The sequence below is a fragment of the Alosa pseudoharengus genome, unplaced genomic scaffold (assembly GCF_046254945.1).
Source record: "Alosa pseudoharengus isolate Yale_2024_CS ecotype anadromous, Long Island Sound unplaced genomic scaffold, YU_APseudo_1.1 YU_APseudo_1.1_scf_13, whole genome shotgun sequence".
In the NCBI taxonomy this organism is placed as follows: Eukaryota; Metazoa; Chordata; class Actinopteri; order Clupeiformes; family Clupeidae; genus Alosa; species Alosa pseudoharengus.
In genome coordinates, this window is record NW_027468598.1 from 31,129,989 (window position 1) to 31,201,383 (window position 71,395).

Genomic DNA, 71,395 nt, shown 5'->3' on the forward strand with positions numbered 1-71,395 from the left:
TGAACTGAACTGAAAGGAGACAGGAGTCAAACTTAAAAGTAAAAGTGAAGTCTAGTTAAAAGTAAAAGTGAAAGGGTTCAGTCAGAAATGAACAATGAACAATGAAAAATTCCCCTTATTTCCCCTGACCTTAATTGGCAATAAACACACAGTAGTGTAGACTGTGTATATAATTAAATGCCAGATGGCAATAATATTCACCTTCATTGCTTTGATGAGGCAAATTTAATATTAACAGTGCTGACACCAACTTAATCATACCAACTTAATTCATCATTGACATCAAAACAATCAAAACAACAAACAATCAGATGTCATTAGACACATAAGTTATAAGAAACATCATAAAAAGAGACATAGTTTTCAGGAAATTGGACAGACAACAGCAATTGTGAGTACATATTGGGGCTGGAGGAAGTGGGGTTAGGGTTAGGGTTGTGTGACAGAAAGGGAGAATAATAGACGGGGGAGCCTTTGTAGAATGTGGTGAACATTACGACATGGTCCTACTGGGCTGTGCCCCTGGCCCAGTTACACGTGCCTTGACTTCCTGTTTTTGCCTGGTTACATGTGCGATGTACGTCTTCTGCTTTTTTTTCCCTGTGCCATACAATCACCTGACCCATGTAGCATAATCACACATTGCGGGAAAAAAAATAGTCTTTGTTAATAGCTTGGCTGATATGTTTTATTCCTGTTTTTGAAGCTCTGTTCTGCAAAAGAAATACCCACTAAGTTTGTTTCACATCACCATATTTCAACACTATGCGATGGGTTTGAGGAACTGCAAAGGCCCAAACGCTGCTGTCTGTTCCTCATTTCAAGTTCCTCAAAACAACATGAGGCACAAGAGCAAAACACTAACACCAAATCATAACGCTTGACCAGCAACCCCAAATCTCAACAGCCTTCCCAGTGGCCCTCTCGCTGTTGTATAAACATTGAAAGGGCACTAAAAACGGTCTCAGCAAGATATGCCATGGAGCTCTCAAAACAAGGCGAAGTGAATGTGGAGCTCTCCCTCTTCCAATAAACATATGGCACTTAGGGTATAGACTCTGAAGGTTTTGCAGGATCTAAGAAAAAAAAAAAATTTCCGTGAACTTGGAATCAAACCACAAGCTTCCTAATGCAAATTCCTGGGCTGCAGGGGTAGAGTATACAGAGGCGTTCAGCAGGCCTATGCGGCGTAAATGTCCGTCAAACATCAGCCGTGGAGGCCCGGGGAGCTCGAAAATTAAAACATACATCTGAGCCGAGGTCCGGGTCTGGCAACCGCGTGGCCGCTGCTGAAGGTGCAGTCTCTAGTGGCGGCCACCGGCGAGCGGGCGAGCGAGCGAGCGAGCGAATGAAAACACACTCCATCCCCGGCACCCCACCAGATGTTTCACAACTTCAAAAAGAGCAATTACAATTCAGTGTTTTTGTTGAGTCTAAAATAAGTTCCCGCTGGGGCGTTTTTGGAGAAGAAAAAAAAAAAAACTGCACATGACACTGCAAGCGTACGGTGGCGGCGGACAATTCCCCTTTATGGACGCAGTGGTCTGGCCGGGGTGTTTGACCAGGTGTGTGAATTTCATGAGGGAAGTATGAAAGTGAGTGTGGTTTGAACAGCGCACCCTTTGGAGACCTTCGTGGGTCTACCAGGGGGGGGGATCAAGCTGCCTAGGGCAGCAACATTCCTGCCTTCCACTCCAGAAAAATAACTCCATCATGGAAAAAGAAAAATAAGGCACAGAGTAAAAAAACAACACATGCTAAAGATGAAGTGTGTTTATGAAAAGCTGGTACTTTGGCGCACCTCCAGGTTGCCTGTCGGCATGACTACGCACACCACACAATGGTGGCGGCACAAGCAACATTTCCATTTTACATGCTGTGGTAAAAACAGCTAAAAGTTGTTTTCAGAAAGAGCTTTTACCGTCATATTGTCTTTGTTGGATTGTCTGTGAAGTGTAACAACTGAGTCCTTGTATGTATGGGAATATTAAAACCAATTTAATTTTGTAATATGTTAAATGCAGTCCAACACAGAACCCAGATAGCCTGGCCATTCCCCAATAATTAATGGGACTGTCCTCACAGATTATGGACAGAAATTAAAACACAACACCCTCAAAGTCAATAGATTCCTTTTGCTTCTAGCTGAATGTTTACACGGCATTGTTTGTCCAATATTCTACTGCATGAATTGTCTAGGGTCATCTCAATTCTCAATTCTCAGCCAAGACACAGCGTTGTCTGTATTGTCTGCAAGCCCAGTTGTGGCGGGATTTATAAGACAGACATGGAGAAGTATGCTCAACATCTAATAGTCTAACATTCTTCCAGATATGGTTGTTTGAATTTTTGACTTGATTGTTTTTTTGTGTGTTTGTGTGTGCCTTTGTATTTCTGAACGTGTGTGTGTGTGTATGTGTGTGCTTGGAGCAAGAGGCATGGGGGCAGTATAAATTAGTAAAGCATTTTTTTCTTTTTCCTGATAATGATTTCGGACTATCTAGGTTATATCTGTTCAGTTGCGCATAGCAGACAAGTGTATGTGCTTCTTGGCCACTGAGGGAATATAATTTATAAAGGCAATGTTCTAGGAAAGCAAAGTCAAGAAATATTCTGGTATTTTAAAAATAAACATCTTGAGTTATGTATAGTTCCTCTCATCGCAAACATTCCATAGGTTACACTGAAAATGGAATGCTTGTTTTTTCTTATCCTTTTCTGTATGCTTAAGATTCACAGGACCGATAGCTTCAGCATACCAGTCAGCGATTGTCATTTATTAGATCTTCTGTCTGTGAAAAGCTGAGCAAACTCAACAAATGAGCTCTTACATGTTAAACACTTACCTCATCTTCTCAATTGAATGCACTTTGCACCACAACTGTCTCACATGGTTATGTTAACATGTAAGCCTCAGTAAACAGAAACCTTGCGTTTGTGTGTGTGTGTGTGTGTGTGTGTGTGTGTGTGTGTGTGTGTGTGTGTGTGTGTGTGTTATTGTACGAATGTGAAAAGGGAACATGACAGTCTTGCATATGAAACAATGGGCAAGAATCAGCACGGAAAAAGATTTGCAAATCCCCAGATATGGATTTGCGGTGGCCACACCCAAACTGGTGAGACAAGGGAACATCTCTAAACAAACTTCATCATGTACTAAACAGACATCGTTCCACCAAGTGCCTGGGTGGGTCTGTGTGGGAGGGAAGAACACACATCTCTCTCTCTCTCTTTCTCTCTCTCTCTCTCTCTCTCTCTCTCTCTCTCTCTGTTCTGTTCTGTTCTGTCTGTCTGTCTGTCTGAAGATTTGTGTGTGTGCGCGTGTGTGTGTGAGTGTGTGTGTGTGTGTCTGTGCGTTTGTGGGAGAGAGTCAGAGTTGAGACAGGCCATGCATCTCAAAACAGATTTTTCCTGACATGAAGATGACGTGACGTCCCTCTGAGTAGAGGGAAGAGGAAGGCCCGAGCATGTATTCATATTGGTTCCTAATAACTCTGTGGGGCTAAGATAATCACATCTGCCATCTTCCTATCTATCTACCCTCAAGGGCTGTTCACACCAGGGTCCAAAACTATAAAGATAACCATAACTATGACAATATGAGTGTCGACACTAACCAACAATAAAGAGCATATCTCCTCATGTTGAGGAATGTGATGTTTAATATTCAATGTATTCTCATTGGCCGTCATCTTTTTATTTATTCTAAACATTGCTCTGAAGGTGATCCCCAGCTATATTCATGTCGTTTTAATAATAATTTATATGTGGACGTTGTCAGCAATACTTAAAGGTGAAATCCGGCGATTTCTTTAGATTTTCGTTTCTTGAGGTCATCGAGTACTGTCGGTACGAAAAAAATGAAAACAATCGTTTTTACCTATAGCTCGAGTTGCTACAACCAACAGCTAATGCAGCCAGGCAGCTTTGTGGTACACTCTGGGTGCATGTTACAGTGCTACACTCTGGGGGCATGTCACAGTGCTACACTCTGGGGGCATGTCCATTCAGACAATGTCCGCTGAACACTCATTTTAGTATCATCATGATAAAATCTGACCAATTACCAAAATTGACTTTAAGTCTGTAAATGTGAACAAAAAACTGTGTCCCAACAGATTTTGGTCATATCTGAGAAATTTACTCATAGCCACGTCATCTTCATGTCAGGAAAATTCCACCAGTCTCCATTCGATAAGCTACACTCTAATTTAAGACAGATTGTCTGAGACAGGTTGCAATGGATACTGTATTTCAACGTTGCTAATCCATGTGACAAATCCTAAACCAAAAAATACACAAAAGAAATTGTTTTAAAATGTCATTTTTGAAAAGTCAAGTTACAAGGTCAGCACATTAACAACACCATCAGGTGAAATAAAATGTTCTTATGATCAACTATGTCACGCATCTGATAGAGACTCATTAAACCACATTTGTTTTTTCCCCCTTCAAGATCGTCAAGTCAGCGAATCAGCTCAAAGTTAGTTCCTCATTAATCATACTCTTCTGCAAGCCACTAGTGACGCATGCCGTGGATTGGTCAATCTCCAAGCATACTGAGACAAAGCAAACATTCTATTGAAATGGTCTTAAAGGACAGATTACCAGCGTTTCCATGACGAGTCGCTGGACGCTCTTCAAACAGGCCCCGTGTCTAATATAACCACCTGCCACCAAGGCCTAGTGAGCAACCTACACTGGCAACAGTTGAATCTGCTACATTGATTCCCAAAACAACACATTTATTAACATCAGATAAGGACACCTGCATAAGAATCAATCTTATTACATAATAATGTAAGTGTGTGAGGGTGTAAACACTGTTTGGCATGAAAACACACCAATAGGGAAGCTGGTGTGAGAGCAGAATGTGTTGCATTCTTACACAACCAGAATCCTATAGAGCTGAGTTAACTTCATGATGTGAAGAAATCCAGACCAGAATAAGGGCTGAGCTACACCAGGCACGTAACTGAAGCGTTCCGTTCGCGTTGCGTCTGCTGCAACAATTAGCTTCCATTATAATCAATGTAAGTATAGCTACACCAGACGTGACAGTGGGGCGTATGTTCGAAAAAAATAGACCATTCAACTAAAATAGATTTTACGCGTCGGGAACAGAACGCTTCAGTTACGCGCCTGGTGTAGCTCATACCTAAGGAGGTTGCTTCCTTGTGATGTTAGGTTATCTTTCCATGATTTAAATGCAGATTTGACCTGTTTTACAAAACGATAGAATGTACCAGGTGGTTTAATGTGTTAGGTATGAGCTACACCAGGCGCGTAACTGAAGCGTTCCGTTCGCGACGCGTAAAATCCATTTTAGATGAATGGTCTATTTTTTTCGAACGTACGCCCCACTGTCACGTCTGGTGTAGCCACTTCCATTGATTATAATGGAAGCTAATTGTTGCAGCAGACGCAACGCGAACGGAACGCTTCAGTTACGCGCCTGGTGTAGCTCAGCCCTTAGTAGTAGGGCAGTGGTTAAAGGAGAAATAATCAGTCAGGAGGACAGACTTGTTACAATATTTACTTAATTTGGTTTCTGGTGGGCCTTGCTCCGATGTATCATTCCCAGTAGTGACTAGTTTAGCAAACTTAATTCATTGGCGTGGTGAAAAAAAGAGATCCAACGTGACTCCTGCTCCTTAAGTGACGTAAGAATTTTCCCTAAATGTCAAGAAACTCAGGCCCAGATACCACAGGCTGCAGATGGAAAAAGTGATGGTGGCTAAATTGAGATGATGAAATGAGTTGTGCTTACATCAGATCATAAACGAACACGAGGAGCGAGTGTGGACACGTCTCACTGGGAACATGCCTGGCAAAAATTGATGAGATTTCTTTTTTGTTCTTGTTTGGCAGTGTGAGCCATGCTAATGTTTCTGTTCCTTCTTCAGAAAGACACCACAAAAACATGAGTATTTACTTTTATCCCAAAAAAATCATGTGGTCATTTACACATATAAACACTCTGTCTGATTCCAGACTCTCAGTTATCCTTTGCCTATTGAATAAATCTTCTCAAACCGCTGACCCAAGATTTTTTTTCTTTTTTTTTTCTTTATGTGATAACACTTTACTTGAAGGTATCTACATAATAGTGACATGACACTGCCATTAACACATGACACTGTCATGATACATGAACCCTAACCCTAACTTGTCATGACAAAAACCAAATGACACTTAATGACAGAAGCGTTATGTCAAAAACGTTTATGACTTGTTTACAATGTTTATTACACGTTCATGACAGTCTCATGTCACTCTTATGTAGATACCTTCAAGTAAAGTGTAACCCTTTATTCTTTCTATATGTATTCCCATTACTGTGAGTCTTCTACAGCATTTATCTATCTGAACCCTCATTATGTATGAATGTTTTAACGTTGTGCATAATGCACATTAGATATCATCTTTGCCATTTTTAGATTGACTTCAACCTTAACCTGAACCAGATATGGACAGCTGCTTGACCATGATAGCATTTTAAAATCCAGGCTATTTCCATAACATCTGTGTCCCGGTGGAAGTGGTGGAGCTCTGACGACTGCTGTTTTTTGACACATATAGGATAATATGTGATGGTTATCGTTGCTACAGCAAACCAAGTCAGCATATTACGGTAAATCACGCACATGCAGGCAAAGCCACTTAACAATGACATCTGACGCAGACAGAACATCCCTTCCTGAAATGAATCAAACATGTGTCAGGACCTAATTAAGTATGAAGATCCCTTTCCTTCTATCTCCCTGTGTGTGTGTGTGTGTGTGAGTGCGCACATGTGTGTGTTTACAAAAGTCAGTACTTGTATACCTAAACAATAGTGACCCACTTTTCTGTCTCGGGGGTTTTCAGCGTTCCACAGAGAGCAGCTTGCGCTTATATGCAGCAACACCCTCCCATTCAAACAAAACGTCAGTGCTATTACCATCGCTAGGCAGCAGTGGAGGGCTTGCTTGCATCACAGTCTTACACAACACCCCAGGGAAACCAGGCCAGCTTTGCCGTAAGTGTGGTGGTTTTCCTGGGAAACACTGTCAGATGGGAGGCACTCTATGACAGCTCCCACAAACTTCTCCGCAGTAACCTCAGAGCGGCCAATGATCATTCGTTCCTTTAGCAACATCGCCCTGGTGTTTACACCCAACCACTTCATTTGTTCAACTGTTTACGCTCATTTTTGTTGACATTGTCGTTTTGTTGTTGTTGTTTTTTATTTATTGATCTCACGGTTTAGTTTAGTTACACAGAAGACACTTTTCTATTTCATCTGTTCCATGTCTTCATTCAGGCCTATAGTGCCATTACATCCCCAAGTTTGTTTTACAGAATAAGGCTAAAGTCTAAAGACAGACTTTGAAATGAGCATACTTTAAATCAAGAGTCTGGTAACATCTTATTGTTTCGTCACACATGCTGTTGCTGTTGAAATGCTGTTATATGTTTATTAGAGGTTTAATATCACTATGTCACCATTATCCGTGATTATCATGATAATTCCTAATGGGTAGTTAAAGCATGCAACATAACTAATGTGTTAGTAGTGCAAAACAACTTGAGAATGAGTTATGCAACACTGTTAGATTGATGAACATCTGTCATGTCAGCATTAGTCATGGAATATTTCAAAGGATATATGGAGGATTTAAGTAAAGTGAAGTGAAAAATATAATCTCTAAACTAATACACTGACTTAGTGCTCTATCCATGAGCACAAGTTTAATTCTGTTAGCCGTACGCTAACAAGCTTTTCCCATGAAGTGTTTTGTGAGTATGTTGAATATTTGCCTTTAGCACTGACTGAATGGTACTGTATGTTCTCCTCACTATAATCTAAACTGGGTTTAAAACTCAAGGGGGGCATGTTTACAAATGCCTTTCTCGCTGCGTATCTCTTTCTGTATGTGTGTGTGTGTTTGTGTGTGTGCGTGCATGAGGGAGTGTGTGTATGTGTGTGTGACATTTCTCTTTTGCCCATTCCTCCCATTCAGTTTCTGTCTTATCAAACAAGCATTACTCTACGCAGATTTGTGTGTTTGTTTATCTACACCAAAACTGAGGGAATAACCGCAACTGTGGTTGTTTGTGGTAGGAGTGTCGGTACGAGTGCTCTTACGCTGACACCCAAACGACAGCTGTGGACTGTGGGTTATGCAAAACCCAACATGTTTTCCTGAGCGTTTTGTAGGAAGAGCGAAATTGTGTAATTCCACAGTGGAAAGGCGCCTAGGGGGTGCCTGGCTGGGACAGATCCACACATGCTGCCACTACGCAGAGGAATGAGAACTGTGAACACACACTTGCTCACACACACACGCGCGCACACACGCGCACGCACACACACTTGCTCACACACACACGCGCGCACACACGCGCGCGCGCACACACACACACACACACACACACACACACACACACACACACACACACACACACACACACACACACACACTCCCTCTCTCTTACATACATCACATATATAGACTTTCTCTCTCTCTCTCTCTCTCTCTCTCTCACACACTCTCTTATATCTCACACACACACACACACACACACACACACACACACACACACACACACACACACACTTCTTGACTTCTTGGAGGGAACCAATAAATGGTAACATTTACTCTCCCACTCCCATTGCTGTTTGTACCCACTACACAGTCTGGTAACACTTTACTTGGGTAACTCCAGTTCAGTATGTACAATTGTTGTTAAACAATTACAGAGCATTGACTTAACCAAATCCAACCCATCGCCACAAATGGTAGTTAAAGCAACACCAAAGAGTTTTTTGTACCTTAAAATAATGTTTCCAAAATCGTTTCAGTGGTTCATCAACTCGTAACAGGGTGAACGTCAATTCTGTCTTCGCTTTGCGGCCCTCTATTGGCTATAACCGCACTATGTAAGTTTGCTAGATCGGGTAGCGGATCTGTAGTTCGATGGAATGAGATATAAGAAACTACACATTTGACTTGCTTCTGATCTCGCAATACATCGTACTTTTATAAGTCATGCAAAATATTCTACCTTGTCTGTGGACATCGTTATTTGCAAAGCCGGTGCTGGATAAACAACTAGTGCGTGCGACAGAGGGAAAGTTCTTTGGTGTTGCTTTAACAAAGTATCAACAAGTTAGTTGATAATCTGAGCATCTGCAGATAGCCTGTGGGCAGATTATCCAAGTAAAGTGTGACCAAAAGTCTTCATCCCATCGTCATGGAGAGACAGAAAGAGGGAGAGGGAGGGTGGGAAGGATGGATAGAGAAAAAGTAAGAGAGAGAGCAGAGAGAGGTTGCTGCTGTGAAACGCATGTGGGTAGAGGCTGGCAGGCGTGAGAGAGAGAGCCCCACAAAGACAGCCATTCAGCAGGAGAAAAAACGACAAGTCTAACAGCCCACTGTGCTTAGCCTCCACACACACACACACACACTCTCTCTCACTCTCCCCTTTCTCTCTCTCACACACACACAGACACACACTCACACTCTCTCTGACACACTCTCTCTCTCTCTCTCACACACACACAGACACACATACACATACACACACACACAGACACACACACAGACACACACACACAGACACACACACACACACACTCTCTCTCTCTCTCACTCTCCCCTTTCTCTCTCTCACACACACACAGACACACACACACACACACACACTCTCTCTCTCACTCTCCCCTTTCTCTCTCTCACACACACACAGACACACACTCACTCACACTCTCTCTGACACACACTCTCTCTCTCTCTCTCTCACGCACACACACACAGACACACACACACACACAGTCCACCCCAGCTTTGGCCAGTCAATACACTTTCTCTGAATCCACCCTTTTACCTGGACAGCTCGCTTCTGAAGAAATACAGCTGCAAGTGCATGTGTGTGTGTGTGTGTGTGTGTGTGTGTGTGTGTGTGTGTGTGTGTGCGATGTGGAGAGTTTATGACAGATACACACACTTTTCTTGCTACACTCTAACTGGCCGCTCTGTTGATTTTCAGAAAATAAGGAATGAGGACATCTTGCATTCCAAGTGTGTGTATGTGTGTATGTGTGTGTGTGTGTGTGTGTGTGTGTGTGTGTGTTTTCTTGTCGCCTCAGCCCTCGACTTCCCTGCCATATTAAAAGCACTGAGTCAGTGAGCGTACCCTGCAATTAGAGTCATTTTCAGTCGTGATGTGGCGGGCCCCACGGCGCAACTCTCCACACACGCATGCATGTGCTCCGAGCCGCTGGTTGGCTACGCACTGCAGGCTGCTTTTACGGCTGCCGACTGGAACATCGTGTCCAAAGCCTGGCGCGCAAGTAATGTTTGACAATAAACAAGCCGTGCGTGGAATGCCGCGCGTTTGCTCTACTGCTGCTGCTGCTGCTGCTGTGCCCTAGAGACAGAAGGAGGGAACGGCCTTCGAGCTCACTGACCACTGAATTTACACTAAAGCTGTCATATGTGGCCTTCGAGCTCACTGACCACTGAATTTACACTAAAGCACACTGACCACTGTTTTTACACTAAAGCACACTGACCACTGAATTTACACTAAAGCACACTGACCACTGAATTTACACTAAAGCACACTGACCACTGTTTTTACACTAAAGCACACTGACCACTGTTTTTACACTAAAGCACACTGGCCACTGATTTTACACTAAAGCTGTCATATGTGGCCTTTGAGCACAATGATCACTGATTTTACACTAAAGCTGTCATATGTGGCCTTTGAGCACAATGATCACTGATTTTACACTAAAGCTGTCATATGTGGCCTTTGAGCACAATGATCACTGATTTTACACTAAAGCTGTCATATGTGGCCTTTGAGCACAATGATCACTGTTTTTACACTAAAGCTGTCATATGTGGCCTTTGAGCACAATGATCACTGTTTTTACACTAAAGCTGTCATATGTGGCCTTTGAGCACAATGATCACTGATTTTACACTAAAGCTGTCATATGTGGCCTTTGAGCACAATGATCACTGATTTTACACTAAAGCCGTCATATGTGGCCTTTGAGCACAATGATCACTGTTTTTACACTAAAGCTGTCATATGTGGCCTTTGAGCACAATGATCACTGTTTTTACACTAAAGCTGTCATATGTGGCCTTTGAGCACAATGATCACTGTTTTTACACTAAAGCTGTCATATGTGGCCTTTGAGCACAATGATCACTGATTTTACACTAAAGCTGTCATATGTGGCCTTTGAGCACAATGATCACTGATTTTACACTAAAGCACAATGATCACTGATTTTACACTAAAGCTGTCATATGTGGCCTTTGAGCACAATGATCACTGATTTTACAATAAAGCTGTCATATGTGGCCTTTGAGCACAATGATCACTGTTTTACACTAAAGCTGTCATATGTGGCCTTTGAGCACAATGATCACTGTTTTTACACTAAAGCTGTCATATGTGGCCTTTGAGCACAATGATCACTGATTTTACACTAAAGCTGTCATATGTGGCCTTTGAGCACAATGATCACTGTTTTTACACTAAAGCTGTCATATGTGGCCTTTAAGCACAATGATCACTGTTTTTACACTAAAGCTGTCATATGTGGCCTTTGAGCACAATGATCACTGATTTTACACTAAAGCTGTCATATGTGGAATTTGAGCACAATGATCACTGATTTTACACTAAAGCACAATGATCACTGATTTTACACTAAAGCTGTCATATGTGGCCTTTGAGCACAATGATCACTGATTTTACACTAAAGCTGTCATATGTGGCCTTTGAGCACAATGATCACTGATTTTACACTAAAGCACAATGATCACTGATTTTACACTAAAGCACAATGATCACTGATTTTACACTAAAGCACAATGATCACTGATTTTACACTAAAGCTGTCATATGTGGCCTTTGAGCACAATGATCACTGATTTTACACTAAAGCACAATGATCACTGATTTTACACTAAAGCACAATGATCACTGATTTTACACTAAAGCTGTCATATGTGGCCTTTGAGCACAATGATCACTGATTTTACACTAAAGCACAATGATCACTGATTTTACACTAAAGCACAATGATCACTGATTTTACACTAAAGCACAATGATCACTGATTTTACACTAAAGCTGTCATATGTGGCCTTTGAGCACAATGATCACTGATTTTACACTAAAGCACAATGATCACTGATTTTACACTAAAGCACAATGATCACTGATTTTACACTAAAGCACAATGATCACTGATTTTACACTAAAGCTGTCATATGTGGCCTTTGAGCACTATGATCACTGATTTTACACTAAAGCACAATGATCACTGATTTTACACTAAAGCTGTCATATGTGGCCTTTGAGCACAATGATCACTGATTTTACACTAAAGCTGTCATATGTGGCCTTTGAGCACAATGATCACTGATTTTACACTAAAGCACAATGATAACTGATTTTACACTAAAGCACAATGATCACTGATTTTACACTAAAGCACACTGACCACTGATTTTACACTAAAGCTGTCATATGTGGCCTTTGAGCACAATGATCACTGATTTTACACTAAAGCTGTCATATGTGGCCTTTGAGCACAATGATCACTGATTTTACACTAAAGCACAATGATCACTGATTTTACACTAAAGCTGTCATATGTGGCCTTTGAGCACAATGATCACTGATTTTACACTAAAGCTGTCATATGTGGCCTTTGAGCACAATGATCACTGATTTTACACTAAAGCACAATGATCACTGATTTTACACTAAAGCACAATGATCACTGATTTTACACTAAAGCACACTGACCACTGATTTTACACTAAAGCACAATGATCACTGATTTTACACTAAAGCACACTGACCACTGATTTTACACTAAAGCTGTCATATGTGGCCTTTGAGCACAATGATCACTGATTTTACACTAAAGCACACTGATCACTGATTTTACACTAAAGCACACTGGCCACTGATTTTACACTAAAGCTGTCATATGTGGCCTTTGAGCACACTGATCACTGATGTTACACTAAAGCACACTGATCACTGATTTTACACTAAAGCACACTGGCCACTGATGTTACACTAAAGCACAATGATCACTGATTTTACACTAAAGCACAATGATCACTGATTTTACACTAAAGCACACTGATCACTGATTTTACACTAAAGCACAATGATCACTGTTTTTACACTAAAGCACAATGATCACTGTTTTTACACTAAAGCACACTGATCACTGATGTTACACTAAAGCTGTCCCGATGGAACGTCATATGTGGCCTGGAGCCAAGACAGGAAACTCAAGCCCAACTGACATCATTTTGTAGACCTATAAATGGCTGTTTTGGTCGATGTTATTATGTAGGGGGAGGGTCAGCAAACTCTTCTGAGGAGTCATACTGGTGTGTTATTTTGCTATTGCATTGTTTGTTTGTATATATTTTGGCCTGGTTTCCTACTCATGACTTACAACTAATGCTAGACTAAAAGAGAACTTCTATTGGTAACACTTTACTGTAAGGGTATGAATTATCATGAATTCATGCATGAATTAATTCATGTTTTATGCATTACTTAATTCCTTAAAATCTTATGAATCATTAGGTGGGCACATCATTATGAATTATGATTTCTTAACCCTTAAAGGAGTAGGTTTTTGAACGTTCTAAGTTCCGCAACAATTGAAGGTTCTAAAATTCTATGTTGAATTCAATGAACCCAGATATTCTTTAGAACGTTCATTTCTCAACATTCCCGTCACACTGGTGTACTCCTTTAAGGGTTAAGCATGATCTTCATGATTACATGAATTTAAGGTTAATTGCTCATGAGTACATCATCTCTGTGGCCGCTCAACTAAAGTTGTGAATAATGACATGTTTTTAGAGAACTGCAGAGTCAGAATATGAGCAGTGTTCAAATCAGAATATGAGCATTTTTGCCAGAAAAATAAATAATCATGATCATGCTTAATAAATTATAATTCATAATGATGTGGCCACCGCACCTAATGCTTTTGGTGATGTGCGGTTCATGCGATCAGAAATTACAAACTATGAACTCATGTCAATTCCTGATGACTCATGAGATATTAATGATAAATCATGAATTAATTCAGGCATGAATTCATGTTAATTCAGGTACCCTTACCGTAAAGTGTTACCAAAGCATTTAGTCTTGGACTAGGCTTCATCCATGTACAGGAAACCAGGATAATATGTTAGGAAGGCTGCACACAATGCTTAAACTCCCTAACTATGCAGTACACACACACCCATACACAAACACAAGCAAGCACACACATGCACACGCACACACACACAATGTAATACTGCATTGCATTACTAGTGATGCGATGAAAAGATTGCATGGATGTGAATGAAGATCCAGAAACAGATCTGGTGACTCAGTGTGGTTTTGAGTGGGGTGCTAAACCCAGGCCTTTTCCGACCACACTGGATGGATGTGCCCAACTCATACTTATGGGAAGTCACGAGCCGACTCTAACTTGGCCTCTGCATGCACTGCCTTTCTCAACACTTAGCAACGCACAAGGGGGAAGGGGGGGGGGGGGGTTGCTAAACATGATGAACATCCAGTGCATGCATGTAAGACTGGGAAGACCCATAACCTTTTAACCTTAAAAGAGGGATGTATGTGTTTGAAAGGGAACAGAGACACACATACTCTTCCTAAAACAACATACACGGAATCCCAACAGAGAAATAGCCTAGGAAGGAGTTCTGTAAAGATACAAACATTTTAGAGGAAACATGAAAAAAAACAAAAAACAGTATGCCTTCGATGACTTCCTTAAAAAACTCCTCTGCCACTGATATAACGTGAGCAGGGCCAGGAAAGTGATATGGTCCACAGTGCTAAGTGGGATATGGTCCACAGTGCTAAGTGGGATATGGTCCACAGTGCTGTGAATAAGTCCTGCATGTGTGATATGGGTAAGGGATCATATGAAGAGCCTGCCCGTGTATAGTTGTCTGAGTGGTTTAAATGTAATACACACAGAGTTTTTGAATGGCTGCTCTCTGGCTCTCTCCTCTAGCTAGGACTAACAGGAGGAAGGCTACCTTTACTTTTGAGGCTATTCGCCTTTTGAACTTGAATATGCTTCCCTACTCCTCCCTCTCTTGGGACTAATCCCCCACACGTACGTACACCCCTGTCTGTCCTGTTCTTTAATTTTGTCCTGTCTTATATGTTGTGTTATGTCTTATGGGTCACAATGCCTGCATGAAGACATTGCCCCTTGGAGATCATTTTTTAAATTTAACTGAATTGAATATCCAAATCTTTATTTATGAAGCATTCCTAGGTGGCCTGGTCTGATCTGTTTGTGTTCTGAGGAACACACTCTAGGCTTGAGTGGGTAGAAAAAGGAAAGGTTGTCCTTGGATGTGACATTTTGGATCAACATCCCAAACAATGGGCCATTGGCAGGGCGTCCAATGGGGGACCACCTGACCAACAACAAAGAACGACAAAGATTCTTCATATTTTCCACATCCTTTACCTCACAGGCAAATAGTGGTCACGCTACAGTTCTGTTTAACAGTTTACTGGCCCTGAGGCATAACTTGTCCACTGTACAAAATTAGCTGCTTTTCAGTACAGAAACAAATTCCTTTCTAATGGGGAAATTACCGAGGAGGACGGAGGGGGGGAGGGGGGGGGGGGGGAGGACGGAGGGGGACCCAGGGGGCGCCCAGTGGCCATTACAGGCCTGCTGTTTTGTATCGTCCATAGTATGGACAGGAAGTGATGTGGTGTGTGCAGGAAAGAAGGAACAGGAAGAGGAAGTGGGAGGGTGGCGGCTGGGGCAGGATGGAGTTCAGAGGGCAAGGTGACCCGGGGCGGGGGGGGGGGGGGGGGCTCAGAGAGCGGAGTGAGAGAGAGAGAGAGAGAGAGAGAGCTGTAGAAAAGGAGTGAGAGAGGAAAGGAGAGATTTAGACAGAGGGAGCAAAACAGTGGAAGGTACATGTGGAGGAAATCGTGTGTGAGGTGAAGCGAGGGGGTGTGTGTGTGTGTGTGTGTGGGGGGGGGGGGGGTGACCGCTACACACCGCGTCACGCCGAGCCACTCCACGCCACAGTGTCTACAGCCGCAGACACAAGGCCTTCATCTGTCGGCAGATGAGAGGGGACACCGGCGTGAGGATTACCGTGCGCCCTACGCCACAGGGGGCAGGGCCACGAAAACAGATGTTACACGTCGCCGCGGAGACTGGAGAACGTGCGCTTCAGGCAAGGTCCACCCATCGAGTCGTCCAGACCAGGCAGTTAATCAGACTGATGCACGCGTGTCTGTGTGTGTGTGTGTGTGTGTGTGTGTGTGTGTGTGTGTGTGTGTGTGTGTGTGTGTGTGTGTGTGTGTGTGTGTGTGTGTGTGTGTGTGTGTGTGTGTGTGTGTGTGTGTGTGTGTGTGTGTCTCTCTCTCTCTCTCTGAGTGTGTGTGTGTCTCTCTCTAAGTGTGTGTGTGTGTGTGTGTGTGTGTGAGTAAGGCACATAAACAGGTTAGCCACAGGAGTGTAACCCTACCTCACCTGTGTGCACGGCACCCAAGGTCCTGACTCATTCTGGCTTTTCCAGAGCCTTTACATTACACACACAGAAGGTGCTTTTAACAACTGGAAATAAAGACAGTAGGGATGGGATGGGAACTATTAGTCAGAACGCTGTTTGTTTGTACCTCAATCTTTGAAAAATATCATAACAAACGCAAAGGTTTTACATACATTTAGCTTACATGGACCGATGGATATACCAGTGAACTTAGTGATTTACTAAAACCAGAAAGAAGAAAATAATAAACATTTACAAATGCCCAGAAATTAACTGCAAAAAACAGACCGCATAGTGGTTTGGCCTGCATACAGCCGTCACATTCTCATCTAGACAGGGACGTCAGTGGCAGTGCATTACACAAGCACTGGCTATTCATGGCTAAACTGTACCGCCACACTACTGGTAGACATGCAATACAACAAGATCTTTTCCACATAGAAACACTGACAAACTATTGGCGTGTTTTTTTTAATGGGTCATGTTGATATCTTGTTTGCATTTTGAGTTCACAGATGCCTTCTAGAACTTTGGAGTGATATGTTTTCCCTTTTGTGTGTTATTCATTGCTTAATCTTGTTAATGTTTCGAGTAATACCTTGACTATAATTATATAGTGGTGCAATAAAGAAATAAAAAAAATAAAAAAAAACATGCATCTGTTTGATGTCCTAATTACCATTACATAATAATAGCACTTGAGGTCATGACTTTTGGACATAGCAAACAGTCACCAAAGTTCTGAAAATAACACAGTAAAGCCAAGTTAGGAAAGCTGTACTTTCGCTCATAATGACAGAGTTCACTGTGCCTTGGCCTACACATTTCTGAAAGGGAGGCCATTCATGCCTAGTCTTTGACTAGAAAAGTGTTTGTGTGTAGTGCCACCTGCTGGTGGAAGCACACCTCTGTTACTCCTCAGCCTAGGTGGAAAGGCCTCATCGGAAACCTCCAACAAGTCACCAAAACTGGGCAAGTACAGAACATCATATTCCCTGGGTTTCTCCTTCTCAGAAGACACACACACACACAGAGAGAGAGAGAGAGAGACTGAAGTTTTTACCAAACATAAAGCTGTGTTTTTCCTTTCTTTCTTTAATTTACTCTGCTTTTTATTCTATCGTGAGAACTTTTTGTTTTGCTTTGTTCTTTTCTCCCTTTCTTTTTCCCCCCACTCTTTATTCAGCTCCTGTTTAATTCTCTTCCTGCCCATTCGCACATACAGTACTGAGAAACTCAGACAAACACCTTTCTCGCCCACTCCCCTGCCCTCTCCACTCCCTCCCTCCCTCCTCCTCCTCTCTCTCTCCCTCCTTCTTTTGGAGGGATTCCTTTCTGTGAGGGAGCATATGTTTGACCCGTAGCTCCAGTGAATGCGGCCATCTGCCAGAGATTCCTCCAGACCTGCGCTCTGTGTGAGAATGCGCCGTGCCTTTGTGCGAGCTCGCTGGGCGATGTGGGAGAATGCCGCCTCACAAAGGGCGACAGTAAGACAAGTTTAACCCTTTCCCTCCCGTCGCACGCTCAATGGCCACCCTCACCCACTGGCATTGTTGCCAGGCTGACAAGTGAGGGATGAACTGTATCGGTTCCTCCATTCACTGCACTGTTGTCTGACACACAAAAGCAGCGGACAGGAAAAAAAAAAATCAGATTTGACCACCCCACCCCCCCACCTCCTTTTCAATTCATACACTGACCTCCTTGTATAATTATTGAGAGATCAGGGACAAGAGGTCAACACCAGAAAAAAAATGACTAACCCATGGAGTACATGAAAACCATAGAGTACGAGACAACTCGCACCGCAGACTGGGGGAAAAAAAAGGAGGTATAACAGATCTAAACCCCAATGTCATGCAAAGTCTCCATTATTACCGCTATTATTATCTCAGGGACTTCTCTTATTCCTAATCCCATATAAAAGTGCTAGTAGTACGCCTCTGAAACTCAACTGTTACAGCAAGAGTGGCTATGTTGCTTGTGTCAAAAACAGTGTGAAACAAAAGCTTCCATAACATTAGCATACAAGATCGGAACTGTTCAACACCGCCCCCCCCCCTTCTCCTAACCACCCCCATATCTCCACACTGAATAACAAAAGGCAGAATCAAAGCTTCTTGGCCTAAAGATAGCCTATGCTCTATGCAGATAAACAGAGTTCTCATAGGGAAGAGAAAAGCTGGAAACAATTGGGAAGGGGTGGATCACTGGCTTTAAGAAGTCGTGCAGCATGGGAGATGTACGTGATTCTGCATCCAAATACCAGTGCACAGGCCCTTACCCTGTGGTAGTAGTATAGAGCTCTCCATTTTGATGTCGTCAGAAGTGACACTGTTGGTACTGATCCACTATGTTCCAGTGTTAACAGAAGTGCATATACAGCCTAAAGTTAAGAAATCCCTCTGTACGTACAACCTAGGCACAATGGGAACATCTCAACTGTTTTGTAGGCGTGCATAGTGTAAACCCGAACTGAATTTGAGTTCAGAAAAATGACATAGTAATCCCACAGACTCTGAGGACGCTAGCAGCACTGATCTATGGAATATTTGACAGGACAAATGTTCACCACTGCCGAAGTTTTTGAACTGTGGTAGATACCACAATAGTTTGGACTGACCATGCAAATCCCAAGAACAAAATCACAAATATGCGCTTAAAAAAGGTTTATTTTTCAGTACAAAAAGGAAACCAATATATTAAACTTAAACATTAAGGAAACACAATGCATGTTCTCTATAAATACAATAAAATAAATAAAAATTAATTTACTAAAGATTCTCCTTAAACACTACGGTGTGTAACATGACAGCCACCAAAAGGCATTTCATACAATCAAAAGAAATACGGGACCCATCATTGTGAACGGCTATAAAAATGGTCAGAAACAAAAAGAAAATTACACTACTTTTTTCCTAGACACTAAAATATACACAATACAATTCACTACACCTGGGGCTTGAGTGTCCCACAATAACCCTCCCCTGTCCTTCAAATCAATAACCCAAATGCTTTCTTTTTTTACATTAAGCCACCCAGTTTCTATGTAGTAGTTAAAGTTGTGGGAAAAAAACAAAGTCAAGCCATCGTCTCAAAATCTAGTTAGAGAACCATGAAGCATTGATCAGTACAAAAAGTTAGACAAGAGAAAGAAAAAAAGGAGAAAGGTCCCTTCAACACACAATGATATTGCAGCTTAACAAAAACCTGTTAAAACAACGTACAGGCACTTTAGCATTTTAAAACTGCAGCCAGTTTGGAAGAGGTCTGCTCTTAGGCACGTCTGAACACTGTGTGCATTGGAAAAAGCGCCTTTATCCAAAAAGTATAAAACGACACAAACACTGAATTCATTCAACAAACTTGATAACTCTTAAACCCTGGTCTTTGGCTTTTCACAATGAAATTTCTAGTTCTGGGAACAATAACATTTGTTTACTCAAATGTTTGTTTGTTTTTTTTTTTTCAGCAATACTGCATGTCATTTTTAACAGCCTGTTTTTTAAGGCCACACTATTTAGAGATGGTCATCTCGTATTCTTTCAGCAAAACAAAAGTACAATATGCTTTACACCACTCTGATTCGCTTTCCAACCTGTCGATTGTATTTCCTTCTTTAGACAAAAGAAAAAAAGAAAAAGAAAAAAAAATGAAAAAAAAAAATGTCAAGGCACCTGCCTGTACAATACAGTAGATATACCACAGTATATGCTAGATCTTTCATCTCAAATAGAAAAAAAACAGGGGGTTGGGGGGTGGGAAGGCTGGAGTCCGCCAATCTACAGGAAGAAGCCTGTGCTGCTGCCCTCACTGAAGAAGCCGTCGTCCGGCACGGACAGCTGGCTGAAGATGGGCAGCCGTTTGCCGACGCCCTCGAACCCCGAGGCGCAGGAATCCGAGCCGCTCAGGCTGCTGGCAGAGCTACCACACCCGCCCTCATGGTCGGAGAGTGACGTGTGGGAGAGGCTCCGCACCCCCATGGCGGTGGAGGAGGAGGAGGCGGCGGTCAGCATGGCCCCGGGGCCTCCGGTTGGGCTCTGCTGCAGGCACCTCTCGGCCGGCTCCAGCAGGCTGTGTGGGGGGGAGGGGAGTGCCGAGGAGGAGGCAAGGCTGCAGGAGGAGCAGCCAGAGTCAGGCGAGGGCAGGAACTGAGGCTGGGGATCGCAGACACTGGCCTCCAAGGCCGCGGCGGTTGCTGCCGCCGCCGCGGCTACCAGGGAGGCCGAGGCCACGTCCACGTCGTGGAAGGCGAGCGAGAGCAGTTCGGAGAGGTCGGACGAGGCCGGCGGCGAGAGGGACGGGGCGCGCAGGAAGGCGTGGGGCAGGGTGGGGTCCATGGCGGGGGGTGGCGGCGGATGGTTGGAGGGGAAGCCGGCGAAGCTGAAGCTCTGTTTGAGGAGAGGGGGACGCTGGGATGGGACACGGCCTGTTGAGGAGGAAGAGGAAAACTGCCTGGGGCGAGTGTGTGCGTGCGCGTGGTCGTCGTCCTCGTTGTTGTGCACAAAGTGGCAGCGGATGCCGTACGGACAGAAGCCCACCGAGTGGAACGTGCGGCACGGCTCCGTCTTGTACTTGGGGTGCCGGTTGAGGTCGCGCAGCTCCTCGAGGCCGTGAGCGAACTGGCACTTGCTGCCGTACTTGCACATGCCGCGTTCGGCATACGTGCGGCACAGCTCTGTCTTGTAGCGCGACGAAGTGGTGGACGTGGCTGTGGATGCCGCCATCGACACGGACGGCAGGGAAGTGCAGGAGCTGGCTGAGGCCGGCTTGCAGCTGCCAGGCTCTGTGGAGGCCCATCCCAGGCTGCTGGTGCTGCCCTCCACCATGCTGACAGAACGCTCGGCCCAGAATGACATCTTGTTCCAGTTTGAGGGAAGAGGGATGTCGGCGGGCTGCCCCCAATGGCCAGTGGTCCCCGCAGCGTTGACTTTGGAGTCGCTCAAGCACGAGGAGGAGGAGGAGGAGAAGGAACAGGAGGGTCTGATTTTTTTGTGTCCGACTGGTGAAACTGGCAAGGCAGACATCTTTGGAGGTTCCCGGAGGTCAAGACTTAGAAGCTGCTGCAAGAGGAAAAAAATAAACAGTGCTATTAATGTACTGCATACATAATCACACAAAAATTTCTCAACTAATGGTACAACTTCCAAGGACACAATTTAATATGTCAGATAGGCACCAGTTGACTGCAAACTCCACAGCCCAACTAAGAAGTAAAGTTATTTTTTTTACATAATTTGATTAACAAATCCACAGCGTTGAAGTTGCATAGTCGTGTTAATATCAGGTATCTTACTTCATCTGCGTGTAAAGTTACTTTTGTACTGTTAACTCACGTTAAATTACACCTGGTCCTTTGAACTAATGTTAACTGAAACGTGCACAAGATAACGGACCACAACGCTGTTCTTTGGTTGCCAAGAACCGAGTCAAACGTGCCATTCTAAACGCCGACGAATCATGGTGGCTTTTCGCTTGACATAAACGACATGCTAACAAATAGAAACGTTAACGATGCCATGTGTTCCGAAACGCTGCAAAAGACAGACTTGCACGTTCCAAGGACCAACCAGGTCAACGTCTGTCATTTGGCGTAACACTGGCTAATCAGCTAGGACAACTTAAGCGGAGTTACAGTAACGTTACTAATGTTCCCTCGCACTATGTAAAACTAACGTGGAAAATCGAACAAAGCTGTCAAATATTTGAACGTGCTTGTAATAATACTACATAGGCCCGTTTAGAGGTAGTAAGTTTGCAATGACTTACGTAACATCGCGTAAACAAACACATAAAACTTGGACAACAGGTTGTAAATGTTGCGCCGAGTGTCAGTGCGCTAACGCTAACTAGCTACGTTAGAATTTCTGACTTGGCAAATCCCACTTGTTTACGTTCAAAATGGGGTACATGGAAACGTGTCACCACTCACTTTAATTAAGAAATCGATGCAACATTTACGAAAACACACGGTATATACAAATTATGCAACCTTGTGTACAGTCAGCAAATTGCAGGTTTGACCTAACCGCTATCAAACATGTTGCAACACTAGATTCTACGCAAAACAAAAGGCGCAATCTGCATACTGGCTAACGTTAGCAAAAGACAGGTTATCATTTTGCCATTTCAGTTGGTCAAACTGTGAGGCATTTGCATTTACCACGATTTTAATGGATTTGCAAGATTTACATCTTGACATGTTTACACACACCAGTCTGTATATTGAACGATTAGGCCATATCATACGTTTTAAATGTCAAGATTTTAGAGCGAATACCACTTGTTTGCTAGCTATTTTGGCCATAACCTAGCTAGCGCTGCATAACGTTACCGAGAACTTTCGGGCAACTTCGCTATTTTCCCACCAGCCTTGTAACTTAACACAATTCCGGCAGAGGAATTATTCTCAGGAAAACTTTCAACTAACTTAAATACAAATGGCTATGCTGTATAACTCCCAGCTAGTTAGCCAATGTTGTGTGGACAACTAGTTGTAGCAGTACTGCAAAGAAACCCCCGATTTACCTTGCACAGAACTTCATCCAAATCAATAAACTGATTTAGAGCGTACGACGGCATTTCACCTTCTTGCAAAGGCGTAGGTTGTATAAAGCTTTTCGACAGATAAACTTCTCTCTTCCTTGACGATCCTTGCAAACTTCTCTGTGTTGGACTTCAAAACTTTTCCGTCGACCCACGTGTGGTTTTAAAGCTGCACTGTAACATAGCCACACCTCCTCGTAACAAAAGTTGAGTAGCTAGTCGGTTTGCGCCGCCTACGTGACTCTCAACAATTTTGACTCAACTGTTCATGTGCAACAGTGACTCCCTTACAAATGCATGCCAGTGCATCACTTGTTGCAAGTTTTAATTGTCAGTGCATTTGCCATGCATTACTGTAGATGTTGTAGCCTGGAACCGCCACATTTAACGGAGAACTGGCTTTTGTACTCAGCCGCATTTGCTGTGTTCTTTTCGCAACAGTATGCTGTTAGCAAATGCTAAGTATTGCTTATTTTTGCACGAGCATAGCGCTACATCTCTGATAACACGAGCTCCCACGGTTCAGAGACATTAGACCAAGCCATTCGGAATAGAACGTTCACATTAAGCACAAACGTGGGAAATGAAACTTTTTTTAATGTGAAAATGTGACTGTACACAAAAAAAAAAAAAAAACTAGGGGAAGGAGGGTTTACCAATATTGGTTGTAGGCCTATGCTGTGTGTGACATTTCCACCATGATCATCATGTTATTTGACTTTAGGATGGATTATCAACCACCATAGTTGTCAACTCAACTTGAAATCCTATTGAAAACAATCTCCATAATTCTACAACAGGGCTAATCAACCACTAATATGGTCTGAGATGCATCTGGCTCAAAGCATATGTCAATAACATTCATTAATGGGCCAACACTCAGTTATGCCAGGCCGCAAACTGTACTTAAAGTAGCAGTTTTGTTTAAAATAAGAATAACAACAAAAGAAAAGATAAACAACAAAAACAGTGTAAACAACACATCTTGTATGTGCATGCATGGCCTCGCCAGACCCCAGCAGCCGGTCCAGAGACTGCAGACAGACCTGACCCATAAACACCTTTAATTAGAGCAGGCCAAATAGTGGGGCTTTCACTCAGAAGTTCAAATGCAGACATTAAAGCTTTTCTGACAGCCCCCCTCCTTGCTGGTGACAGAAAACTGGGGTGACCTGTGGTCACACATGGAGAGCAGTCTGCCTTGATGATGTTCCGTCTCGCAAGGCACAGTATGGAGACGGTGTAGAGGAGACGTTGAGGACGTGTGAAACCACTGCTATTTTACCCACATCACGGGGGAGGCACAGTGGTTTTTGATAACAAGAATAGAATATTAAAATGTAGGCCTAAGCAATGTGGAGATGTTGCGAACGGTTGACATACTATTTCTGAAAAGTAGCCTTTTGTGTAGTTTAATGTAAATAAGACAGTTAATCTCTTTGACGTAGCCTAAAAAAAAAGTCAGTCTATGTGTGTCGTACCACAATTTGACCTTCACTCAGGAAATCCTCGTCTCACAGAGTGCAACTACACCCAGGGCTAAACTGTAATGAAACTGTGGGACAAACTGTAATAAAACAGACATTGTATGTTAACCTGCTTAATCTTCCATTCTAACCCTGTGGGAAGTCATCAGTGACAGCACCCTGTGATGGACCTGAACTGGGCCGCACGTGGCCCGTATCTCAGCAGAGTGTCAGCTGCTGCCTCTGCCCAGGATTCCATCAATTACTGGCGGAGCTTGCTTGTTAGTGGATTTTTTAAAGCCTGTGGCTTTCACTCGGCCAGTCGTCACGTTGAGCCGTGCACTAACAAGGTTTTGCTGCCTTTGTTCGAGTGAAAGAGAAAAAAAGACCAAGAGGGAGGAGGAGGAGGAGGAGGAGGAGAGGGGCCTTGGGCCTGGCCGGGCCAAAATGTCAGCTCGCTAAGGAGGCTTGTTCAGACTCAAGGGCTCTTGTGAGCTAGCTGACTTAAAGGCTCATGTCCGTGCTCTCTAACTTTCAGGAGCGACGTAACCTCAGCTTTTGCGTAAAGCCAGGAAGAGAAACTACTCCTAGACTAAGCCCATTGTCCAGGAGGCTGAGCACCCACAACACAGAAAGAGTAGATTTAAAAACGGACCATTGTGAGGTTACCGGGAAAGCTTCTCTGGGGGAAGCTTTTTCATTTTCTCCTGCTGCACTTCAATCCCCACATATTGGGATTGGTTGAATTAGCCGGCATGCCCATCTTCTGTCAAGTGAACTGGAGTGGAACTTAATTAGAGGACACCAATAGGGGAAGAAAAAGAAAGCATTCAAGACAAAGTACACTCTGAATGATGAAAGTTAAAGAACATTTTCAAATTCCGTTGACATGATGACTAATGCACAGTGAGACTCCAGCCAGACAGTTTATTCATTCCTGAATTATTTTTAGTATCCTTATTGTTGTTCATGGCGACCTGAGGCAAAGCTGACGGCTTCTTCTGGAGACCTGGAGAAGTGCCATCAGTGACCTTTGAGGTTTGGGACAAAAGCTGAAGCACGTCACACCCCACACCTCAAGAACTGTTTATCTTGAGGCCATTAGGGAGTAGCAAACAGACATCTGGGAGTTTGTTTTGGGTGAGTAGTGGGGAACATTAACTAACTTCTAAGTTTTGATACAATGCCATCTTTACAGGTAGGAGGGGCAAAGATAGCCTCTGTGTGTGTGTGTGGTTTGGAGGGGGAAATGTGTGTTTGTGTATAGTGTGTGTGTTTGTGAAGGGCGTGCATGTGTGTGTGTGTGTGTGTGTGTGTGTAGGGCACTGGAGGTGGGGGTGGGGTATGGGGGAGTATAATGAGTAAAAAAGTTCTTGGACTAACAATGGTCTCTTCCCCCATCCAGCAGGCAGGGTGGAGGGAGTGGACTAAAAAAGGGGGGGATGGGGGAGAGAGAGCTGAAAGAGGAGGGTGGGAGGGATGGAGAGAGGGAGAGAAAGAGAGAGAGCGGAGGGATGCCTTTAATCCTTAATCACAACAGTGTCAGGATTCAGGAGGCGCTGGAAGAGTGCTGGCCAGAAAAACACTCACTGACTGCCTCACTCATGCATGCACATGCACACACTCTCAAATATGCACTTGTATACACAGACACATGAGATGACATTGACAACATTTACACATTACACACAGTCACAAATATGCCTATGAGCGCAAGCATTCACACCAGAGACATACAATGGCAGAACCACCTGAATCAAGAATCAATCTCAGACTCTTCTATCATTAGGCTGGATTGTGTATGTATGTTGATGTGTGCCTATATGACCAGAAAGAATTATCGCATGACCCAAACATCAAACAAACATACAAAACATACAGCTTATTTTATCATATAACCCTGAGTGATAAAGGACAAGAATCAGCAGACTCTCCATACCTTCAGACATGATTTTGAGAGTGTGTTAATGTGAACCTATATGAACAGGAAGAAATTACACACAATGTCACTATTGCACAAGCATCCAAAATATGTGGAGTTTGACATACTGGTATATCTGTTTCTGAAGTAATTCCCGTAAATTAGTCCCTGAGCCCTAAACCCTAGCAACAGAACGCAATAACAAACAAACTCCCCCATGCCTCGATCACATGACCAGCAGTCTTAATGCTTTAGAGGCTCTGCTAATGGCTAAAGCGTAGTCAAGACTGACAGCGGAGACTCCCTGGCCTGCTAGAAGAAAAAGAGCCAGCCTGACAATGGCAAACAATAAACATGGGCTTGAGTTGACAGGGATTTGCGTTCTTGTGCATCGCATGAAAAGCCCATTTCACACCCTCTCAGCGAGCCCTTCGCATACGTATGCTAATGTGGAGGGGGTGAGGGCCACGCACACATGGGAAACAAGACTCTGCTATGATGACAGACCTGTCAGGAGTGTGCACATGTGTGTGTGTGTGAGTGTTTGACACTGCTCTTGTGCACAGAGAAATGTCAAACTGGTCTTCACAGAGGCTCTTACCTGTTCCAGATAATAGGCCGGAAACCATATGTCAGCTAATCAGAGTTGAAGCAACAGTATGCTGGAATTTGCATTTTTATTTTTTTGCATAACAAATCTTAAAAGGATTTTTGATGGTAAATTATCATATGACGGCCAGGAAAACACGCCTGTCGTTGCCACTGTTTGACCAGGAAATGTAATGTAGGTCTGCTGTGCAGGACAAGAGGAAAGCATTCACAAACTAAATGACAAGAGTCCCCAGTTATCATGCTAGCAAGCTTTTATCAGCATGGCTGGTGCTTTATTTGTTTGTTAGACTTGTTAGCATTTTTAGGTCGTTAGGTCACAACTCTTATATCCAAACTCCTTTCTGCAGTTTTAATAAGCACACTTTGTGCAATTTACACACTCTAAAAAATGCTGGGTTAAAAACAACCCAAACTGGGTTGTTTTCAACCCAGCCGCTGAGTAAAATGTGGTCCAACACAGCATTGGGTTATCTTAACCAAGCAAATTGGGTTACTAAATTTAACCCAACAACTGGGTTGAAATTTAACCAATATGTTGGGTTATGTTGACACAACTGTTTATTTAAAGTTACAAAATGTTTGGGTTATGTAACCAAATCCCCAAAAACTACTGGTTGATTTTTTAAATACTCTGCTTGTACAAACTTTTAATAAGTCAAAGTTTGTATTTACTTACTTTAAAGTCACACCTTCTGTTAACAGCTTTAGGCCTGATATAAACAGTCTTTATTAAATGGCCCTCAAAAGCCATGCAATGAAATAAAACAGTTCGACACAATTATTTATTTGATAGTTTTCTTTATTTTTGAATAGCTAGCCTAGTATAAAATGCATGTGATACTTCCATGAAGGCAGGCAGATTCCAAAGTCCGTTTTGGGGGTCAGCCCTGTCAAAGAAAAAAAGAGTGCATTTTAATCACTGTTAGCCTACAGAACTTTATATCAAGACTTGCATGAACCATTACCAGTGAATGATATTGACAGACATAAAAATCCACCAGGAGATAAATTATTAGTGCAACACACTCGGAAACCATGACCACCTATATTTTTTTTAATATAATACCGATAATAGCCTACAAAACGTGCGTTTATGTCAGATGAGCTTGATAACGCTAACATTACCATTAACATTAGGCTGACAAACATAAGTTAAGCAGTGCTAACGTTAGCTAGCTAATGTTAACACATTATTCAGTTAGTGAATCCAAGTTAATGTTACCACCAAGAACCACCCAGTAAGTTACATGGCTATAATATGAGGCTACCCTGAATGATTTAATAAGATGTTGTTTGGCATGATTATTATCGTAAGTTACGTGTTGTGAAGAGACTACTTCGACTGTGTTAGCTAGTTGACAAACGTTAGCCACGAAGCATATTTAATTAGCATAAAGTTTCCAAGTGTGCTAACGTTACCTACCAGCTGCTGGTATGCTAATTGTAGTTCGTTGTAAAAGTTCGTTTTGTTTCTGTTCAGCAGTTCCTACCCAGTGAATACAGAACTATGTAACGAGTCTGTATTTGTGTAGATTTAACATTAACAGTAGCTAATATTAGCTGGAATGACACCTGCTAACCTGCTTGAAGCTGAACGAAATGGCAGGCAGAATATTCCTTGATATCCTTGATCCTTTTAAAATCCGTCTGGATAAAAATAAATAAATAAATAAAAGCAGATACATACCTTCCGAAATCACCTGATTTCCATTGCATGTTGACAGCTGCTGGACTTGACGGTTGAAAGAATATGCCTGCATGCCTGCCTGACGATTTTTTTTCTCTCAACCTTCAAATAACTATGCAGCTGTGTTGAAGTCACCCTGGTGCTGGGTAGTGTACTCCACGTCAGGTGGGGGACAGGAGGGAGCACAGCCCTAAACTATCAACCCAGCAGTGATAAACTATCAACCCAGCAAGCTGGGTTACAGAAATGACCCAATATGAGTAAAAACAACCAAACAAAATGACCCAACAGCCTCAACCCAGCGTTTGGGTTGAAAAAATAACCCAGCATTTTTTAGAGTGCAATACATTTTGATTTTGTATTGATAGATCCCCTCAATATGCCAGAATCACTCTCTGGAAAGAAGCATTAACATAAGCAACAGACTATGCACTATGCATGAGTAAAAAAGGACAAATAAAAGAAAAACTGATGTAGATTCAGTTTCGAGAGAAGAGAAGAGTAGTGGGCTTGGGAGAAAAGTGGAAAATTGAGGACAAATTCCTCTCTTTGAGGGTGAAGACAAAAAACCAAAACCGTTTCAGGGGTTTTGGTTGCGTAAGCCAGGCTTTTATGGTATGAGGAGGTCCCTTGCCGTGAACTGCAGACTCGTTCATCATGTCAGACGGAGTGCCCACCCCATGCGCTTGCCAGTTGATCCCTGAAGAGACGGAAAGTTGAGAGGTCAAAGGTCAGATTCTACAGTACTGCCGTCGACCATTTGCGCAGGGGGCCCGACAGGGTATGGGGGCGGCCGAGGGCCCTGCCAACTCCCGTTTGGCCTCTCCACAACGAGGCTGTTTTGATTTCATTTGCAGCTGAGGTGGTACGTAGCCTTTTGCAATTGTCCACCGCAGGGAACTTTGGTGGGGGTGCAGGGGTTGCCCTGGGTGGGTGGGGTGGGGTGGGGGGGGGTGAAAGTGGGATAAAAATGTCCACCCCTCTCTCCAGCAAATGCTCAGATAAGTTACATGTTATATACTGGCCCTTTGGGTATAATGTAAAAGGCCATTTCAAGAGTTAAGTGCATAGTGAAAGCAGCTTTGGAAAGTGCTTGGAAGCATACTGGCAGGCAGAATACGTTTTGAACATTTGGCTAAAACAGTGCAATATTAATAAGCAACTACAGGGCCAAAAGGTTGGATAACTGGATAACACAAACAATAACATTAAGACAGAACACCCAGCCACATTCTATCATCTGTGGAGCAGGTGGGTTATAGTCTTGGCCAATAAGAGTTTTCTTTTTCTGACACAAGTGGCCCTCATTTAAATGGCGTACAAAGTACAAGGTCTATCAACAAGCGAAGTTCTTGTGCATGAACAATAGCTATCTATTGGTTTGTGAGAGCACTGAGTAATTAATGTTTGCGGTTAAGATCTTGGTTAAGATCTTGCCCAAAGTGTTTACATTTACATTTATTCATTTGGCAGACACTTTTATCCAAAGCGATACAGCAATAGAATAACATTTAAGCTACAGAGCAATTAGCTGTTTAATTAGCAAATTGATGTTATATAGCTAGCTAGTAAACATTTTACATTGGCCATCATTCAATTTAGTGCCCAAGGTTTGGTTTGACATAACTAAACTATTTTCCAAAACTCGGACATTTGTCATTTTGCTTATCCTTTGTCATTTTCGGCATCCATGTCAAGTCTGTCTAAACCCCAACACCTTCTTTCAACCGAACAGCTCAACACGTACACACACACACACACACTCATACAGACTTCCCCGAATCCCCCCTTCCAACACCAGCATGCCGTAGCTGAGTGGCCCGCAGAAGAATGGTTTCCTGAGGTGGAGCCTACAGCAGGTGATGGAGCTCGAGTCATTCTGGACAAGCCAAAACAACCCAGCTCTCAACACAGACATTCAGCCTGTCAAGCAAGATGGAAAAGTACACCAATACACCCCTCTCTGTCCCCTCACCCTGGGTTACGGGTGGCGTGCACATGAGTGTGTGTGTGTGTGTGTTTGATAAGGGACTTGGAGGGGGAGGTGGGTGATCATAGCCACCTGGGTATTTGGTTTCCAGTATAAGTCACTGTGTATAGAGCTCTGATATGTGTTTGTGACACAATGGATGAATTATTATAAGGGTATCAAGTGTCTGAATGTCCATTGTGTACAGGAGATACATTGTATGCATTCCCTTGTGTGTGTGAGATTGTGGATGTGTGTCTTTGTATGCCGGAGAGCGTGTGTATATGTGTGTGTGTGCGTGTGTTTGAGGGGGTGATATGGGGAGGCATTTCTCTTCAGCACAATCCCCCAGAGGTGGACAAGGTGTCCGATTACCCAAAAGAAAAACAAACTGACCGAACACCAGGACAAGAACTCCAGGTCTGCAAAAAGGTGGGAACCAAAAAAAAAGAAAAAAAAAAGCCACAACAGTGACAGCCACAAGAAGGAAACGGAGCGACAAAAGGAAGCACTTAGGGACTGTCAGAGTGTTACGGACGAGTTGCAGAGGGACTGTTAGCTAATCCTGCCCGTCCGTCTGTGGGCCACAAAAGATGCACCCCCTGTCCCCCTGGCCACAGGTAAACGATAAACAGGGCTGCTGTGGTCGGGCAAAAGGAGAGGCCTGACAGTGAGGTGCGACGGGTGATTTATAGAGTCTGAGGGTCTCACGAGGCTTGGCTGATGGTCTAACCACATGGCCACAGCTTTGGATGCTGGGCCAGAGAGCAATCTGCTACATCTGAAGTCTGCGTCAAGAATTTAGGTGGATGTTTCGCAGCGTTAGCTGCGCGGTATTAAATACTCCATCATGGCTTTACTCCAGTGTTCCCATTTCTCTGACAATAGAAACTGTGCTATGCGGCTGTGAGTTTCCCAAGGAGTAAAACCAATGACACAGTATTTTCCATATGTTCACTGGCAAAAATACAAACTCTGTGCAGTGTGTTGTTGTGCAACGTACTGTCAATGATTTGGATTATGAAATGCTGCTAAATGCTTCCAGGTACAGCAGTGACATACATCTGAAGGATGAAGAATAATGTAGCTCACTACTGTAAAAGTGCATATAGTTATTTTAAGGAACTCTGCATTTTTAATCAATCCTTCACAGCTACATCATAAATCCTTTTTAAATCCAACATAAACAATTTACTACAACTACAAATAAATGTGCAGACTCCAGCCTATGCCTGTGCATGTGTAGTGAATGGCTCATGAAAAAACATAAATCCATATCATACCCAAGACCAACGACTACCTAACTAACTTCTATGACTACCTACCCACCTTAACTTAACTATGACTACCTACCCAGCTTAACCATGCACTGGACTTCGTGAACATCTGTCAGCTGAGGAACTCATACATCACAAGGTCAATCCTAGAGCGCAGGCAGTCCTGAGGAAAAGATAACGTGTGTGTGTGTGTGTGTGTGTGTGCGTTTGTGTGTGTAAAGAAGGGCCCTGTGCTCGCGATGACGCTGAACAGCGCATAATGACAAGTCATTTCTCAGAGGTGTCCAAACTAAGCCGTAACTCGAGTCCAAGGGTCAATTGCATAGTTAGGGGATTGGCTGAACCCCGGGTGTGGGCCATATGCACTACGGGGAGGTCAGAAGAAGCACCATTCTCTTCCAAGCTTTCCTGCCTTATCAATGGAAGCATCTCAATCTTCCCCGCAGACAACGCTGGAAACGGGGCCTTTTTTTTTTTTTAATGGCCGTTTGAGACTTTGCACATGGGGTGTATTCCACTGTCCAGGCACGGTGAAACTCATCACTCAAACACAGAGAGGAATCTGAAGGACTTCACACCAGAATCACAATGGGGTCATTTACAAAACATCAACACATGAATGTTCCAGGTTTGCTGTCCATGAACGGCACAAATTTAACTCTCAAATGAATGATGTTTAACTTCAGAGCAGAAAAAACTAGAGTACAAAGACTATAAAATAAATGAATGTGTCATTACGTAGGCGGCACGTATATTTAACCTTGTGAAAATTCTGCAAACAGGCAGAAGCTCGCTTATAGTCCAGGTTAGAAAAGGGTAATCCATGATCATTTCTTGATACTTTTCAAGACTTCCACCAGCCCTCTCCTGCCAATGTGTTGTGCACATGGAAAGCAACTGGCAGGACAATCAGGCACAAAATAACAGCACCCTTGAGAGACTCAGAAGCATTTTTCATTCCCAAAGCACTTGTGATCGCTTTTGGATGGTTAAGGGAAAAAAAAGCTTAAAACAACACAAACAGAAAAAAACATTTGCTTACATGTGCTGACATGTTTTACACTTTCAGTCTGCTTGGACTCTTTGTTAAGTTGAACCTGTTTCATATCAAGATTTATATAAAAAAGTATGCTTACTTAAAAATATTTTTGCTTGCAGTAAAAGAAATGGGTCGGTATGTCAATATTTTTTTTTCAAGATTCAAAGTAAAAAAAAAGTACAATTTTGGTCATGGTGATTATATAGGTATGAATTTAAACAAATGTGCATATTGTGACGTCACTGACTGGGTCATTAACCCGTGCCTTCAGGCGCACCATTGCAAACCTCATTCTGATGCTGGTTATAGACCAACAAAACCTTTTTTTATTGTTTATTGCCTTTGTAGTTCAACAAAACAAGTGGCTTCATTTAATGTTCAAAACATACTAGTTTCTACATGTTTCCTCCACCAAAACTTTAGTGGTCTCCTTGGGGTCAGTCGACATGGTCACCATTACACTAGAGGGGAGAAGGGATGGGAAAAGATCTGGGCACAGTTCTTCCAGAACTTTGTGCCAAGTTAAAGCAAAGATGTTTTAATGCTTTTTTCAGATGTATTACTATGGTGCCCGAACCCGGAAGACTTTGAACGGTGACCACTAACATTAACATAACATTACACTATAATTAACATTAACTAACATTCTTTACTGCAGCCGCAGCCATCATTACAGACAAGTGTGAACCATTGACAGTGAATGAAACAAAGCGAACATATAGGCCATAGTGTGACATGCGTACACCAATGGGGTAAAAATAATCATAGATGACGCCACAGGTTTTTATTTAAAAGAAAGAATGTAGCCTACGTTTGTATGTAGGCAATTTATATTCACAATCCTTACTGAAATATAATTAATATTATTTTTTATTGCATTTGTATTAGTTGTTTGAAGAGTAAATAAAAAAAAAAAAACAGTCTGTCTTAACACAAGTTCACAACTGGCAAGTCGGACGGACTAAAAGGAAAAAATATATAGGTCGGTCCTAAATTGACAGGGCCGGTCGGGTTACAGCAAACAAAAATATTTTTAAGGATGGCCTGATAGCGCCAAGGGACCAGAGCAACATCATGAACTATGCGGCGAGTTACATTCTACCCTTCCCCCATTCCCAGAGTTCAAAACATGCCATCAGTTAATATGGAGGCCTGAACCACCTGGCTGTAATATCTATAGAGGACAGTGAACTAGACAGTGACAAAGAAAATAGAGGCCATCTATTCTTATCCTCTCTGATGTATGGAGAGAAAGAACCCTATGACAACAGAGAGAGAGAGAGAGAGAGAGAGAGAGAGAGTATAAAGGGGCGGTGGTAGTGGGCTGTGTGTTTCTTTTCTCCCTCTTATTCCTCGAGACCATTTTCTCTCTCTCTCTCTCTCTTTTTCTTTTCTTTTCTTTTTTTCATTTTCCGGCTCTGGCCCCACAGGAAGCCTCTGTCGGCGGCATATTGTGTAGCGGCCTGCGCTCTACTCCCCGCAGTCCGGCCTATCTGGCTTCCTATCAGCCAGATTCCCTTTCAAAGCCTCCCCCTGCTGACAACCCCCCCCCCCCACACACACACACACACACACACAACCACAACCCCAAAACCCCACTCTACTCTACTCAATTGCCCCCCTCCCTTTATGGTTCCTCCTTTAATGGCCATTCAAAAGCATGTAAATGTGTGCAGAGAAAGGGGGATGGAGGGAGTGAGTGAGTAAGAAAAAAAAAAAGAAAAACACGAAAGAATAAAAACACGCAACCCCCTGATGTACAAAACCCCATGCAGGGGACAAGAGAGGGGAGAGCAGTTAGCAGGATGGGCCGAGCCTTGCCCCTCTCTGAAAGCCAGGAGATGTTTTGGCCAGAGACAAAACATCTGCTCCCCAACCATAGAGTGAGGGAATGGGACTCTTCAACTACTCAAACCCCTCCCCCAACTGCACTTATAACACAGCCCCAGCCCCCCCCGACACACACTTGCCTCCCGCCCCTGCCCCCATCCCCATCCCCCACAGCTCTGAGCTCCTTCCCTTCCCTTCCCCTTCCTTTAGCTGGGGTTGTCCAATCATAATAAACTTCAGAGAGGCTATAATGAGATTCAACCCCTGTGCAGTCTTTTACCCACAGAATGCCTGAGCAACACTAGAGGGATTTAACACCCCACCCCCACCCCAGCCCCTCAGGAAGACAAAAACAACAGCCCAGAGAGAGGCTGTTTCTGGTGAGGATCTGGGCCGGATCAGGAACGGACCTGGGCCAGCACCGACCCAGGGTCAACTGGTAAATGGGGTACAGTAGCCCACTGACTCTCTGGAAAAATACTGTGATTCTGAACTACCAAAAAGATGCAGTCGCTACCAGTCAACCGAGGCCTTGAGAGGCCTACCAGGCCTCTGAGGCATACCAGAGTCAGCAGCTGCGTGTTTCAAAACAAGCAGGGAAGAATGGAGGGAAAAAGAAAGAGGAGAGAGAAAAAAAGTAAATGTAAAGTAAGGCAATGTAAAGCAATGCAGTGTAAAGTAACTTAGTTCAATGTGAACAACATATAGGCATGTGAGAATGCAGTTTTTACAAGGCTATGGCCGTGGTTATTTCTCCAAATGCATCTAAGCATGTAATTTCACCTCCATGTTACCTTACTGCAATATCCTCTCTGTTGCTGGGCTGGAATCATTTAGCCTGCTGCTATTTAAAGTTTCTAGAATGATTTGAAGAGTCTGGAATGCGTGACATCACTTGGCTAGCAGTGATGACCAAAAATATCAACACTGGGATGCAGTTTCCTTTTGTTATTAAATTGTACTGAAAACCAGAACACATTTAATTACTAAGAGACAAAGACAGGCAGAGAGAGAGAAAGAAAGAGAGAGAGAGAGAGAGAGAGAGAGAGAGAGAGAGAGAGAGAGAGGGGGAGAGAGAGAGTAGATGAGGGAGAACAAGTAAGGGTTGTAGAAATTGTATCTTCCTTGTTCTCCCCTCAGGTTAAGGTTGAGAGAGGAATCAAATTTCCCTGTCATGGAAGATAAAAACTTTTGTCAGAGAGGCACCAGGCGGAAAGAGACTGGGGGGGCGGGGGGGGGGCAAACCCAACGAGAGGTTGTCATTAATGTAGAGACAGCTCTCACTTCATCGATATATCATTACAGATTCTAGCAGCGGAACATTTGTCTGAAACAGCTACATACAAACATGTCAGCATAGCAATGTCTTCAGATACAATTTTTATGTGGTATGTCGGCTATATAACTTAACTTATATAAAAAAAATACGCTGACATGTCATTCCTGATCAGCTGACATTTTTCCAACTGTTGATCATGGTTTAATGTGTTGGTGTTTTTAATTATCACATTTTAACAGTGATTGCAACACTCACCCTCAGTTGATGACTTCTCCTTTAAGATGTTTAAATCATCTCTACTTTGCTAAGAGTTGTCTTCAGAAAAGTGCACTGAGTTCGTGGTGGGTAATTTTGACAACAAATAATCAAGACGCTACATTTCTAATCCAGCGCTACATTTCTAAAACTAAAGTGATAATCAGACACTACATTTCTAAAACTAAAGTAATAATGAGACGCAACATTTCTAAAACAAGTGATAATCAGACGCTACATTTCTAAAACTAAAGTAATAATGAGACGCTACATTTCTAAAGCTAAAGTGATAATCAGACGCTACATTTCTAAAAATAAAGTAATAATGAGACGCTACATTTCTAAAACTAAAGTGATAATCAGACGCTACAGTACTAAAACTAAAGAGATAATAGGACGCTACATTTCTGAAATACAGTGAAAGTGCTGCAAACTGTGCAGTGTCCTGTACCCAGCCCCCCACCCCCATGTGACCCCCCACCCCCAGCACCTTTTGGACTAAACAGCCTGCCTTTTAAACAGCTCCACAATCGAAAACAGACGTGTACTATGGAGACCTGTCCCCAGGCCCTGTTGTTTACTCCTGCCCAAGAACACTTGACAAATAATCTGGTTATTGCTGATTTGTGTTTCCTTAGGGTATGGGGGGTTGGGAGGCTGTACCACACCCAAAACACCACCCCCGTCATCCACCCACACACACACACCCACACTCTCTCTAGTTCTGTCAGACACACACACACACACACACACACACACACACAGACACCCACACTCTCTCTAGCTCTGTCAGACACACACACACACACACACACACACACACAAACACTCTGTCTCACTCCATCTCTCTCTCTCTCTTTCTCTCTCGCTCACACGCGCACACACACACTCTTTCTTGCTTACTTTTAAACACACACACACACACACACAGTCCCCCTCCTCATCCTTACAGTGCTGAGCCAGAGGCTACAGAGATGAGCTTCAGATGAGGACATGTGGCAATGATTATGCGCTAACTTGCAGTCCGCATACCATTCCCCACTCCCCCGCCCCACCACCCACCTACCCATCCCTCTCTCTTTCTGTCCTCCTTTCCCATCCCTCTCTCTTTCTGTCCTCCTTTTCCATCCCCCTCTCTTTCTGTCCTCTCCATTTCCCACTGTCTTGCTTGTCCAGTAAAGCATATGTTCAAAAGATGAAGGGAGGAGGAGTGTGTGAGTGTGTGTGTGTGTGTGTGTGTGGGGGGGGGGGTGGGTGTGGGTGTCTAATGTTTTGTTTTTGTTTAGCTGGCACAGTCTTCTTGGATGGGAGAAACATACGCTGTTCATGAGTCTCTCTCTCTCTCTCTCTGGGCTCACTGTTGCTAAGCTATCTGAACAGGCACATGTGTCAGACATCAGCATTCTGAGTTCTTTATGTGTTTCTTTGCGTGACTGTGTTTTCTGGGATACGGAGCATTTGCAAAACAGCTTGTGTGAATAGGGCAAATGTTTGTGTGGGCCATATCAACATAACGTCATCTGAAGTGCAACAGTTTAAAATCCTGTTGCGTTGACAAGACTACCACAGTAGTAACACAAGATTAACATTACTACCTGGAAGAGCAAAGGCCTTTATCAAATGTCAAATGCCACAGTGTTAATGAAAGTTAAAAGGGATTTGTGAAGCTGCGCTGTGATTTGAATTTCATGAAAAATTGGCCTGGTAGTATTTGTGTAATCCTGCTGACAGACGGTCAGGCACACCGGAGATATAATCTCCTCAGTGGAATGGAGCTTAATAGAGCCTGAAGATGATCAAATAATCAGCCATAACATGTCCCTTCAAGACAATAAATGGATGGATGGTTTAAGCTAAACTGGAGAAGCAGCCTTCTAATCTAAATTCTCATGAACCTCTCAAATAACAGTGGCAAACCCAAACCATTCGTGCCCGTAATTAGGCTCCCTGTGCTTGCATTTATCAGGGGCTAATGTCAGTAATAGCAATAATGATAATAATGACGACGGCAACTTGGGAGCGGGGGCCTAACTCCTCGGCCCTGCCCTTCCTGCGTTCTATGCGTTCTCCTTGAGGCCGGCCTCTGCCAGTTAACCCCTGAGCATCCAAGATAAAAACAACACAGCACTGTCAGAGCCCCCAGCTGCGCCTCATTATCCACACAGCCCAAATTCATCCCCCTGCCCGTGGCTTCACCCCCATTGGGGCTGCCCAGCAGGTACTGCTCAGGGGGGTCAGAGATCGAGACCTCCCCTTTTGGCCCCGGCGGACAAACCCCCCCCCCCATCACGCCCTCCTCCGCCATCGCAGCGCTCCGACCTGCGATCCTGCTGATTCGATTAGAGGCCGGGGGAACGCAGCCCCGCATAACCACACGCCAGAAAAGGGTCCTCGCCATAACCCCACTGGTCAGAGGGCACGAGAGTAGAGCTCGACGAAAAGGCCGAATGAGTCAGAGGGAAGGAGAAGAAAAATGAATAGTGAGATTAATGAAGAGAACGAAAAGTACCAGGAGACAAGACTGTGAGACAGAGAGAGAGAGAGAGAGAGAGAGAGAGAGAGAGAGAGAGAGAGAGAGAGAGAGAGAGACCATAGAGTCAGGGCACACACAGATATGAAAGAAGTGTGAGGCAAAACCAGGGGTGGATTTGGAGCGACAGAGAGAGTCGGAGAGAAGAGAAAACAGAAATAAGAGAGATGGAAAAGAATTTAGAGAGAGAGAGAGAGAGAGAGAGAGAGAGAGAGAGAGAGAGAGAGAGAGGACGCAGGGTTAAGGAGAGCAGCGAGAACACAACAGGAGGGAGTAATGGCAACCCAACCCCAGACGCACAGAGGAGACGCAAAAGGGACGTCTTCCATATCGGGACAAAACGCACAAATGTGCCGAAACCAGCAAGCGGCCAAATGGGAGAGGGGGAGGAGGGAGAGACAAAAGGATCATTCATTTTCTCCTTCTTCTCCTCCTCTCTGGCTCCTTCATTCTCTTGCCCTCTTTTCTTCCGCCGAGATTCCTGAATAGCCCCTAATAACGGTGACACCGGCCAGTGGAGAGTCAGCTGGGAGGGGCCCGGTGAGGTCCACTGACCTCCAATAGCCGGATTACCAGTGATACAGCATTTCATTGGGTCAACACTGAAGGATGAGCAAGAAGTAACTAATGCTTTCCTTTTGGATCAGAGATCGTGGCTCCCAATTCAAAGCGATGACCGACTCTGAGAAGGATTGTGTGTGTGTGTTGTGTGGTTGTGTAAGTGTTGGGGATAGGGGGTGGGGTCAGGACGTTTTGCATTTGTTCCCAAACATTGGAACTTTCCCAGCTGCAATGACATGATATTGAGGCCTGGTATGTTGCATTTCTTTTCAAAGCATAAATTCCTTAGGATTCATCCCCTCCTCTACACTGCCTTATTACTAAGTCCATTTTATACTGACCACAATGAACTACATACCAGCCGTTTCTGACTAATAGGTTTGCACTCGCAATTACCAACTATTTTGCAGAGTAAAATTGAAGATTGTTGTTGTTAATGTACTGTATAAAATGTAGCCACACTTTAAAAAATGTAAAGGTTCATCTCCACTTATAATAAAGTGGAGCTGAGTTTGCAAGAGAAGATAAACAAATACCAAACAGCAACAAAAAAGCAGTTATGTCTAGACATATCCCTCGAAGACAGCGAACTGTGGGTGTGTGTGTGGTGCATCACACATTGGCATAACACTGATAACTTGCGGTCACATGACTAGAACTCTGCCTGTTCTTCCAATCAATAACATCTAGCTCCACATCAGGTCAACAGATCGGCTGAGATACACTCGTGCTCCCTGCAGGCACTGAGCCCATTGTTTGGTTGTGTACAGCAAACAAGTTTGGACGGCCGAGACTGATAACAACTTACTCTAAGTGGGCTGAGCCATGCAATCCAACACTATAAGCCCCCCAATTACCCAGCAGACTGAGAGAGAGAAAACAGAGAGAGAGGGAGAGAAAGAGAGAGAAGAGAGAAAGCAGAGTGGGTTTAGGCCACACAGAACAGTAAAGCCAAACCAAAACCAAATAAAACGGGGTCTAGTTGATTAGAGTGAAACGTCTGCTTTCCTTCCTAATCCACAGCTGCTTACACAGTCCTCCAGCACCTGGATAAGGGAGTTTTAATAAATAAATAAATAAATAAATAAATAAAAATTGTCCAGTTCTCCTCCCTGGTGTTGAGTCTACAGGGTGGGGATTTGTCTATGTCATGAAATTACCTTCAAATGCCTCCATGGGTCTATCATAAGGTGCCTTCCTGTTTCATACCAGATGTTTGGCCAGTATGGATGTCACAAACGGCATCCGAACAGGATATGCTATAGGTGCAATACATATGGTTTTAAAGGGATGAAGTTGAATTAAAAGATAAAGGTGACTTAACACATGCAGGATTATGTGTGAATGTAATATATGATTCTGTACTCACAGTGTTCAGCATTTCAGAGTTTAACATTTGTATTTTTATGCTTTTACCATTCTTCAGTAAGTGTTTTTAATACTTAAAATCGATTCCACCAAGGCCTAGATGTGTTTCCTCAATTTTGAAAGATTATGCTGTTTCTTATTATCATAGTCTACGTGTTTGGCAAAACCTTTAGAATATCTTTCACTTTGTCACAATAAATCAGAGTGTATAGTTACTGGCAGGCAAACTCACGAGTCCTGGCAGCTATTCTCAGAGTTTTGTTTTGAAATATCCCTGGCAGAGAACAGGTGATGAGAGCTACGGTATGATTGCAGTTTGGCAACAGCACACGGCTCCGGCTGTTTATCCTTCCGCAAAACATTTCAGGCTTATTAATATTAATCTATCTGGGAAAACAACACAGCAGTTGTTTGATCTACGGTATAGAGGCTTAACAAGCCAGGAAATTAACATTTAGACTTTCATTTAGGTCATACATAGCTTCCAAAAGGTTTTAGTCATTTCCTTTTGATTATCACACAAAAGTGTTTTGAAATGGTTTTCTGTAGATTTCTGCTAATGAACAACATTGTCCATCTAATGCAAATCTATCGGTTGGGTTTCATATAGCATGATGGAATTCAAGATTATGTATTTGGCAAACAAACTATAGGCAATTTTTTGGAGTGCAAAGACAGACTTTTTCTTAAGTAACCCTAACAAATCATACTCGTGTCACCTCCCGACCTTTGACCCCGGAGCGCTTTGGCTAGACACGCTTGGGAGTGCTGATAAAAACTCCCTTTGATTTGCCAACCCATTCGCCAAAGTAACTTAACATTTTCCTCCACCCTTCCCCCTGCAAAGCCCTGTCTTCAGGTAACCCCCTCCCACACACAACTTCCCCATCCTTCTCGGACACTACCATACCCCCCCTCCCTCTTTTAATCAAGAGGGGGCCTTACGAGGGGAAGTGATTAGGTACTGGGCTTCAGGTTTTTTTCTCCCCCTCTATTCTCCATCTTAATCCTTTCACTAACCACACACACAGAAAAGAGAAGAAGAAAAAGAAAGCCGCACAGATGTCTGCACATTGTAGTGCCATTACCCTTTTAGCCACAAAGAAACACTCATATTTAGTTTATTGCGGGGGTCTAGTTGAGGCACGGTAGAGGTTATTGTTACTTTTTTTGATGGCTGGGACACATCCTCAACCCCCCCTCCAGCCTCCAGCCCAACCTTTACCTCCTCCAGATCTGCATCTCTGGCGTCACAAGGGTTAAGACTGGGCCTTGGAAAAACAATGAGAGGAAAGTTTGGTTTCCCATCCAGTATTTCACGAAGTTTATGGAAAATGTCAGAGCGGTCGGGGCCGGCGCAATTGTGCAATCACAACAGGAAAACACGCTTCGCTCCGCTCTGCTCCGCGCCGAGACGTAAATCTGCCCACTTGACAGCACTACCACAAGAAAGAAAGAGCGAAAAAAACAAATAAAAGAAACAATTACACGACGCAACCCAAAAGATAGGAAATACCTACTTAAAGAGGCCAGAACATTCAAACACATTTACCAGAAAAGCCCACTTAAAGAAACACACACACACACAACACCACATCAATGTGTCATAAGCAGCCTGAAATATTTCAGGAACACGGACCCTCCAGCCCCTCACACCGTTTCACTAAACGTTTGCCCGAGATAAAGATATGACAAAGGCCACCAGAGCCCATATTAGCCACCCCTTCTAAGGGCCATTAGCCATTAACTACTCATTATCTGACCAAGTTCACAGACCTGTTCTCCACCCACACAAACAAACTGGCCTTTATTGATGGCTTTCTGATGCAAGGCAGACCTAGCCAGGAACAGCTCGGACCCTGCTCTCCCTCTCTTTTACACTCCCTCTATCCTTCCTTCCTCTTTCTCTTCCCCAGCTTCACACACACAAAACACTGGAGAACTTCATCTCCCTTTCTTGCACTCTTTCCTGGTGTTAGTCCCTCTCTTCTGTCTCTCTCTTTCTCTACCTCCACTCCTCACCCTGTCTCTCTCTTTCTCTACCTCCACTCCTCACCGTCTCTCCTTCCCCTCTTCCTTCAACAGAACCATAGCGCACATCACACACGGCCCCTCTTTCACACTCTCTGGGTAACGTGACACTCCCTCTGTTCATGGCTGTTGTTAACACACACACACACACAGAACCTGTGGTCGGCCTGTCCAACACACGGCCTGATCACAGGCTTAAATGGCGGCGTGTTGAGCACCAGAACACGTAAGGAACAGGGCGCAACATCACACCATCACCGCCTTTGTAGACACGCGACATACAAGAACCTTTACAACTCACTGAAGTAAACAAACGCTACAACTCTCTGCATAGACACCAAGAGCTCGACACAGTTTCCCATACATTGACTTATTGGTGGCGGCCCAACACAATATCAACATTACCACCACACAATGATTTTCCTGGTTGTACTAAATTGTGCTTAAATCTGGTTAGAATCATAACCGCGCTGCGCTAATTTGTTAAAAAAAACTGTTGCATTTGAGTTAATTCTGCAAACCTACCACCACAAATAAGAATTCAATTCTGTGGGAAACCACTGGCTCGACACATATTCAATTTAAAGGACTGCTCACGCCATGAAAAATAACTAAAAAGATCAAATATTACACTGATATAAAAAAAAAAACATCTTCCACTGAAATCAATACGACCTTATGACGAGAAATGGTTTGACTTTTTCTACCATGATCATGATTAACTCCAGTTGTGGCGTCGTCCATGCATGGGCCAATCCAAACTTGTGATTTCCCAGTGAGTGGGCAGAGAGGGGGTTTTGGGCCGTGATGGCCAGGCAGCGCATTTAAATGTTCTGCAAGTTTGATGTGTATTTAAAGGTCATATTTTGAGTTTTGGGGAAAGACTGAACTTCAACTACAAAGGACTTGTCGGGAATGCTCAGAAGCATAACATTTCAAAACTAGCTTCTGAAACCTGTATTACTAGCGATATTAGTATGACCGTGCTGACTGTAGATGGTTACACTGCAAGCTGAAAACGGCGATCTCAATAATTTAACCTTTTTGAGCAAGACAAATAAATGACCAACTAAAACATATATTTAATTTTAACAACACAACTGAAGACATTTATTTATTAAAAAAACAAACAAACAAAAAAGAAACATTTCACAAATGGACACATTCAATCTTCTTACAGTTAGTCACTCCTTTTGACAAACTTTGAGTGCTGTGGGTATCAAAACTGCATAGCTTAATCCAAGTTATAAAGGAAGGAGAGAAAGCACCAGAAGAAAAGCCTACTAGATGCTAAGAGCTCACACTAGGTACCGGCCTCGCGAGAGAGGAGGGCTTTGGAACGCACACAATTAGCTGGTTAAGTAGCCCTGTCCCTCCTCTGAGCCGATGGTTGTTAACGAAACAGGAAAAAAGGGGGGGGATGGGGGGACCCTCAATAAAGAAAGAAAAAAAAAAAGGAGAGAAATGAGAAAGTAGGAGAAGACAAAAAGTTGGTAAGGGGCCGTTGTTTGAATGTACAGCCTGGTGCGGCGAGAGAGAGAGAGAGAGGGAGGTGTACGTGTAGAGGGCTAAGGAGTGAGGGGGTGGGGGTGGGAAGCTGCGTTGGGATGAAGCGTTTGATGTTGTCCATGGTTCACTCTCAGCTGCACACAGACCCTGCCTGGTCCATTCCAGCACTTCTCTTTTATGGATACCCACCCAGCCGGCCGGCAGGCCGAGGGCCCAGCACAGGAGGAACAGGCCAGCTGGGGATATGGCCGAGCTGTTATTTACCTCCACAAAGGACCAGGCAGCACTGAATAGGAACTGCACACAGAGACTCTAACACCCTCACTTAATCACCAACACCACCCCCTTCCACACACACACACACACACACACACACACACACACACACACACACACACACACATATACACACATATATACACACACACACACCACGGCAGCCTTCTCCACATAGAATCCCTTTTGCCTACTAACTCTCCATGTTGTTTTGTTTTTCCCCTTCCCTCAGCACCTTTGTTGAGGGCTGCAATGCGGCAGACACTGGAGTGGTGACCTCTAGACTTTCTTCCCAGCCCTGACTGCGTGTTGACAGGGAGGGGAGACCCTTCCCATGATAGAGCAGCTGTTTTGGCACTGCTGGGATACAAGTGCACGACTACACATCACACTATGGGTATTAATGACTAATCTGACTGTGTGTGTGTGTGTGTGTCATTGTTTTTTTTACAAAACATGGTTTCAAGTGTCATTCAGTCCGACAAAAGCTTTTTTCTACTTCTAATATGTTGGCATTTCTTATTTTATTTTCCTGTTTAAAGTGGGAAAAAAAGGAGTCTAACCTACAAGGGCAGCACCTTAGTTTACAGTGCAGTACTGAACACGGTTTAACGTGCCGTTTAGATTGGGTGATCCAGGCGGGGGACGTTACGCGAGACTTTCACTGTGCAGTACTGAACACGGTTTAACGTTCCCTTTAGACTGGGTGATCCAGGCGGGGGAAAGTTATACAACCAGTGATGCACTGCACTGTGCTCCTATCACAAGCTATCACAAACTGCTGTCTACTACTATACTTGTGAGGAAAGTGATGTTACAAAAACAGCTGGAAGTTAGTGCACAAAACACTATTCTTGAGTTCAGTGAGAGCCTCTAAAAGCGTTCCCGTGTGATGAGACTTTCCCACAGTGCCCTCTGGTGATAAAAGACAGGAACTTTTTTCCCCTCAATGGTTTTAAGCCATTAAGGCCTATACATTTGAAATTTGACCCCACTGTTTGTTGAACAAATTAATATAAAAATTGCATCTTAAATAAAAAAAGAGGTAGCGGGGAATGCTTTACAATAAATAAATAGATTATAGATAGACATCTGTCACATTGTTACATCAAACAACTTTAAACATGTCATCTCACACACTCAATTTGATCTAGTATTGACACTAGCTTTGATTGTACAGGATTTCACAATGGCCTCACGGATTTTCTGCAGATACATTAAAAAAATGTTCATCTTTGTCCATATTTCACTGTCATGCTAAAAAAAATGGCAATGACTCGGCTTTCCGATTTTAAGTAGATCGTAGGTGAGGTGCCCACCATGAGTGTACTCGTTATCAAAAATAATATGCTGTAAACTACCTTGGTGTGTGTAAACATTCACGTAGACATTCACGTAGACATTCATATCAAAGGGTGATGGCAGGGAAGGGCCCTGGAAGAGAGGGTTCGGACGTCTCCCAGTGGTCAATCGTCTACGCCTTCTGGATCACCACCTGGAATTTACCTGCATGAACCAATCACAGTACAGTAGAGTCAGGAGGACGTCACATCCAAAGCCGTTCCTATGGATAGAGTTACTGAGTATGGTGGGATGGGACTGGCAACTGTGACTCAGTTTGCAGTTTGTTTACCTTAAAATAACAGCTTAAAACTCATTTTGATGCTACTGACTTAATTTGGAGAATGAAGCCTCTGGCATTACCAATGCTTGAACAGAACACATGATATTGCATTATGCAACATTGCTAAGCAGGTAGGATGACCCAGTTAGTCGTTTTTGATGGTGTTGAATATTGAAGCCAAAGGGCACATACAACATTAGTTGTTGCTTTAATGTGGCGAGGAACGATAAAGTTAGTCAGTGAGGAAGTGATTCCTGTGTGTGTCATAGAGGGGCACTAACAAAAGAACAGGTTGACTAAATAAACTCTGTGATGTTAATGACAATGAATACAGGTCTGATGCCACCAAGCAAGATTAACTATGACTAATAACTGAGCTCTCTGCCTTTTTTCATTCTTTTACAAAAGGCCTTGAGAGATGGTCAACAACAGAAGCGGTTACAAGCGCACGCACACACCACTTACAGGCAGGCATGAGGGAGACCTCAGCAGTCACCACACTTTCCAGACCGAGGTTGGACAAGGCTCCCCTCAACAGCCCACAGGAGAAGGCTAGGTACTGCAGGACAAGAGAACAAACAAGGTCACATGCACATATCCATTCCCAGGGCTTGGTAATGACGTAAACAGCGGGCCACGTACTTTAGGAGCATCCTCCAGGTACTGTTGCCCACTGGAGAGCTGTGTTATGAGTGCAAAGCGGTTATCTTGTAAGACGTATGTGCCCTAGGTGAAGACACGGGATCAGAGGAAAAAGGTTAGATCAACTCCCGTTACTGTGCTGCTGTTCAGTGAAGAGTATTTTTCTTCTGCCTGTTGATGTTTTTAATGCAAACACACACCTGGTGATTGGTTCTTAGGTTGTCAATTTGCTTGCGGAAGATGTTTGTCCAGAAGTCTTTACAGAGAAACTTCATGACGTCAAGCTCATCTTTAAAGCCTGGTGAGTCTTTTGTGAACCTAGATGAAGGGGGCATGGTAACTGATATTGTAGGTAAGTGATATCACAGTGTTATACACTGCATGCTTGACAATCACTACCAAACAAAAGCCCTTAATTTCACCCCTTATAAATGCCTTACTTTTGACCTTAAACCCCTTTTATAATTAAGTAGTTTTTAAGTAGAAATGTGCATAGGTTAAGGTCGAAGAGCCTACTGAATTTCCCCCTGTAATCAACGAATCCCTGAATTAACACATTAAAATAAAATTAAGATATACTTAAATTGTCCTTAACTACCCCCTTAATCAAATAAAATAAAGGGAACCCCTGACTTGACACCTTAAATGTATATTAAGGTGCTACACCTTAAAATGCCATTTAAGGTCAAATTAAGGACCACTTAATTCAAATGAAGTGGTTTTGGTAGTTTTCAGGGGTAATTTAAGGTAAATTTGAGTACATTGCATTCATGAATGCCATGAATGAGGAATAGGTAAATTTCTGTTTTAGATTTGTTTGTTTTTTTCAATTCATAAATGGGCCTAAACTGAACAAACAACCATATGGAAACATTAGAGAAGGCATTTTTCTAACCTTTCAATAAGTCCTTGGCCTACCCGGAAACCCATGCATTCTAACAAGGAGACACAGGTACCTCTCTCCTGTGAAAAGAATATTCAGTTTGTTATCATACTAATGTCACACACCAAGCGCAAAATGATACACAATGCAAGTATGCATTATGTTACAGTGGTGTGTAAGGTAAGGATGGTGAACACAGGGCCATTTAGAAAGGACTTCAGTGTTCACAGTGCTCATCTGTATGTATCAGAGAGAGGTATGTATGGCTAACTTACCTTGTCGTTATCTCCGCGGGACTCTTGCTCCTTGTAAACATGAGACACTATTTCCATGTGGAGAAATTCAAAGAGGGAGTCATCTGCCATGTCTAAAGGAGGAAATCGTTAATATGAGTTGTGCAAGTAAAACAATCAGGGACCTACTTCTCTCCATGACCCATGGATAGCTAACTATGAAGTCAGCAAGCTAGCTACTCCAAATATGATCACGGCGAGATTGTCATACACGCGTTGATGTCAGTTTAATAAAGTCAAACGATACAAGCCTTACTAAAACTGTAAATCTAGTCTTCAAGCAAATCATCTCTGACAAACTACTGCCTTACTAACGTTAGCTAGCATAGTTCAGCTCGATCAACTACCGCTAGCTTGTTTCAAGGCGAAGTGTTTGTTGGTATGTCGAGGTTAATATTTACAAACTGAGCAGGCTAAACACGTTCATACTCACCTTATGCTGATATGACACCGAATTCATGCACAGATATATTGCACGATTTTCCTGAAAAATAGATGCCTTGCACTGTGCTTGCAACTAGCAAACGGCTAAACGTCACTTTCACAATCAAAAATGAATTTACGTCTTTCCGGACAGATACGATATATAACAAGATCGCCGCCTACTGCTTTGGAGTAGTTAGTTAGAATACTGTTAGAGAATGTCTGTTCATGCCTACCTGTCGCCACCTACTGAGCGATCAAGAATATGGCACGGAGTACAGCCTTTACAAAGGTAATACAAATAAAACAAAACACACAGAAGTATATAGATTCGTATAAAAATAATGACATTTATTAATGACATTAGTTGAGAAACAAATTGCAAAACACAATCTGTTAAAGAGTTATTGGATAAATAGGAGTCACCCAATGAAAGATTAAATCTGCTATTTACATGAAGCACATGCCTCTTCCATCGCCTATAGCACTGCGAAGAAATCCATATGTTTTTGCATTAAGGTTATTTGCTCAACTGAAGACTATCCTCACAATCTGATGATCCCCATGCATTTCACTCTTTGTCATGTACGAGATTTAAAGCCTCTGGACTTGCCCCATCTACATTATACTTGTCTGCAGCACTGCATGGTTTTCAGCTCAATTCACCAGCAGACAAAAAAAAAGCTTGCAATATTTTTAAACTAGCTAAATACATTGGTGTTCAATTGCAGTATCTACCCAAAAAATAATAAATTGAAAATAATCATACCAATTTAGCACCTTTTACATGTAGTTCCGAGGGTTATAATATGTCGATATTGCTTGAGGCTAAAAGCTTAAATAAATTACGATGGCAAATAGGAAACCAACAAGAAGAAAAAAATATATCTGTTAGCACACTGAAACCAGCTGTCTCCTACCATAAGGAGGGATACAAACACTATACTCTCAAACACATGATCATTCAAATACTGAATTTGTCTGACTGGGGAGAGTACATACACCTTAAAATAATAATAAAAAGATCATCCATAAAGTTATCTCCACTCTTTCTGAAACCGAAGGCAAAATAACTCACATGATCTGAACCAATAGTTCATACATACAGTTTTCTGCTCCATAACAAAAATACAAACAGATTACAGTCAGGCCAACTTGTTCTATCTCTCCCAGTTAACCAGTGTTTCTTATTCATGACAGCCCTTTCAATAATAATAATAATAATAATAGTAATAATAATAATAGTAATAATAATAATAATAATAATAATAATAATAATAATAGATTATTGCACATCTGTGCTTCAGGAGTTTTGTATCATGACCTGAAAATCCATATGATATCTATAACACAGACCATGGGGAGTTTTTTTTTTAAATTATTGTGAGTAAACAGATGAATAAAATGTGCAAAATATCTAACTTCAATGGAATGCGAGTAGCTTGATCCACCCATGCTTGTGTAGTCCTTATCTCTTCATTAAAAAGTGAAAGTAGATTAATAAGCCGCTTCAAAACAAATCCTCATATCACCTCTTCCCAAGAAATCTTCAACCTCCATAAGACAGCAGGCGGCCACTGACTAAAACATCAGGGCTAGAACGTATTCAAAAGTAAAGGAGGATGTTAAAAACACTGTTTTCTAAAAACGAATGAGTTAAGAAGCATCTCATCTTCATGTCTATATACCTTTTCTTTTAATCAGTTTAACTTAACAGCACAAGACCACTTTGGAGAAAAGAAAAAAAAAACAATAATTTCCCTTTGAAGTCATAAACATCATTATCTCGTTGTGTCCATACACAGAGGAACTTGCAGGATCACAGATGCAGCAAGTGCTCGGCTCACTGGTCCAGGCAGCTGTCCAGAAGGCCATTAACCAAGGTCGCTTTCCTCGGGGAGGAGGGCTGCCTCTCTAGCTGGGAATCCTCGGCTAGACCAGGTGTGTCCACATCTGCCTTGTCAGCCAGAGCCTCCGCTTCCTCTTTGGCTCCGGCAGCTCCAGAGTCCACGGCGCTGTCCGTGTCGGCCGGATCTGGGGACGGTTCCTGCTTGATCGAGGTCTCCAGGAGCGACACCGTCCAGGAGGATGGCGCTGACGTGGGAGCGGGCTCGAGCTCGGGCTCCGGCTCCGCTGAGGGGATGGATTTGGATAAACGCGACGACGGTGGCGTCGCTGGCGACAGGGCCTGCTCCGCGTCCCTCCTCTGCATACGCAGGAGGACCTCGTGGACCCTCCTGCTCAGGCAGTCTTCGCTCACGTCGGAGAGAGAGGCGTTGGCGGCAGCAGGGGTGATGTTGGCGCTAGCGTTGGCGCTGGCTACCTTGGCCTCCTGTTGGCTGCGGGTGACGCTGGACAGCAGCTCCAGCACCTCGATCTGCCGGTCCATCATGCCCAGCATGCTGCAGTGGAAGGCCCTCTGCTCGGCCAGCTGCTCGCTCAGCTGGTGGTTCAGGATGGTCAGCTGCTGGAGGATCAGGCTACTGGTGTCCTCGCAGGTGCCTGTCCGAAAAGACACAAGAAGGAGAACGTAACATAAGAAGAACGCAGTGTACAAGTTTCAGGTCGGTGTCCTTTAACAGCACAAAAGTGGACAGTTCTATTGGAGACTTTTAAGAACTCATGTAGAATATTTTGAGCTATTGATTGGTTATGAAATGTACCAACATAAATTCAATATGACACTAATGTAATGCCAAAACACTTCAATCGATTAATTTGTTTTTTATATAGCACCTTGTGAACAAGGCCATATGAACATGATCATAAACCAAATGAAAACCAATCTGATGACAATCCTATTACACAGACAGCATGAAATGTAAGGCCACAGAAGCAAGATCCATGAATAACAATGTGTATGTTGTATATTTCCTCACCACACCACCACTGGCTGGCGGTTCTGTCTCTCTCTTTTGCACTTTCCCCTTTCTACCTCACTGTCATGCACTGGAGAATGTATGTGAATGTATGTGGGGATAATGGGAGGGTAGAGAGGGGGGCTATCTGTGAACAGCTGGACATGTACGTTTTCTATTGTCTTATATTATTTTAGAACTCAATTTTATTTATTTATAAGCACCAAGAGGACTGCCGTTCGTTGTATATGTTGTATTCTGTGCAATGACATTAAAGAATTCTATTTACCTTGAAACTCCTCGGAGCTGCAGCTGGTTGGCTCCCTGGCGCCCTCCAGGCTGTGCAGGCCAGAGGAGGGGATAGGCTCAGCCTTCACCGCACCCAGGTACTCGCCGGACAGCCCCAGGGTCATCACCTCATCTGTCCCGTTCACTGCCCAGTCCGCCTGGTCCAGGTTTGGGGGCTCGTCCAGATCCGGCTTCACCTCCTCGCCGCTCTCCAGTTTTGGGACGAGGGGCTCGTGCCAGGGGGCAGCGGTGCAGGCCTGAGCAACATCACCTGGGAGACAGCAAATGACATTAGCTGAGAAAGGGAATGTCTCTTCAAAATAAAAGCAAAAGCCACACAAAACGGATCAAAAGCCACACAAAACGGATCTGGCGTTAGGTCATTATGCGTCAGGTATGTTATGTGAGGAAGCATGAACCGATCAGGCCCTCATCTATGCCAGATCCGTTCCACATTAGCGGTCATTATAGAGATTTCTCTACTTTGTTCTAACTGTGATAATGCCATCTAAAAGCATGATGGACAAGCAAGCTCTGAACAGATTCTTGCAGATCCCCATGCTATGAATCAAATAACAGCTTGTGCAATGCATACTTAGGAATTAATAAATAAGCAGCAAGCTGGATAAGCAAAGATAGAGAGGAGAGTGCATAACGGGGACTCTAATAGCCGATCAGAATGAGTTAGAGACGTTACTTCATGCATGGAGCACAATGACAGACAAAGAGTTGGCACCAGTACTGTCAGTGTGGTCCTCCAGGTCAGAGGGGGTGAGCACCAGATCGTGTCCCACCGTCGAGCCCTCCTCTGGGGCTCCCACCCTGGGCTTGTGGGCCAGCATGCGGTCCAGCATCCGGAAGTAGCGGAAGCTCTCCATGGCGGAGAGGCGCGCGGCAGGGCTGCGGTAGCTGGCCGTCTTGATCTTGCGGTACTTGTGCTTGAGGCTCTTCCAGCGGTTGCGGATCTGGTTGACGGTGAAGTGGATGTGGCGCTTGGCCAGGCTGTGGCGCAGCCGGCGGAAGTGCGAGTCGTTGCGCTGGCGCTTCTTGTCCAGCTCGTGCACCAGGTCCAGCTGCTCGATTAGTGTCAGCATGGCGAACGTGTCCGTCTCCGTCCACCACTTGTTGGGCCGGCGCTCGCCAAGGTTCATGGTCTGCTTCCTGTGTGCCACCCGGCTGCCTAGTAGCCCATGGGCCACAATACTAAAAACACAAAATAGGAGTCATCTGATGAGTAACAAGTAGGTGACAACTGATTCAGATGGCTGTTAAATTGATTCAGGTGGAATAAGAGTGTCTCTATTTTTTCTGTAGAGATAATGTGAGCATCTATAGCATACAAAGAGCTGCAGATGCAGTTCAGTATAATACCATGACCATGATGCAAATATATTTGATATGTCATCCCACTGAACACATTTGTAATCAATGGTGCTTCAGCAAATATCAGGACAGCCTGTGGTGGGAGATTTGTTTTACAAATTATACAGGTCTGATTTGAAAACAGTAGGAAAAATACCAATAATGACATCAAAGCAGTCAGCTGTTGTGATAAAGAGTGAGCGAATGCGACAGGAGCTGGGTAGTTTATTGATCTGTCGCTCCCGTTGTCTTACACTGCAGATATGTTTAGTGGTTTCAAAGGCATCTCTCTCGCCTTACATTTATGATGTGGCATAACAGTGAAATACCGTCTTCAAATGCAACTAACAGTGTGCCAACAGGTTTCAGCCGTTATTTCATATTTATGAAGAGGAACTTAGAATTCTCCACTGCCACTGAACAGGTTTGGGCTAGCTAGCAGTTGCTAACTGCTTCAGTTTCAAATCTACAACAATGACGTTGTGCATGATCTTTAAAATGATAGAAAAAAGGAATTAATATTACGCACTGACTTAGGTCAAATAATTCGAAAGCTTACTGTAATATATTACAAACATCTTTTCTCTTCACCGCATTTCATGCAGCATTTGGTTGCCTGCGTCAGGGAGCTCATGTTTACGTCTTGATCATGTGACTATGGTTACTGGTCACATGATATACAAAACAGTCTGGCGATTGGTCAAACGTCAGCGTACAACAGGAAGTGTATTTGCCATTCACATGACTTGTGTTAACCGAAGTTGTGATTCAATCTCCCCGTTTAGGTAGGCTAACTAACATTTTTATAACTTTTAAACGAAGTGCATAGATTGATTTTTGATGTAAAGTTGCAATATATATTGTTTCGAGCCAATGGTTTCTGTTCATCTCTGTTATTATGCCGATAGCTAATTTATGTGAATTCTTATTAGCTGATAGCAAGCCTGCAGGAGAAGATATCACTTTCCTGTAATTTGGCATGCAGGACTGCGCGATGGCAAGCAACAAATTCCAGATCGTGGTGCAAGGAGAAGCTTCTGAAACCGATTCCGATGACGAGGTTTACATTACGTCCCTGACTCCAGTACACCCGTCTACCTCTGGTCTGAAAGTTCCCGGGGAAGCATCGGAGACGGACAGCGAAGGGGAAGTGGAGAAAGCTTGCAAGGTGGCGTATGCTGTCAGCTCTGAAAATGTGCAGTCTTTGCGCTCAGACCTACCTCCTCTCATTGTGATGAGATCCACACCTGAGTTCGTACCAGTTCCTGAGAAAGACTTGATGAGGTCGGAATTGACCGGTCAAGAGAGCACTCTGCTGCAGCAGAAGCTCCAAGAAAGTAACGGGCGCCTTTGCGCCGATGTGTCACAGACTTTTCGACAGGTTTACCAGAATGCCACGAAGGACGTGCGTTTGGCCACGGCAAGTCTTAATAACTCCCAAAGTGGCATAATCAACGCCTCTCACAACATCCGTCTCATTCTAGAGGATCTCAAATCTGTCTCTGAAAAGATTGAAATTATTACGAGTTGTAATCTTCTTCCTGATATCACAATACCAACATCTGTACCAGGACAATAGTGTATTATTTTCAAAATCTAAAAAAACTAAATCTAGCGAGTCTAGACTAAGTCTTTGTTGGTCTTTGAATGAAAGTGCCTGGCAATTTCAAATAGTAGGCTACAATGCGTAGGTGATTTAAATGTCATTGATCTGATTGTTTACAATTTATAAATCTTGCATAGACCATGTTAGTTATGCATATCGGCAGACCCAACTGCCTATGATTGAACTTTATTTATGCTATCAAATTACATTATTATTATTATTATTATTATTATTATACAATATTCATGTCAGTGTTGAACTAGCACTTAACATGCTGTGAGTACTTGATGGCAATCCAAACACACTTGTCTGTCTACAAATGTCTGTCTACAATTCATCTGTGTTAATAAACCTGAAAATGTCAGGGTGAAATTATTGAGTTTATTTTGCCAAACTTAACCTGTAACCACAAACTAATATTTTCTTTATGAGACCCTTCAAAGCAATCTTTCCTGTCTTATTTCTCTGAAATGCATCCTTGACATGGCAACTCAATACACATATGATCTCTAATTAAACCACACCACAGCACTTCAATAATCAAATAGGTGGGGAGAAGGAGAGGTCACTTTAGGCATCTTCAAGCTTTGACAGCTGCCAAATGAACTGAAGACAGTATTAAATCAGCAAACTGAAAATTAACAGAGAATTAACTGATAATTAAACAAACACGTTTCATATTACACTTAGCCAATAAAACCCATTCCATCCCATCAGTTTACCTAACAATTGGCAGACAGACATGGCTGTCTCTTATCAGTGAATGCAGAATGTAGATGCACTGTTCACACTGTTGAATGTTTATAGAACCCAGAAAGGCTAAAATACATCTTCTGTGTACATTTTGTTCTCAACAGAATTTTACTTTTATGTTATAACGTACAAAACATGGAAGGATACTGGCCATGTAAGAAAAAAAGACAACTAGAAGGTATTCAGCAAATGTGAACTACTTGTGTTCAAATTCAATAATGGGAAAACTGCATTTTTCTCATTTCATAATATTAACTTAATCAGTATCCTATACGATTTAGTGTTTACTGCATGTTTTCAGTCCCATGAGGCGTCTGTAGAGGATACTCCACTCCTGTGAAGTCATCTGAAGGGTTTGTCTTATTTCGTCTTCATTTCCATAAGCCAAGGCTGCTCCATCAAGTCCACTGGCCATAAGCAACTGCTGGCACTTCTCTGGCAGGTTCAACCTCTTCATCTTCAAAGAAAAGAGATGCATTTTCCAAGTGGGATTTCATGAATGGTTCAGGAATGTCAAGAATACAAGTATGTGATGTGTGAGGACTCATGTTGTTATGTATTCAACACACATTAATTCACAAATGAAGGCCGTAGGGCAAGAAATTAAATAGAAATGAGCACGCTATCAGAACATTGATGAAATTGACAGAAAACAGCAAATAGTCTCATCAACTACAGCACATTCTTGTGGATAATGCATTTGGAATCACAATAAACAAACAAACAAACACACAAAAACAATACATACTGTACCTCATTGCCAATGTTGGCTGTGCTCATGTCAGCAATTTGCCCTATCTGGGGATGTACACGGGAGTTGTTTGCAGCGATGTTTCTCCTTCTATTCTCTCTTAACCTAGCTAATTCTTTCTTAATGGAGTGGTCCAGGTTGACAGTGCACGGCTTAAACCTCACCACCTCTCTAACCGTGAATCTAAAATCCACTTTTAGGAACCTCTTAAACAGTTCTGGGTCTCCGTCCTGCTCTAGAATGCATTCAGTGCTGCTCTGGAGTTCTCGTAGTTCATGCCTGGACTCAATGAAGACCTCCCAAAGCGGTTTAGTTAGCGTCGGCGCACTGACACTCTCGTGCATATCTGCCCTCTGATGCCAGTCCTCCACACATTGCAGAATCCAACTCAGTCGGCACGGCCAGTTATTGGCCAGAACCACCCAGGTGGCGATGTCTGATGCCACAACATCACCGCCATAAGCAGCATCCATGACTATGATGGAGACTCGCACAGAGTTGATAATCCTTCGCATGTGCACACTGTTTCCGAACAGGTACGTGTGCAGCGGTTTGCTTTGATCGTATGTAAACTCTAAAGCCTCCTTGGTCATTGTTTTGACTTTTTTTGCCCAGATCTCCCATGTCAGTGCCATCTCAAGAGACCCCTCGTCCCATTTGGTTTTGCTAATGAAAGGGACTGTGCTCTCAGCGTCCCCAAGCACCGAGAGCTGAATAGATTTTTTTGAGTTCAGATCTCTAGACCCGTCACTTTCCTCTTCAACTGTGCACACTTCGAGATGACTGTTGGCAAGCACTTTGAATGCCGAACACTTAGATTCGATGCACATTTCAGGCACGTTGAATGGCAGGGTAACAATCTGATTCAGAAAATCATAGCTGTTCGAGTGCGATCTGGCAAAGAAAATAGAGTTCTCCAAGCTCTTCACAACAACACTTGGGTCTATAGCTAGAATGGAAACAAATGGCACATTGTCACCTGACAACAGGATATTGATGGCTTCCAGTGTCTGAATTATTTTATCAGGGCTGCAGCGATCCAGGTTGGTGATCTCCAGAACCACCCGCACTTTCCTCTTCTCAAAGATCTCCATGAAGTGGATGAAGTCGGCCAACACGGCTACCTCTTTCCTCACTTTGTTCATAAACCCCAGCTGATCACTGACTGTTGTGCTGTTCATCTTCTTCAGAATGTTCCTGCCTTGGTTGTAGAACAGGTTTTTGAATGTAAGTAAGAAAAAGCGCAGGCCTGCCATGGCAGGAAGACCCAGGGCTCCGATGGCCACCGACTCCATTACCGTTGTCCAGGTCAGTGCGATCTCACGTTTCATTTGGAAGCCGGACTTGATAAGCACAACGCTCGCTCCGATGCTTATGACAATCGCAAATAGAACAGCTAACCAAAGTGGCACGAAGAGAAACTTCCTGAACTTCCAGCTGGTCTCCTTGCCTCCCCTCTGGATCTTCTTAGGGTAAGGATGCTGGCTGGACCGGTACACAGACAGCGGGATCTCTCCAAAGTCCTTCTGGAGGGCCTTGAAGAGGCGGATCACCAAGCCTGCCCAGAGCTTGTCACAGCCCGCAAAGTGCCAAGCGCTGAACCGCACGAATATCCACCGCACCCTCTTCCTCCTCCGCTCCTCTTCCTCACTCCACACGGGCCGCAGGAAGACGATGGAGAGGAGGAGGGAGAGGAAACTTCTGGAAGCTGGATTGGGCCTGTCGTCTTTGTGCTTCTTCTCCCGCCATTCCGCCTCTCGGTTCATGTAAGCTTGGGATCGAGGGAAGATGCCCAGAAGCAGAGCAGAGGAGAGGAGAGGAGAAGAGAAGAAAGGAGAAGAAAGGAGTGGGAAGAGGAAGAAAACCATCATGCTGTCACTTTAAAGTCAACACAGTCATACAGATCACAGAAATCTGCCTACTGAAGCAAGCAAGCGGAGAGAACAGATGGCATGACCATAGACAAACACTTTATGTTGGCATATCAAAGAGGCTGGCTGGGGAACTCCACTAGGGGCTACAAGCAGAGATGTTCAAACAGCATTACTCACTCCTGATTTTCTTCAGAACAGTTTCTGTCCTGCTTGGGCAGTTGGAGAACAGGCCCACAGTAGCCGGTGGTGCCACCTTAATCAGCGCCCTGGACAGGCCGTATGCGTAGACATCATCAAGGACGGTTTCTGCTGAGGGAAGGCAGACAGGAGGACATGACTGGACGCACATCAGGGCCGTTCTGATCAGAGGGTAGCACTACACACAAGCAAATTAAGCCTGTTTCAACTCAGTGAACAGATCAATTACACAGGATGAAACCAGGGTTTCTCTTTCAACATGTTCTATCCATGCAAATGTGAGTGCTTTGTCATTGAAATGGGAGGACATAAGCCTAGTGGACTGCTGAATTAATTTTGGAATTATTGAAGAGAGTAGGGTCTATGAACATAACAACAAAAATACATATATGTATATGAATACAGATACATAAATACAGGCAAAACAATGTGAAAGTAATATTTGTAATATTTATGTACCTTTTTGGTTCATTTTGGAGAACTGGCTCCTCTGGTTTTCTGGGTGTGTCACTTCCTGTAACCGTAGAGCTATATGCAAAAACAAAAGTGCAAAATTGAACACAAAAGGAACTCGTTCAGGCATTTTACGATGAAAGAGGAGAAACACATTTGTGTCCAATTATGAGGAACTGAGCAGAAAGAAAGCAGAGTGAGTGAACGCATCCACCCCCCATCTGCACTCACTCATGTCTGTCTTGGGACCAATTTATTCTGCTGCATTATGGGAATTAAAGCCATTCAGTGGCAAACGAACACTATCAACCCGTGTTTCTCACTTCACAGAGCTTCAGTGAAAGACCTCTGAATGAAAGAGATGCTATTACACACTGTGCAAAAAAAGAATAGATATATATTTTTTCCGCACTAGAGAAGCTGTGATATTGATATTGAGGACACTGGGGTTATCTTTGATGCTGCCTTCCCTATAATTTTATCTGGCTTTCGAGATCAGATAAGACAAGAAATCTTGTTCCTTATGAGCGGCCTTGCTAAGCTGAACATAAACACACAGCTATCTCTTTCAAACCATATAATGTAGAAGGATCAGAGCAGCAGAAGAGCGGCGCTAAGGCCATCTCTCCACCCACCTTCTCAGCTCCCCGGGTCCTGATCGCCGTGTCTGATGTGCATTTAAAGTGGAAAAGAAAATGATTTCTTACCGTGTGGTGTGACTCTGTGTGTTATGTCCTGTACGTATGTTCAGAGCAGACTCAGTCAGTCCTCCGGCTGCTCAGCAACTCTGTCCTGTTCAGACCAACAACATGGATGGTGTTTGTACTCACAACATGACGTGTATGTCACACTTGATATCTTTATCAACATCACTGATTTGTATCTTTGGGGCGTTCCAGGCAGATTATTTTCCACACCTACTACAGACACATATTGATGTACAGTAGTTGTAAAATGGTCACTTTTGTGTAGAAAGCTACACATTGCCACAGTATGGAGTATAGTCAGTGCAAATCTAACTGCATGGAGAGAAGTGTTGAACAAGTGAACAAGGACATACTCTATCGGAGAGGGAAGCTATATTGTCACTGGATTATTCCATTTCTTTAATTTAGTGTAATTTGGAAACCTCAGCTATGTTCAGCAGACATGCATAAACGCATATATCAACTTTAGTTATGTAGCTCTACTAATTTTTGGTGAGTTGAATAAAAAATATGTTTTAAACTGTAAATGTCATGGCATACATTTACAGGGAAGGAGTAGTGGAGTTACCAGGTGATGTGTCAAGGTAGGCTAATTTTGGCCAGAAATAAAAGGGTAGAAGCGTGCATTAACATATCCATCTCATTAAAACTGTGAATCACTTTAAGCTGCCTTTCCTTGGTGACTTAGTGACTCTGGAAAGTATTTGAATGTCATGTGCCTCATATTTCACAGTGTAATCGCCTTGACTACCACTGTGATGCCACTGCAGGAATTAGCTTTCTAGCTTTTAGCTTCACAGTTACTTGCCTTGTTTTCACACAGTCAAGTCAAGTCAAGTCAGTTTTATTTGTATAGCGCATTTAACGTGCACAGAGTGCAACCCAAATCGCTCCACATATAAGACATTGTCAATGACACACAGTGGTAACTAGCTAACTTTCCCACTGGGGAATTTCATTTGATTACACAAATGAGAACTTCAATGTATAACTTGCAACCCTGCAGGAATGTATTTGCAAAAATAATTGTGAGTTAATGCACTTTCATGACATTAAAAAAAATAATATTAAAAACCCTTGCCCCTTACCTCTCTGGAGAATCTGAATGGAATGTGGAATCAGGTGGAATGTTCACACCACTTTCTCTCTCAATATTATCTCGTTGATCGCTTGAACGTTTTTTGCTTGTGTCGGACGTCAGCTGAGTCACTTTAGATAAGAGTCACATCACATGTAAATGAGAATGCAGGACACAGGCTGCTGACAGAAGACATAGGACCTGCTTTAAGTGGTGATGTCTGCATTTGCATCCATTTAGGTGTCATTTGGCAACCCAGCGAATGGAAACACACCACGCTTGACAGTCCACTTTTCATGAGTAACTGACAGTTTATACAAAACACTTCCAGCCATACAGCAGTGCACGTCAAATGGCACATTTCAGCTCTTTAGTGTCATCTAACACTTCCCCATGCCTCCTCCCTCCTCATCTCATGTGGCGACAGATTACATGGGCAGTTAGAAAAGGTGGAACCATGTGGTGTTCTTTGTGAATGTGTGTCAGGTGATATTTGATCATTTCCTATGTCTCCATTCAGATATGCCTTTCCCCCTCATGCACTTGTAATGTTTTTTTCCCCACATGAGGAGCCTGGGGACAGGAAAAAAGCAGGATAGAGTAAAAATACACATTATTGACAACTGTTTAATTCTCTGGAATAGAAACATGTGGTTTTAGAGTGTATCCTACTGTATTAAACAGTATGCCACAGTATGAAAGGAGCAACTCAGGACAAGAGCAGTGCTCCAGTGCTTGTAATCCCTGGGTATCGGATTTCAAAACAACGCCAATGGGCGTGATCTTGATGAAGGATAAGGTGAATCTTGCGTGTGTTTTTAACCTTCTAACACTGTTCCGGTCAAAAATGACCGATTTACACATTCCCTGTACCATAAATATGGCATTTTTCATCAGATTGCCTCAAGATCTTATGATATCCTTCACAAAAGGCTTTTGAACACATATAATTTATTTTGACTACTTTCTTTGAATTTTGAGTGATTTATTCAACGTAGAAACACTTTTTTTGTTGACGGTCAAAAATGACCGCCAAAGGAAATGAATGGGAAAGAGTATCATTTTCATCCAGGAGATAAAAGACATCTCCTTACACACACTCCTACAACTTACCACCAATGTTCCCACACACATGCATGCATGCACACACAGAAGCACACACACCCACACACACACACACAAACAGACACACATACAGTACACACACGTACACCCACTCACAGACACACACACACACACACACACACACACACACAGTACATGTTGTCAGTTCATGTTGTCATGTTGCCACTTGTATGTGTGAACCACCAATGTTCGCACACATAGGCATTCACACACATACAGAAACACACCCACCCACACACACACACAAACAGACACACACACACACACATGTACACCCACTCACTCACACACACACACACACACACACACATACACAAACAAACAGTTCATGTTGTCAGTTCATGTTGTCATGTTGCCACCTGTGCATGTGAACCACCAATGTTCGCACACACAGGCATGCACGCATACACAGAAACACCCCCCCCCCCCCCCCCACACACACACACACAAACAAGACACATGCACACACATGTACACACACACACACACACACACACACACACACACACAGTTCCTGTTGTCAGTTCATGTTGTCATGTTGCCACATGTGCAGGAAAACGACCAATGTTTGCACACACATGCATGTACACACACGGAAACACTCACACCCACCCACACATACACACACACAAACACACACACACACACACACATTTACACCCACTCTCTCACTCACAGACACACACAGTTCATGTTGTCAGTTCATGTTGTCATGCACTGTGCATGTGAACCACCAGTGTTCGCACACATTCACGCACATACAGAAATACACACACACAAACACACATGATGTAGATGTTAATGTTCTCATAAGGGTCTGTTTACAATAATGTTCTATTAAATAATACTTTTTGTCATGGTATTGGTATTTAAGAGCAGTTAAAACACTCCGGTCAAATTTGACCGCGAACAGTACATTAAGGGGGGTAGCAACGAACAGTGTTTAAAGGTTAAATGCAAATCCACAATGACATTGTGAAAAATGAGTACATTGTTTTTATTTGTTCTAGAAACTCAAAAAGTGTCTGTCTGTTAGTACATCTCATGTTATGTGTGCGTGTGTGTCTGTCTCTCTCTCTCTCTCTCTCCCTCTCTCTCTCTCTCTCTCTCTCTCTCTCTGTACAAGTTTACTCTATGATCCATGTTTATCTGCAGCCTAATGCATGCATGTTAAAGCAGCACTAAAGAAGCTTTACTCTCGGGGTCCCCCTACAGTTGAGAAGCACAATAATAAACAAACAAAATATGCATTTTTTTGCAACATAGGCTAACTTCGATAGAATATAGAGGGAACGCACTGACAGCAGTCTGTAGAAAGATGCCACCGAATTCCTGTAGCATAGCAGCCCATTTCTATTTCAATTTTGGAGGGGGGCAGTGTTCCTAGCCAAACACAGAAAGTTGCTAGGTCAGTAATCACCTATAGAAGGCCGCTCAGACAATGGCAGAAGTGCTGTTCATCATGTTATTAGGTAATGTGCCATCAAAATGATTTTGGAAACGTTATGTTAAGGTGAAATAACTCCTAGGGTTTTCTAAGAAAGTGCCTTTAAGAAGTATTTTAGCTTTCACACTATCAAAAGATGATAAGCAGTATGAGCCACATTAGCACCAGATACTATTCTCTCCTTTTTAACAGAGAAACTATACAATACAGCACTTATGTTTTTATCTCATCCTTGCACAGATTCATGTGGGCATAAATGAGTGAGACATGAATATACATCATGTCTGTCTGGCCAGTTCAGATGACCATGTCCTGACCATGTTACAGATTATCATCTGATGACTATCAGCATTTCTGCTCAGTAAGTGCACATCCTCCACACTCCACAGCACACGACTCGGCCTCACTGTGGGAAGACATCTTGTATTTCAAAATGAGAGGGTGGGCTGGAATGGTGCAGACATGCCTGTCATTCGTCTCTCTTCCACTAGGGGGCACTCTTGCCCTTTCACCACTTTCCACTTGGCTGTTGCCAGGGGGTTCTCATCAGTCCGCGGGGAGCCTTCATGAGTTTGTGGAATAATGGGATTTTTGAAGTAAACTCTTGCCCCCCTTCCCCACCTCCTCATGTCCACAGCCCCACGTTTACGATTTGGTATTCTGCTGCCCAGGACCAGGTGAGACAGTCAAATTAAATCCTTTGAGAGGCTGCACACACACACACACACACACACACACACACACACACACACACACACACTCACTCTCTCACACACACACACACACACACACACACACACAAACACACGTGGAAGGCGTCGTGGAGTGGCTGCTGTGCAAGAGAAAAGCCATCTGACGCGAGTGTTTAATATGCACACGACGCTGCTCCTAATCGGCTGTGGAGAATATTGATGGAAAGATGGCGTAAGGCTGCCTGACGAAACATCCCTATCCTCTCTGGCACAAGACACTGAATCACACACACACACACACACACACACACACACACACACACACACACACACACACACACACACACACACACACACACACACACACACAATGTATAAAAACCCAACCAATTCACACACATAGACACACACAGGGGCACACATGACACTCTAACAATAAAAAAATCATAGGGATTTCACAATTAAAACAATGTGCCACATTTAATGGTGAATAGTATGTGTTGTCATGTGTGAAATTAAGCTGTGCATCTTGAGTAATAAGTAGAGTACACTTTTTTTATAAATAGCTGATTTACTGTGTTATTTTGTCTTTTTATTCGCTAAAAAAACCCAGTGTAGAGCCATAATTAGATTTAGCGAGGCTAGTGGCTTGACTGGCTGTATCACACACGCACACACACACACACACACACACACACACACACACACACACACACACACACACACGCATACACACACACAAATACAAGCACACACACTTGAGCTATTCACGTACAGTATAATGTGATTCCACTCAGGTGAATTATGACCCGTCCTGGTTCTCCATGAAGGGCAGAGGTTGCTGAGAGCAAGGCTGTAACAAGAGTAGAATTCCATCTCTCCATTGAGATTCACATAGGACACAATGGTTATACTTGGTCATTGGTAATAGTAGGTGGTGGTGGTGGTGGTATGTGGCCTTTGGTTTACGTACGTGGACTTTGGATTAAACCCAGCGTGAAGGCTGCAGCTGTGTGACTCACAGGTATGTCAGCATGTATGTTATAACCTGAGCATGTCAAATGTGGGGAGTAGGGAGGTCATGACTCATGACCCCCGGACACTAGCCGCTCTGCTAGTCCTGCAGTCATGTTCATATCTCACAGTTCTGCTGCGGTTCAGCCCACGCTCCATTTTGTGCAGTTCCTGCAGAAGAGGTCATGGCAGAGAGCTGGGAGACTGCAGCCCAGAAGCTTACAGGGCTGAAGGTCAATGGTATGAATCTCTGACCAGCTGTGAAAAATCTGGCGGTGGGAATGTTTCCTCCCCCCATCCCCTGAGAGGAACACTAGTCTAGGCTCTGCACATGGGGATGTGGTGGGCATGGTGGTAGGGTTTGCTGACTACAACAACAACAGCCGTAAATAAATAAATAAATAAATAAATGCACACATGAACAAACACTTTCTGTTTGTTGTGGCTGCGGTCAAGTGCAGGTTAAGATCTACTTCTATCAAGTTTTCATGGCTCTAATGATTGCTAATGTGTCTGTTAAAGTGGGTCTCCATTAAATCGGAGAGCACTTCCACATCCTGAGGAAATCATCTCGAGTAAGCCCCCACACTGCCCCTGCCCACGCACCACACGCCTCCTGCGGCGTCTCTTAACGACTTAAGTCAATAATCCCAGGAAATAAAATAATCATCAATAACTCCGGGGCAGTTACAGCTTTCTAATTTAAGCCAAATGGAGGTACTCGCTGCTGAGTTGGCATAATCGTAACTCCTCCCTCCCACTGGGGGCAGCGCATGCCCCAAACAGCTCCAACTCGGGCTTGGATCTCGGCCCAATCCGGCTCCGTTGACGTGGCGTCCAGAGTGTCTGGTGTACGTTTCAAATGCTAATTAGCAGACCACCGTTGATTCAGGTTTAATTAGGCCTGGTTGAAACCTGTGGAGCTGGAGAATGAGCAGTAATGTCTGAGGTGTCTTCTGCCTTAACGAGTGATTGAATATCAATTGAAGAGCATCCCTCCAGATATTTATTATTCTCAATGACTCCGCTAATGAGTCAGAAGCGTTCCGGCTAAGCTTGAAGGATATCTTAAATCCTTGTTTTCTTTCCTCCTTTTAAAAAAATATTTATTTTGTAGATTTTTTTTCCAGAAATAAATAAATATTTTACCAATTAGCCAACAACATCAAAGAGAGAGTGGGGGGAGTGAGCAGCCTTGTAGACAGTCATCAGTCTGTATTTACTGAGAACATCGCATAACTTTAGAATGCGTTCAAAGTTGAACAAGAATGTTCTCGTCAAACCATTTTTTAAATTTTTTTTTAATGTATGTTAATCAAGGGTGCAACCAGGGTTTCGCCGAGTCATTTTTCATCATAGATTTGACATGTCTAGAGTTGGTTCATATTGATGATGAACAGATTGAACTACAGTTGCACCACACCAAGTCATCTTTTTCACCTTGAAAAAGTATGTCTTGGTTTTGGTCCAACTTTAATCTTCTAACAACCTACCCAAATATGTTGGTTCCATGTAATTGAGAAAAGAAAATAGATTTAGAATAGATATCTGGACATATTTAGACATATTTTGGACTTGGGGGTCAGATTACTATCAGGATTAGATAACCTTGGGTTATCATGTAATCACAAGGCACCCTCTATGCAGCTTCATTAGATAGATATTAAATATTCTCTTCATAAATAGTCTCTTGCCGGTTACACAATGGAGCATAATGGACCAGCACAATAAGCACTCATGAGTTACCTGAGAGTAGATAGCAGTTGTGTAATACCCTTAGCACTTACTTAGAGCAGGTGCAAGTGATTCCCTTTCCCCTCTCCTCTTCCTGATGTGAATTACGTGTATGGTAACAAATATCCCCTGCTCAGCACTGCACTTTCAGGGTGATAAGCAACCACACATCCTGTGAGGTGCCTGGGAGGAAACAAACTCTTAACACTCAGCACTTACACAACAACCTAACTGCACTAGCCGCAAATAACACCTCACAGGAGGGAGGGCAGGAATGGATGCACGGTAGGACAGATGGATGGATGGATGGATGGATGAATGGATGAATGGATGGATAGATAGATGGATAGATAGATGGATGGATGGATGGATGGATAGATGGATGGATGGGTGGATTAGTGGATGGATGGATAGATAGATGGATGGATGGATGGATGGGTGGATTAGTGGATGGATGGATACTCCTTTCTAAAAGGCTGCCATTACATGTACTGCATTATCAGGGCAGTGGATTAATCTAGTCAGGCATAACAAGCATAATAGAAAGCTTTAATGGCATTATAATGTAATAAAAAAGTAATTGTACTCTGAAGCGTTTGATTTTAGGCTTTTCATTTTATTTAGTTTAACCACATTGCCAAGAGAGCTTTTATGTAGACACTAGTCTTGCATAATATGGGCTTAATTTCTCTCCTGGGTTCCCTGTAATTATGCAGAACATATATGCCATAGGGCCTATTTAACACTGGAAACCCAACATCCCTGACAATAGTTGACTCTGAAACACATCAGGCCTACATTAAGGATGCCATGTCTGGGCCAGATTGGAGCCAGGCTTCAGCCAGATGTGGCTAATGTCAAGGCTCTCCGGGGTCTAATTACCATTGGCTGTAAGACACATGGCAAACATACAGCCAGTCAAAAGTGAACCCACCGCAAGGAACACAAAATGCAACCAAATAAGGCAGATTCTGCGCAGACTCAGGTGGTTTTGCCAGGATGTTAGACCAACTTTGGCCTCATTACTTCAGACTGCACAGTAAGTACGTGTCGCCGTCCATGCAGTCTGTTTTTTTTTTTACAGTCGTTTGTTCATCACACTGAGTTAATTTCTCCAGCTTGCTGAAACAAAACTGGCGAGAGACATGGGACGCGTCCGATTTGGCAGAATCATTTTTTTCCACTGGACGCCCTGGGTCCTTCATCAGTGCAGCATACATCCAGCAGCTGCTCCACCCCGCCCTCACTCTCTCCCTCTCTATTCTCTCCCTCTCTTCCTCTGTGCTTTCTACCTTTCTGCTCTATCTCTCTCTCTCTGCTCTATCTCTCTCTCTCTCTGCTCTCTTCCTCTCTCTCTCTCTGCTCTCTTCCTCTCTCTCTCTCTGCTCTATCTCTCTATCTCTGCTCTATCTCTCTCTCTATCTCTCTCTCTCTGCTCTATCTCTCTCTCTCTCTGCTCTCTTCCTCTCTCTCTCTCTGCTCTATCTCTCTATCTCTCTCTCCCTCTTCCTCTGCTTTCTACCTCTCTATCTCTCTCTCTTCCTCTCTGCTCTTTTCCTCTTTCCATCTCCGCTCTCTCTTGCTCTTCCTCTCTGCTATTTCGTCCTCAACTCTGTCTCCCGCGGTTCGAGAGTGTGAGGTCCTCCACACTGTCACGCTGCGGGTCGAGTCGGCCCTTGGAAACGCCACGCCACGCCACGCCACAGGCCTATTGACCTGTCATTTCTTCTGCCTCTACTTCACGCGGCCGCCGACAGGCCACAGTCTCCATGGAAACCCGCTTTATCTTTTTTTTTTTGGAAAGTCCCTGGCGCTTTGCCAACGACACCTTTGTCAATCTCCATGCACGCAAGCGGGAGGGGGGGGGGGGGGGGGGGGGGGGCGGCGGCCGGCTCCTTCATCTCCTGCTCGCTCTGATTGGTGCTGCAGGTGCCGTCGCCGGTACCGACACTGACGCGTACCAACACAGCCCTTCTGGGCCAATTCAGGTCAGCGTAGCAGCATTTGCTCTCACCTCCAGAGAGGCAGTGCTTTGAATAGGCTCATAAACAGGATTTCGGCCCACACACTGCAAACGCATTGGCAGATAATGGCCCCTGTCATTCACTATCTAGTGATTGCTGTGACAAGCTTCTCTGTGTACATTATGTACTGACAAAAATCCCATTACCCGAAATAAATGCCTCTTTGTGTCTTTGCAAGTTTCCCTCAGCTGGATACTTTGTCCTCCTTTTCAGCTTGATGAAAGAGGCACTTCAAGAACAGGGTTTTGATGCACTGCCCATCCAAGCCCATATATACACTCGCGTAAACAACAACGGAAAAAAACAAAATTCCAAAGAAAAACAATTGGGGGATGTTGGTTTATTTCTGCTTCCACTGCGGAAGCACCTTGCACCCAATCTGCACGCATCGTTATGAAACGGCGCTGTCACGGTGACAGCTTCACTAGGGGTTTAGGCAGAAGTCGCGTCATTCGTGATACATGATTGGTCTGACATTTAAGACAAATTATCACATTTATATGACTCAGGTATACTGGCCTTTAGACAGATATGCCAAGGCTGAGGCAGTGAGAAGACTGCTAAGTGCATCTCCGACACTTTCTTTTTTTTTACAGAGGGAATATTTTAGGTCATACAAGCCAGTAAGGTTTCAAAATATCTCACAACCCATCGTAACACTAACAAAAGTTTATTAAAGGATGACATCCCACGACGTGACAGATATACAGAATACTTTACCTGAAGAACATTATGTTCAAACAATTTTTGCATTGGCATTTAAACAAATAACAATGGTTTGGCATTTACTCAAAAAGCAATAATGACAACATGCAAAGAATAAGGAGATCATCACCATCACCACACAATTTAATACCTTTTTTGCCATATTTACAATACTATTAGTAAAATCATTGCTTCCACACTAAAATACTATACTTCGAGTACCATACCATACTTTTTAAAAACAGTGAAAGAGAGGGAGAGAAAACAGTGAGAGAGAGAGAGAGAGAGAGAGAGAGAGAAAGAGAGAAGTGGGTGGGTCGATGCAGCTTTGAGCAGAATTAATAACCTTTTTAATAACCACTAAACACCTGGTACCTTCAGGCACTCCAGAACAGAACATTGAAGCCATCATCTAGCACATCTCATTTCAACCATCAACGTCTCATTTGGGCCGGCGTGCAAAATTAATGGTGCATAACGCAGTCCTGGTGAGAGGTTTCACTTGCCTCCGTCTATTTCCCTCTGCTGGTGGAACTGAGCGGTCGGTGGCTGCCAACCACCGCCGTTCGCTCACCAGTGGAGCCTTCCCGCTGAGAAAATGGGTTGTTGTGTGAGTTTCCTCAGACAGCCTCAATCGGGCGGCTTTGTGGCCACATTCATGATATATTTCAGAGCACCTGCCGCCGGATGGAAGGAGAGAAGAGAAGCAGGGAAGAAAAGAAGTGTTGATGGGAGGAGAGAGAGGCAGGGAGGAAAAGTAAGTGTTGATGGGAGGAGAGAGAGAGAGAAAGAGGCAGGGAAGAAAAGAGAGTGTTTGTGGAAAGAGAGAGAGAGAGAAAGAGGCAGGGAAGAAAAGAGAGTGTTTGTGGAAAGAGAGAGAGAGGCAAGGGAGAAAAGAAAAGTGTTTATACCCAGGTCTCCATGTTCAGAAAGACCGTTTTTGTAGCCTGCTTTTTCAGTGGCACTCAAAAACGGATTGACTGTGCTACCGCTAACATTTTTGGTTTCACTGCTGGCACTTTTGGAATTGCTGTTCTCACATTTCGTGTGTGTGTGTGTGTGTGTGTGTGTGTGTGTGTGTGTGTGTTTGTCTCTCTCTCTATCTCGCTCTCTCTGTGTGTGCCTCTGTGTGTCTATGTTATACTGAAGTTGAGTTTTTAACATTATTTATTATCCAACACTCTTATCCAACGTGACTAGCAGGAATGGGCTTACTGGTATGTGTGTTACCTGAGACCCAAACCAAACACAAGTTATTGGACCCCTACAAGTCAGCTAATATGATTAGGTGAGGATACAATTTGATCACCACATCTTCTTTGTCATATAAAACCTGAAAGTACTTTGTGCCTCATTATTGTAGCCCAGGTTTTGTATTTCTGTGCTGCAGCCTTTTAAACTTGTGCTACGGTGGCACCTAAGGGTCATAATGTTTGTTACAAGAAAACAGAAATGCCATCTGTTATGCATGATGTAATAAGTATGGCCTTTTTTGCCACGGTGAGCAGTTACTGTGTGTCTATTTCTGGCCTCTCCACATGGTACAAGGTACCTTCCTCTGAGAATTTAAACACAACTCAATAGTCATCTTTCAATATTTGCAAAAGAGAGAGAGAGACAGCACTAATGTTTTTTTTTTCTGTGGATGTGTTTTCTCTCAATGGTGCAGTGTTCAGCATCCATTCCATTTCAATATACACAAGCATTTCTCTTTATTATCCTTGTCAGGGCGTTTCTTGACAATACCTCCGATACAGAAAAGTCTCTTTTCCGTGGGAGAGACTGTACAATACTGTACCAAAGCCCTGTGGAGTTTCAGCCAAAAGAATTGATTATCTCCCAAAGATTATAATGAAGTGACAAGCCTTTCCATTCTGATGCATTATATCAACAGACAGACAGGTCTCATGATGATGAGACACACATGCACAATGAAATGTCATTGCTCTGCTATATATCCTGGTATGTAATTTGTCCAGAAATAGATATGTCTATATGTCTAAGAATTATGTAAATGACTCGGAGACCTGCCGGGGCCTCATATTCTCTACTTTAACACTTCAACACAATGTGGCCGTATTAACCAATCAGAACACCTCAA

General features: G+C 43.4%; 5 protein-coding genes across 9 annotated transcripts; 1 reads left to right on the forward strand and 4 right to left on the reverse strand.

The window, feature by feature from the left end:
* Positions 1-19,302: 19,302 nt before the first annotated feature.
* LOC143122041 (uncharacterized) lies at positions 19,303-23,312 on the reverse strand. Its single transcript, XM_076282822.1, has 2 exons — positions 23,133-23,312; positions 19,303-21,667 (listed from the first exon to the last, which is right to left on the reverse strand). Exons 1-2 carry the CDS (start codon positions 23,184-23,186, stop codon positions 20,387-20,389), a joined length of 1,335 nt encoding a protein of 444 aa, XP_076138937.1. The 5' UTR covers positions 23,187-23,312; the 3' UTR covers positions 19,303-20,386.
* Positions 23,313-44,056: 20,744 nt separating this feature from the next.
* Positions 44,057-48,758, reverse strand: trappc6bl (trafficking protein particle complex subunit 6B, like). The gene is made up of 7 exons (XM_076282824.1): positions 48,636-48,758; positions 48,185-48,276; positions 47,922-47,989; positions 47,227-47,344; positions 47,027-47,110; positions 46,850-46,943; positions 44,057-46,266 (listed from the first exon to the last, which is right to left on the reverse strand). The coding sequence occupies exons 2-7, from the start codon at positions 48,272-48,274 to the stop codon at positions 46,235-46,237; spliced, it is 486 nt and encodes a 161-aa protein (XP_076138939.1). The 5' UTR covers positions 48,275-48,276; positions 48,636-48,758; the 3' UTR covers positions 44,057-46,234.
* Positions 48,759-48,969: 211 nt separating this feature from the next.
* On the reverse strand, positions 48,970-53,784 carry LOC143122044 (uncharacterized). 3 transcript variants are annotated; one of them, XM_076282829.1, is made up of 4 exons: positions 53,693-53,784; positions 52,514-52,974; positions 51,773-52,042; positions 48,970-51,127 (listed from the first exon to the last, which is right to left on the reverse strand). In XM_076282829.1, exons 2-4 carry the CDS (start codon positions 52,920-52,922, stop codon positions 50,469-50,471), a joined length of 1,338 nt encoding a protein of 445 aa, XP_076138944.1. In that variant the 5' UTR covers positions 52,923-52,974; positions 53,693-53,784; the 3' UTR covers positions 48,970-50,468. The 3 variants fall into 3 exon arrangements, with proteins under 3 accessions (XP_076138944.1, XP_076138942.1, XP_076138943.1); XM_076282827.1 differs by having other exon boundaries at positions 52,508-52,974; XM_076282828.1 differs by having other exon boundaries at positions 52,508-52,974; positions 53,710-53,751.
* A 36-nt stretch (positions 53,785-53,820) lies between these two features.
* Positions 53,821-55,103, forward strand: bloc1s3 (biogenesis of lysosomal organelles complex-1, subunit 3). Of its 2 annotated transcripts, none has more exons than XM_076282830.1 (2): positions 53,821-53,918; positions 54,066-55,103. In XM_076282830.1, exon 2 carries the CDS (start codon positions 54,113-54,115, stop codon positions 54,710-54,712), a length of 600 nt encoding a protein of 199 aa, XP_076138945.1. In that variant the 5' UTR covers positions 53,821-53,918; positions 54,066-54,112; the 3' UTR covers positions 54,713-55,103. The 2 variants fall into 2 exon arrangements, with proteins under 2 accessions (XP_076138945.1, XP_076138946.1); XM_076282831.1 differs by having other exon boundaries at positions 53,864-53,918; positions 54,119-55,103.
* Positions 55,101-60,861, reverse strand: LOC143122043 (NTPase KAP family P-loop domain-containing protein 1-like). 2 transcript variants are annotated; one of them, XM_076282825.1, is made up of 6 exons: positions 60,564-60,861; positions 59,476-59,560; positions 58,775-58,843; positions 58,295-58,426; positions 56,246-58,014; positions 55,101-55,949 (listed from the first exon to the last, which is right to left on the reverse strand). In XM_076282825.1, the coding sequence occupies exons 3-6, from the start codon at positions 58,785-58,787 to the stop codon at positions 55,770-55,772; spliced, it is 2,094 nt and encodes a 697-aa protein (XP_076138940.1). In that variant the 5' UTR covers positions 58,788-58,843; positions 59,476-59,560; positions 60,564-60,861; the 3' UTR covers positions 55,101-55,769. The 2 variants fall into 2 exon arrangements, with proteins under 2 accessions (XP_076138940.1, XP_076138941.1); XM_076282826.1 differs by lacking the exon at positions 60,564-60,861 and having other exon boundaries at positions 58,295-58,423; positions 59,476-59,602.
* Positions 60,862-71,395: the final 10,534 nt, after the last annotated feature.

Coding starts and splice junctions, on each gene's coding strand:
- LOC143122041 (XM_076282822.1), bottom strand. CDS start 23,186: ATGCCGTCGTACGCTCTAAATCAGTTTATTGATTTGGATGAAGTTCTG. Junction 21,668..23,132: donor TGGATGAAGTTCTGTGCAAG/GTAAATCGGGGG, acceptor TTCCTCTTGCAG/CAGCTTCTAAGTCTTGACCT.
- trappc6bl (XM_076282824.1), bottom strand. CDS start 48,274: ATGGCAGATGACTCCCTCTTTGAATTTCTCCACATGGAAATAGTGTCT. Junction 47,345..47,921: donor GGCCAAGGACTTATTGAAAG/GTTAGAAAAATG, acceptor CCCTTCATCTAG/GTTCACAAAAGACTCACCAG. Junction 46,267..46,849: donor GGTCTCCCTCATGCCTGCCT/GTAAGTGGTGTG, acceptor TGGTTCATGCAG/GTAAATTCCAGGTGGTGATC.
- LOC143122044 (XM_076282827.1), bottom strand. CDS start 52,922: ATGAACCTTGGCGAGCGCCGGCCCAACAAGTGGTGGACGGAGACGGAC. Junction 52,043..52,507: donor GGACCACACTGACAGTACTG/GTGCCAACTCTT, acceptor GCTGTCTCCCAG/GTGATGTTGCTCAGGCCTGC. Junction 51,128..51,772: donor CAGCTCCGAGGAGTTTCAAG/GTAAATAGAATT, acceptor CTTTTCGGACAG/GCACCTGCGAGGACACCAGT.
- bloc1s3 (XM_076282830.1), top strand. CDS start 54,113: ATGCAGGACTGCGCGATGGCAAGCAACAAATTCCAGATCGTGGTGCAA.
- LOC143122043 (XM_076282825.1), bottom strand. Junction 58,015..58,294: donor TGTTCTGAAGAAAATCAGGA/GTGAGTAATGCT, acceptor CTCGATCCCAAG/CTTACATGAACCGAGAGGCG. Junction 55,950..56,245: donor CAGCCAACATTGGCAATGAG/GTACAGTATGTA, acceptor TTTTCTTTGAAG/ATGAAGAGGTTGAACCTGCC.